The following is a 54,073-nucleotide window of genomic DNA, read 5'->3' on the forward strand; positions in this document are numbered from 1 at the left end:
TAAACAACATATAAGCTTATCGCGTCTCTTAATCAATACTTGATGCAACAGATGGTCTCTTTCATTAACGAGTTCTCTTGCATAAACTGCAACTCCAAGTTATGCTGGCATTTATGTTATCCCCTATAATTACCTGACTCTGCCTTCAGGTGAATGCCCGAGTGACTTATGATAACGCTTTCACTGAATTTGGCTGCGGGCTTGCCAATTTCTTCGCTGTACTTCATGCCATCCAACTAAATAACCCCAATACTAACCGCAAAACTTTTACCGGCAAGCAATAACAAACATTTTCCTTTACTTCAAACGTAAACAATCATTTGTCTATTGCCGGCCGAATACAAACTGTTTTCACGGAACTATTTGCGTGTCACACGAATTTACTCTTTATGGTAATGTGAAAATGGTTGAAAGAGGTTTTTATAAAGGCAAATGTATTGTTGTCGGTTCACAGGGCGTGTAGGTGCAGCCAGTCGATTACTCAGCGAGTAGTCATGCAGGCTGCTCGCTCCCCGGCCCCGCCATCTCTGGTAATTCGCCTCGGTGCTTCGCGTTCACAACAGCTGAGTCGCTTGGCGACCGCTGACTCGTTTGATCGGTATCGCAATAAACTGTAACTGAGAACGCGCCGGTTAATAAAAAAATAAAATAGTAATTGCGTTCCAATTTTAAATTGCGCGCTAAATCTGGTCGTTGACAAAATAAAAATAATATTTTTGTCATTTTTGTGTCAAATTTTGTGAATGGTGTTTGATAATGAACAATACAAAAATCGCGTGTAGTATTTTATAATTTTTTACATCTATTCAGTAACGCGACACATCGAACTGTTTAAATTTTCGTTGTCTTCCAGTCAACATAATATTAGTGTGCCATCGGAAATTCTACAATGGAGAAGAACGGTGGATCCAGGCTCTTGCAGATGCAAGTAAGTGCTCTACAATAAATATTCACACTTCTGATCTGTTTACAAATAAATGTGACAAATATTTACCGGGGAATTCTAGATAGCATTGAAGTAAATAAATAAAGGATTATTTTATTTTAATTGTTTAAGTAATCTCAATGAAGATTAAATGAGAATAAAATAGACAATAATACCTCCCATTTAACTAACTGAACATCTTCAAATTACGAATCAAACTTTAAATATAAAATAACTATAAATCCTCACAATAAACAATACCTATCTTCCTTAAACAAATAAAATGAAGGAATCCAGGAAAATTCCTCTAAGGCAGGAAACCTGAAAATAGCAACAACACACCTAGTCATCATTGATAGCAATAACAGAAATGGACATTAAAATAAACGCGTCCATTGCTTAAATATCGTTGCGTTTGATGAGTTTGTACATGAAACAGACCAATGGGAGATGTGCTTATGAAGTAACGCATAACGAACCTTTTTTGAACGTAATCGGTAATGCAGACTGAGACTGACTAATATCTGCGCCGGCTTGAAGATAAGAAAGTAAGAGTAGTTTTAGATGGATAGTTTTTTTTTTAATTACTTATGACATCATTCTTAGAGTTTGATTACAATAACTCTTGATCTTGGAGTGTAAAAAGAGTTTGGTCAGCAATGGTACAATTATAACGCTGTTGTTGTTGATAAAGGCACTTATTACAATGCATTTAGATTATAATACTTTTTCACAATGGGTATCTTATTGTGTTATGAAACGACATCAAAATCTTTGTTTCTAGAACCAGTTCCTGTAGAGAAGAGTTACCTACCATATAGTAGGTAACTACATAAAACCTCATACTTTCCATACAAAAAAGATGAAACAATACCTAATAAAAGATTTTGTTCCTCAAGTTAGAACAAGTCTATCATGTCCTTGACTGACAAGAGGTTCTTCACTTGATGATGTCATTAACTTATACTTACTAGCTTAGTCAAATATAACTTAACGTCACTTGGATTATTTTTAGAGGCCGTTAGTAAATGCAGATTTGCAGGAGACAGGTGGAATTGTAAGAATAATAGTAGCAACCCTTTTCTGTACTTAAATCTGAATAGCCTCTGATCTTCTTCGTGAAATTGGCGAATCTTCAATTGATTATTGTAAGCTTCTTTATTCTTCATCCCAAAATCTTGTCAGTAATATATAGTGAGCTTCTTCATTCTAATTTATACCTTGGTCCGAAAACATACCAGTCTGTCCTTCACCTGCAGACTGACCAACATATTTAGCAAGGCCTGGCCTTATTTAAATAATATGGTGCCGTGATTCATATCGTTTGGAGAACACCTCTTTATGTACTGTAGTGCATAATAAGTATTATAATAATTTAGTTTTATTCGCCTATAATGGTAATGTTTGAATGATGTGGTTGCTTATAACTATATAGGAGCGCACACTTCACCGATACTGTCAAATGGCATAACTAATGTGTAGCTTTTTTTGGCAATCCAATATAAATAAATAAATTACCGTTACAATATAATAATTCGAATCTAGATTTCCCCTATAGTGTACCAACTTTTTTATAGTCTACCATCGTCATCATCTGCCCAACCTTTACTCGATTATATCAGGATCGGCTTTCATTCAACTATTTCATTGTTTACCATTGCAATTAAATAGACAAATTATTATTAAAATCATTCATATGCTCTGACCCTTTTTTTAACGTTATCGGAGTATGTACTAACAAGTTCAGCGAACGCCAACTGGGATGCGAACCTTGACCTCGACGGTTACGAATATTATTACACCCGGCGACTGGAACGGCATACCAATGTTTCGGTTTTATTCCTGAGCGTATAGGTATGACAAGAACAAGTACCTAACTACATAGAGGGAAATATAACAGGTACATGTGTACAATATGAGTCATTATAAAGTGCACATACCGAAATGGGGGGATCGGATATTATTTTATCGGTAAAAAAACCAAATACTCTCCTTTTTTAAACTTTTGAAACTTTTATGATCCTAGTATTTAACTTTTCCACCAAAAGATCTATTTAGTTGAAACAAAGTTTATGATTGGAAGTAATGAGGCGTGCTAATAAAAATAAAGAAAATCCCACACTTCAATAAGTATGTGCATATTACAAAGACTCATACTGCATGTACCATATATCCTGCTATGTAGGTAGGTACTTGTTCATATCATGTGTTCTCAAGTTGGTGACGTCATTGCTTATAATGGGGATAAATAGCGCGTCTGTTTGAGAACAAATATTATTGACTTGTATGGCTTCTGTCAGGCTTAGAAACATCGACCGTTACGAGTATAATGCTTGGTACATAATTTGCAGTACCGAGTCTATGCTCAATTAAAATGGCTTATTATTTTCCGAGTGACTAATAACTTAAAAGTCGACAAATGTTTGCAACAAATAATTAAAATTAATTAACGAAAATATCTGTCTGTCTGTCGCAATTTCACGCTGAAAATACTGAACGGATTTAAAAGAAATTCAGTACTAAGATAGCCTGAAGCCTGAGAAAGGATTTACATTAATTTGTATTCGGGTGCGGGAAGTAGTTCCCACGTGATGCAGATATAACCGCGGGAAAAAATGGAAAAGTGTGTGATAATACGAACTATTCATGAAACCAATGGACCAATTCCAAACAATAATTAAAATAGAAGACTCTTGAAAGCTTCATTTTTCCTCGTTTAACCAGTGAATAATAAATATGTCAACCAGTGTACTTCTTGCCTATATCGCATAGATTGAATACCTAATCCATTTTCGCATATGACGCGATCATTTTATCGTCTGCAGATCGTGTTATCAGACCACATTCATTAGAATAGACCTGGTCAGTAGATACACCTATTCGCAATTAATGAGTCTTTGATCAGAAGTAGATTCTAGAAACTAGACTAATACTACTGATGTTGAGAAAATATCTAATTTTAAAGTCTGGTTCTGTATTGATAGGAAAAAGGGTCGATAAGTGTGGTACTGTAATTATAATCTTTTTGTTAGATATCAATTTAATAAATCATTACAATAATGGCTGTTTATTTTGTAACGGAGAACTCACATTGCATAAGCCCTTGTGGCTTATGAAATGTGAGTTCTTCTTAATTCTAATCAAAAACTACCTATTCTGAATATAAAATGATTATAGGTTGTTTAAGTTTACATCAATCAAATTAGTTAAATGTTATAAAACTAATATAAAAAGTTATTTTTAACCCTAGACTCATCACCGATGTCTCCAATTTCTGTTTTCAAACGTAATTCACTCACATTTTTCCCTCATTTTTTTTTCCTTTTAACACCTTTTATTAGCTTTATTATATAACTGTCCTAGTTCACCGGTTCGATAGCCGACATGAGACAATTAGGCATACAACATACAAACAATGCTTTGACCCGTTGCCCCAGTTGTTATTGATAAATGTATCCACGCCTTAATGGATTGCTTCTTATGCATAATGCTGTAATGCGAAATTTACATATGACTTATTTGAATTTACGAGGTTTTTTTATTGCTTGTCCTGAATTGGTTGTTGTTCTGGAATGAAAAAATCTCTAATTAGAAGTTGCAGTCAATGGTTTGTTAATGTTTTCGCGAGTCTTTTAATGAGAATCAAAATTTTTGTGATAGAAACATCTCTTCTCTTTTTTTTCTGAATTTTTCTTCGTGATTTTCAATATCGCTTAACAATTAACATACTTGCCAGTTGAACAAACGAGTTGTAAGCTCGGATCAATAAAAAGTGTTTGTTTAATTAATACTAAAGCAATTACCAGGAAACAACTGACTGACAGCGGTGTACTGTTCTAAACCAACATGGAAAGTAATTTTAATGTTTTAATGGCTAAGTTAGAACTTCGGTTTCATTAGGTAAGTACGTAAAGTTATAATGCATTGGCGAACAAAGTAGGACATCCTTTCAAGTTATTATGTTAGCTTTCAGTTTTTCAGAACTTATCTAAAAGTTTGTAATCTCTTGTCATAAGTAAGTTGGCAGAAATTTCTATACAAAATCAATCAGCATTTACTTTCAAGTATATGGTAATACAAATTCACGTTTTTATATTTTAGAAGAGGAGGCCTATGTTCAGCAGTGGACGTCCTATGGCTGAGATGATGATGATGATGATGATATTTTAGAGCATATGTTACTGAGGAATAGTATAGCATTTTGTTTGTTTTTGAGTTAGTATTTCGTTACATACATACGTACACAAATACATAAAAAAATATAATCCTTCTTTACAATATAAGTGCAGAAGAATGGACGTAGACAGAAATACGTGCCCTACCTTAGATAACCTACTCCTATGATATCAATTAATCATAAACATAGTCTATGTGCAACGCTATTGCATATATTGCAAAACGCAGTGTTATCAACGAGCCCATAGATAATGTTCATATAATAGTGGCCTAAAATAAGTGCCCTACTTTCAGTACATTGATAAAGGTACTAGATGTGAGTTATAGATCTGCTTATTGCAAAATGTGCTTAGAGTATGATTGAGCTTAGAGTTTTAGAGTATCTACTGTATCTTTTTACATCTTTCAGTCTTACAGCTTTATATTTTTAAATTGAAGTTCATACAAATTGATTTGGATCCACTTCAATTTAAAGCTGCAAAGGAAGCTAATCTTCCTTTGCAAACCAACCTTCTGCTGTCTCAAATGGTGAAATTCTTAATGTAACTCTGAGTTGGCACTTCAAGCTAACAAATAAATAATTTACATACAGCCCTCACATCCTGAACATACGGCACGTGACCCATTTAAGTTTATCACTACTTATATTTAACAAGTTAACTGTAACCCACACCGTTAGCGTCATTTACTTGCAAATGCTCCCCAAGTGCATAAGGTTGAGTTAAATTGCAGGCTTTCCATTAAGTTTGGCGGATTGCCAATTGTACAAGGAATGTAACTTTGGAAAACCTGACAGGGGAATTAAATAAGTGAAAGGTATGAATCACGTCACATTGATATTATGAACTTGGAAGTTTGTATGTCTGCATGGATTGGTCGATGTTTGTGCTCTTTACGCATAAACTACTGAAGTTTGAAGTACTGAAGTTTGAAGTTTTGATGAAACTTTACAGTAATATAATAGGTTATGGTAATTAATATGCACTTATGTATCAGAGTAACACATAAGCTGTTAGGCTGTTGTGGTATAACTCTACTATAATATTTTGATATTCATCTAGTTCTAATCAACGATAGTGGCTCCATATCGCTCATAAGGATGGATAGTATTGTGTCCATACGATTGCTTTGTTTTGTAATCCTCATTTATATTTATTGTCTCGTGTATTAAAACGAATTAAACCACAAAAATAAGTACCCAACTTTAAATCGGTAAAGCATTCCCGTAGACGGTTTACGTAACTTCCCGAGACGTCTCGAAAAATCGGGACATCTCTAACATTCCCTACAAATCCATTACACTACACTATGACGTCACAATTCTTGCAAACATAATCCTCCTAGCTTTATAATAGAGAGGAAACTGACTCAGCTAATCTTATCAAAAGGGGAAAGCTTTGTCCTAGATTATAATCTTATTGCTTAAGCAAGGGATTAAGGGATATTTAAATGAGGACAAGCGATGTTTTAACTTGAAGATCAATGACCAGATAGGCTTGTCTTTGCTTTAGTGTAATCTAAAGGCTGTTAGGGGCCTACTTTCTGTTCTGTAGCTGGGTAGCGTCCCATTTTTCATACAGGCAAGGTACCAGCACTGATTGCTAGCACATGGAGTTTTTAGTTGACTATAAGCCATATAATAACCGTCTTCCGGCTTTTATATAATAAATAATAAATATAAGAATAAAGGGCAACATAACATAAAGTTATAATTTACTCAAAATTTACTCAAACTAACTGGAGATTAAAAGGCTTTTCACTACTAAGCTCCATTACTTCAGAAAACTGCAGTAAACCTGTTAGATATGCCCATTATTTTATAACAAGCTTAAATGGCTGGTTCTAAATTAAAGGGCTCGTTGTAAATACAGACTTGTAACACTCATTACACTATGGTACCCTATGAGTACCTGTTGCTGGTTAGAGCAGCCGGAGGGCTATCGTAAACGGTTCAGCATTATATGTTAGAACAAGTTTTAAAGTCTAAGTATTAGGTAGACTTGAAAAAAATATGGTTAACGCACATCTATTTTAGCTTTAGAAGATTATTTTAACCTAACAGGTAAATAGTGTCCTAATTTACGCTAAAAATCTAATCTTCAACAATAGTGACTCAAGTATTTGCAAAAACAGCATGATTCATTTATCGGTTCAAAGTTTTGTTATCGTGATAATATGACCAATCGATCGTAAAAAGTTGAGCAAACAAATCGCTGGAACCAGTACTTTTGTCCTCATTACTTAGTTTTTTAGGTCCCTCCCTATTAATGAGAAGATAACCTTAAAACCTCGTTTGCAGAATGACGTCACATGCCATGTTTTGGTGGTAAAATTAGGGTAATTGATGATAGCTCTTATATTACTAAACCACCACTGAAATACTGAATGTTACTCAGATTTTGGGAATCTGAAATTTTTATTTTAGTATTTGTAGCTGCAATATTATACATACTAATCCAACTCATTGATGTTGAAGCCGTACTTCAACTTGTTACAGTGTAGCCCAGAATGCTCTGTCTCCTTAATACTTAACATTCTAACAAAAATGTTCCTTACTCTGGCAAATAGTTACTGAGCTTTTGCCAGCTTTTAAAAAAAATGCTCAAATCAGGATAGAAAATATCATAGATATAAAATAGTTTGTCCTTCTCCAAGTTATGACATAGCTCCGTGCCTATAAAACCGTTTTATTTTGTGACAACATGACAGACAGACAATTACATTTAAAAGTAATCATGCAGCAATGTATGTGATTCGTTGCAACGGATGGTACAGTGTAAGTTTATAAACTTTTCACACGCTTCGAATGCAAGTGACAAATGGAATGCATTGTGCAAAACAACCTACAAAGTGTACAAAACACATTGAAAACATTATGGTTACAGTATTTTTAGAATGTTTGTAGTTGTAACGACGTTTCTCAGGCCGAGGGGTGGAATTCCCGGCGTAAAATTAAATAGGTGCTTAAAAATATGTTAGCAAGCGACACTTAACTGCAGACTGGGTCGAGAAGAATTATATTATTGTTATGTTTATCGAAATTATATATTCCCAAAGTTATATTGTGAAAATTATATGCTGCTCTTTAAAGTACAGATTTCCTACTTAATTTAGTTAGTCCGCCTCTACTCAGAATTTTTACACAATTATAAAACAAACAACATATGAAACTTAAAACTTCCCAAAAGCAAAACATTTAAGACAATGGCGAGCATAAATTAGGCCAAAACTGACAGTTAAGCTCAAAAGTAGTGTGGGACGATCGCAAAACTCTCGTATCGATTTCCTATCTCGGCATTATTATATTACACCTACAGAGGTATTATAAAACGGCCGTGAACATTTTTGGAACCAGAAGAATACAGTTTTGGTATCGCCAATTTGGTTTAGCGATGTAAAACGTCTGGGATTTTAATAAGACAATGATATATAGAAAAAGAACAAAAGATTTAGGTTTTTCTTTATGAAGGAAAATAATATTTAAATAGCTCGCAGATAATTTGTAAATAGCCAACAGTTGAACTCACAAATAAGTTTAACAGTACTTATTTACACTTTCATATAGCTTCTTAAAAGTGATGTTTATTGAAAACCTTATTATAACTAATTAAGTCTCGGTTGTTCATACGCACTCATTAGACTAATGGTACCCATGGCACACTTTGTGTGTCTGCCTCATTGTTTTACATTAATTTGACTTGCATATTGCTCGGTTGCATTCTTACTCACAATTTATTCCAAAGATTTAAATGTTCTTAACCTTAATTTTCCATTTATACTCGAGCCGCGATTAACTTCTCGCTGTTGTGTTCCTAGTACTTCTTATCATAGAGCGTGGTGTTACCAAAGCATTTTCACTGCCATTTTAGTTATTTATTTTTCTTATTAGTGATGATATCAAAAGCCATTAATTAATACATTTTAATTTTCACCCTTTACAGTTATACCCTTAATTACCCCTATGAGTAAATCTTCAGTGATTATTATTCAGCTGATTAGTGACTCACAGACTTTTCATACAATTAGCTGACTGTACCTTTTCAATTGATTAACAAGATCCGTAAGTGAATTTCCACGGCAATTAACATAAATGTAATCTAATTAATTCCGTACAATTAATGGGCGTCGAGCTGTTCCTCGAAGTATCTAACGGCTATGCGCTCCTGGTACTTTTGTTGCTTATCCGTCGGTGGCAACATGATGCCCTGACTAATTGAAGAATGTATCATAATGGCCACTTGACTCAATGGGTGAAGAAATGTGTTGAGACGCATTTAGTAGAAAAATAATTTGGTATGACATAGAATTCTTGAAATATATGTTTCAGGCCCGGTTTTAGAGTTGCTGTACTGCAGTGACATCCCCTCTATGAAACATCTTTTTTTGGTCAAATGATCCCTCCCAATGTGGGTACAGAGTGAAAGAGTGCCAGACTCAGATTTGGTACTAACGTTACCCCGAATATACACAGATTCTTATTAGTTTTGCAATTTGAATAAATTCTAAAGAGTTCTAATTAAGTAGTCGCTTTGCGTGTTATTCTGTGAAGTTTACATGATTATGTTGATTCCTAGAGACGCGTAGTACCTACTATCAAGCCCTTCTAAGTTTCTGAGTAATTCTTGATCCAGAGCACGTCAGGTACATTGCTCTCAATTGAATAGTTATGTCTTCAATAAATTAGTACAAAGAGGCTTATTTTCTGGTCTCTTGGTAGCTTCTGTTGCAAAGCAGTTTTAACATCTTTCGGGATGAAATCTTTCAGGTTTTTTAAATTTCATACAGTCCCGGTGATTTAATTTTTACTACTTGGGTACAATCTCTTGTCTCTTAAATTCTTTACTTTTCTGTTCAAACATTTTATTATGTACATAGGCAGTAAACTATAAAAATATAGTTACTCCACTTCGTACTCTCATAAAACCACATTATTAACCAACACACGTTCCTTTCGCAATACCCATCCAAAAAAATCAACACAATGCCAGCTCCATAGTTTTCTGTTCGATCTTAAGAGAACATTGCACTGCGCATGCGTCGTATAATCATACGCGATGGAGTGGTGTATGTACAACATGATTAGTGTCGCTATTAATAGGCCACTTGCTCTTTGTTGGCTATTAATTCGTCTGGTACGGGATTGAAGCATGGTTATTGTGTTAGGCTCGTGTTTTGTGCGTCGGCGCATACGAAAAACACTTTTTTGTCCATATATGTTGTTTCGTCAATATTATACCTTTAGGCACATGCCTTATTATGTATTGCTGGATACTATTTATTTAAAAATGCTTAAGATATTATATAAATTGATGACGCCGAGAGGAAACGCCACCTCAAGTATGTAACTTAAATGATAGACAAAAAACTGCGTTGAGTCATAACCTTCAAAAAATAAACACTCCTCTTTCTAGCAAACTATTTTCATGGAACTAGTTTTAAACTTACAAAAAATTATAAAATCAAAGTCTTAATAAGTCCCGCAGACAGCAATCAATGTTCCTCAGTACGGCATGATTCAACTGGTCATTATGTCTGTCTGGTCACGGTGTCCAACCAGACAAATAATCTATTACTGTATAGTACGTAGTTGTGCGTATACACTGATGGTGTTCGTGTATTATTATGGGACACATATTACGGGATACTTGATAAGCGACTATGTGAAATTATGGGACGATAATCATATGTGGTGATGTAATATTGTAGTTATACGTATATATTTATTGATGGTGCAGAAAATGTATGTAGGTAATACCTAATTGCTGGCAGGCACCAGCCACCCACCAGTGGGTAGACAACGTCCCAAAAGAACCACTTGCCACAACCGGGTAAAAAGTAAGCTGTCCTTTTTCAGAGTCTACGTGGTTCTTGGTTCAATTTTTTTGGTGTGAAAGTCATGCAGACAGACAGAGTTACTTTCGCATTTATAACATTAGTAACGATAACTGATTTGACATTGTAAATTGTAAATAAATATTAAGCGTTCATCTGTTTCTATTGAATGGCCACACAGATTACTGAATTGATATTTCAGAATGACATCGTTAGGCGAGTGAATTTAGTGTCTGCTTGATCTTTCACTGTTCATGAATACTCCTTAATAGACTATGAATCAAAGTTAATTTAGATCATTTGATTGGAAACACTTTCGCGTGTACATATGTCGATACAGATATAAATACTTTTTTATTTTATATGTAGGTATTATATGCAAATTAGGACAGGTTAGACGGTGGATCAGTCAAATTGAATAGCGGACGATGGAATTCTGTCCGATGTCCAAAAGTGGACCAACATAATAAGGGCTAATTTGTTTTCTGTTTGTACTTTGCTGTCTTTTAATTCATTACACGACCGAAACAAACCAAGCCCTGCTATTATGATAGCTAATTTAATTACTGCCACGCACGCCTCAGTTTTCCTGTTTTGCACGCTATATTACTACCTACATAATATTATATGGAACAGATACATAATGTTCCTATGTAACATCCATAAATAATTACATGATTATAGGAGGAATTACGTATTTTTGTCTGTAGTTATATTTTCAAGGTCAAACCGCTTAACAAAATTCGGCTAAACGATTCGACTTTTATCAAAATTGATGGATAATGATACGATAACATCAGGTAAAGTAATTAGGAGTTTTCTATGTTTTTTTTTTATTAATAGTTTGGACATATAGGTCAACCCTCATTAATAGATATGTAAATGTAAATTCTAAAATATTTTTTTCAACGTCAACTTAAGTATAAAATAAAGTTTACTTACATAAGCGTTCTATGTAATCAGGTATAAAAATAAACAGTTTAAAACTGTCATACGGATTCACCTTGACCTTCACCTTTCCATGTAACTTTAACGATCAGACAATTAGTGGAATAACGAAAACAAGTAGGTACCTATGTTTATTAATTTAACTGTATTGAAATAATGAATGCTTAGACGACCTGTGACGTCTCTAATCTTACGAAAAATCTGAACTTGTACTAAAAAATTGAACAAAAAAATATCTATTCTTGATTGTTCATTGCTATATTGTTCAGTATTTCGAAAAAGGTATTTGAACTATCCACTAAAACTTGAGCGACATTTTAGTTATTGCACAAAAAACAAAAAAAAACGAATTATTGCGAAAGTGTAAAATCTCTGTCTGTCTATCTTTCACGCTTTCAACAACTTATTCAACTGAAAATTTATATAAGGACGCGAGAATGCTATTATTGCATAAAATTGTTATTTATACACCTCCAGGCAAAAGATGGCGATCCTGTGACTCAAAAAACTCTTAACCAATAAATTTCATACCTCCTCAACCAATAAAAGTGATTTCATTTGATTTTTCTAGTAACAGCAAGTACTCCATATCGTATGCTGTTCATCCATTAACCATCTCTTCGGTACATCAGTCATTGTTTTTCCCTGCAGTCATGTAGCGGGCTGGCAGCCATTAAACCCGCGTGCCACAGGTTCCATGCCAGTTCGCACGCCACCGACATCCGTTGACACACTTACTTTAAAAGGCATTATAGTTCGGCCATTCAGAGAATGCGTTCCTGACACGTCGCGATTGAACTGACGACGTAACTACATTCATTGATTATTGATATAATAATGTTGTTTTAATGCTCCTCAATTGTTAAAACGGTAAACAACCAGCAAAAATATTTTTATCGTAACTGCAACGCCATTGCAAAGTTACGTCGTCAGTTCAATCGCGACGTGTCAGGAACGCATTCTCTGAATGGCCGAACTATAAGTGTATTTATGCCAAACACCCTATATAAAGGTAATTTCGTACTAAAACGATTTGGTCGAAATAATGCTGCGATTGATTAAGATTGGTGGCTGTGATTTGGTTTGTTTAGTTTTGTTTAAGTTTCTTGGGGTGGCCATTTTTGGTATATTTAATTATGGTCGCACAAAAAGTGCCGCGGTATGGTAAAATTAGGTCACAATACGATCTTTGTCTTCACTGACATGGCTTAAAAGAAGGTAATGGAATGTACATATTTTGCGTTAACACATCTCATCAGATAATTCACGCCCGTCAAATGTTTTTTGTGACAAATAATATTATGATCAACATCGGAAAGCAAAGGAAACGAAAGTCCTATAGTCCTATCGAAAGAAGGATAAGCGAAATCAATGAATCGTGATAAAACTCACAGATCTTGATTGGAAAATAAATCTTTTCGCAAGACAAAGCCATTTACCATTGCAAAGATACCCAGACCTAAAAGCGGAATTGCTCCATATCTTTCTCTGGATAAGTCACTCTTAATGAATGTTGGCAAGATAAATGTATCGATTATTTCAACGATATCGTTAATCAATTAAGAAGTGATCGAGTCACCCACGCACAGGGAATTGGGTAAAATGCTTATAAAACAATGCTGTAGCCTAGTTTGTTTGTAGTTCTTGTTTCCTGGTTTAACATTCCAGGGTGTGGTTTGCTTTCAGACTAATTAACTTTCAGGCATTGTAAACTTTGAAAGTTTCAACGTGTATTGGAGTTTCTGTTTAAAATGCCCGGAGATTACCAGAAACTCATTTCACTCTTCATACATTTTTTTCCTACTTAAGTTGTCCTACTGCTGGGCAACACCTCTCGATTCTTCGAGTGTTCCCAATTCCAATCACGTTTGTAAGTGTAGGTACTCGTCGTTTTGCCATCTCCTCTGGAGCTACTCAGTCTGAAGCGGTCATCTTGGGGTACCTATCCACTGGGTGACAATGTTTGTCAATATTTTCAAATGCATACCTACTCTGCTTTATTATGTTAGTTTAGATTAACTTAGTGAATCATTTTCCAAGTCTAAAATCTGCAAACTCGTCCTAGATGCATCTATGCATACAGTAGGCAAACAAGATCATTATTTGCAAACAAAAGATGCAGTGAAGCCTAATGCAGTTCTGACGTGGGACGATGCAAGGGTGGACGGAGACATATTTACTGTGAACAAACCGGTTCTGTAACGCACAAGTTCTTTGTTGTTCAAGTATCAGGTGTTGATAAGATTAGAATGTTTGCAATGCTTGAAGGAGGTTTGTTGAGCCTATTGCAGGTAGGTACTGTCTTTAACGGGAAAATTATACGTTTGAATATGTTAATCAGTTCCTGAATGAAAGATTAACTTAACCTGCAGGATAAAAACGATGAATAAAATTAAAAATGTTGTAAAAAATACAAATACTTAAATTGTCTCTAAAACTTCACAAAGAAGCCAAAATTGAAATTCGGCTGGATTAAATTAAACAAACACAAACTTTACTTAATAAATACATAAACAATTTGGAACGATATCATTAAGAAATTCAATGCAAAATTAAGGCAATGACCATAAACAAGTTTACCATATAAAAATCGCAAGCGAGGTTAGCTCGCTATCCATTATTACACAAACCAATACAACATTTAACTTTATCGACATAAGATTGAATTTTGTAAACACTTGTATGAAAAGCTGCAACAATTTCCAAACTATGAATCGACCTTGGTGTCCAACCAAAGTATATGTCAAGCCTTCAGACGACCTTTCAAGATGGCGGAGCACCGAGAAGGAAAGTTGTGACGTCATCTGTCATGTTCGTCTAAGCAGGTGACCATACAAGGAGGCATGACTCAGGTTCCTCACAATAAATCTTCGGCTTACATGGTCAGCTGGGAGACGTGGGCGATACATAACAATATGATGCATAAAACCTACGTGATAAGACTTAATTTGTTTTGATAGTTAAATAGATAGAACAGCGTTATGATCTGTAAGGAGAAGATGGTTGAAAGTTAGAAAGTGATGATAATAAACGAGGTGTTCTAGCTAAGCAGAAACTTTCCCATAGTCATCATCCTCCGAGCCTTTTCCCAATCATGTTGGGGTCGGCTTCCAGTCTAACCGGATTCAGCTGAGTACCAGCGTTAAACTTTCCCATAGTGCACTAAGATAAATCTGTCTGTACTCAATTTAAGATGACTGCTAAGTAGTTGTCGTATTTCCATATGCCTAACATGACATACAATATGAAAGGTAATTAACTAAGACGGTTTTAGATGACTGAAAGTAGTTTCCATCTTAGAAGACATTTTATCTGCTCCTCTAGTAATAATAAATATTGAAAATCTTTATCGAAAACAAGGATGGGCGTTATCCAACGTGTTAAATTCGTGTTGACGCAATAATTACGTCATCAAAATTATTTTGAACAAATATAAAATATGCATTTAAGTTGTGAACTTTTTTGCACAAGACTTTCTAGGCATTAATAACTAATTTCACGATAAGTAAACATATTTGTTTTCACATAATCCGGTTTCGAGACGACCACTTTGTTAAAGAAAGTTGAGTGCTTAAAATAAGGCAGTAAATCAAAGATAACATAATGAATTTAATTATTAAAAGAACCTCATCCAATCAACAAAGTTATGTCGCTATTGAGACCGTGACAATAAACTTTGTAAGTCAATCCATTGTCAGAGGAAACTTGAGAACCTCCCAGTATTGTTTGCATGATCAACAAAGACGTTTATACTGAAAAAATACTGTTATAATACTAACAACCTTAAGCCCAAGATATACAGCATCTGTCTTCTCATCTCAAATAGACCGATCATCACTCAAAATTAAACCTTGACTCTGAGAATGACGGTCTCTTTCAGTTGAGCAAAATGCGGTAATAAGTTTGCATGACTGGGTCAAGTTAACAGTAGTCCCACGAAGGTCATGCGTTATTCATAATGCCATGACATTGGATTTCCACGTGGTCTGTTGCTAGGCAACGGTAATGTCAAACAAACAACCCTCGGATTCATTCAGCTTTCGACTTCGGAGAAGGGTAGACGTTATTCCAATTAAAAAAGTTTCTTACTAGTAATTCAAATAGACTGTCATGTGAAAAGAATTTTCAAAACAAAGTTCTGTTACCATTGTATACCTATCCAAGATATTACTTTCGACAAATTATCAAATTGCATCTCATGGACGCTCGAGGCATCTCGCGTTCCTTAGATCACGTGAACTGGTGGGACCCTGGACATCGGAGGGCCAGAGGTCCTCGAAGCATATCCTCGATATCTTTGGAAGACGCCGATCCGGCCGAGATAAGGAACGGTTGGCTGACTATTCAAGATTCTAAGGTATTTAATAAAGGGTAGATATTTGTGCATTGAAAAAATATACGAGGATTTCAGATGCCTTAAAATCAGTTGTGATCAGGATTAATTTTAGTTAGTGCCATGTCCTGTAATTTTTGGGGGATTAGTCAGCATGTATATTTTGCAATACTATTTAATGAAAATTGCTTGCTATTACGAATAAGTAGAAAAAAAACGCCTTAGTAAAGTCTTGGTATTGCATTACATCTTGCATATTACTCGCGAATTATACGCGTTGAATAATTACTACGAAACTTGTTTCAAAATCACAGACTGTCATTGACCTTTTATTTTCTTTTTCTTTTCCGTGCAAGGTTTCAGATGACATCCTTGCAATGAAACTGGATACGTGAAAAGAAATATCGCCAAAATAGACTTAAATTATACTCAACTTCGTAGGCACGCTTGTTGCATCGAAGGAAACTATTATTGTCAACATTGTAGGTGTTGTTTACAAATTGAAGTGTTAATAAAAGTGAAGAATGCCAGAAATATAGGTACACGGCATTAATGTACATTTCTGGCATTCTTCACTTTAATACATCCTTACGTGTGGTTGTTGCATCTCAATCAGTTATTAATCACTGAAGAGAAGGAATGCATTTATGAGATTGCTCTGTTAAGTGAGGAATTACTACAATAGAGGAAGTCTGAAAGTAGCGCCAGTTACAGAAAAGATGAGGAGTAGAAGATTGTCATAGTATGGTAATGAGAAGGGATGATACGCATGCAACAATGTGTGTGCTAAGTATGAATGTAGATGCATGGAGAGGAAGAGGAAGATCTAAGAAAAGATGGATGGATTGCCTGAAAGATGACATGAATAGGAAGGGCGTGTCAGTATGACGAGTGACAGAGAAAAGTGGAAGAAGATGGATGACATATTGCGCCGAACCCAAATAAAATTGGGAACAGGGCAGGAATAAGAAGAAGATTGCTCTGTTAAGAAAGCAATCTTTCTTTCCCCGCCTAATGTTCATTTGTTCTATTAACTAATTCTATATTGATATTTGACTTAATGACAAACGCTTTTAACTACGTGGTCTACGAAATAAACAAAATATTAGAAATTGCTTTCGAAGCCCTCTGAGACAAATTATAGGCTTACACACTTCTTTCTCCTGCCCTGTTCCCAAATATTACTTGGGGTCGGCGCAATATGTCATTTTCTTCCATTTTCCCCTGTCACTCGTCATACTGACACTCACTCCCTTCCTATTCATATCATCTTTCAGGCAAATACTCCCAAGCTACCAAGGACCAATAAAATTTCAATACTCTTTACGTATTCTGAAGAATTCCTTCACGCCATCTGTATTGATTCCCAGCCTATCTGAATATACTAGGGGTAGGTACTTACTGAACGACCTTCAACTATTTTAACCAACCATTAAAACTTAAAAACAAAACACGGCGGTTAATGCCGTCGTAAAAGATTCCTAGTAATATCGATAGGCCAATCACATTTATTATTAAAAACGTACAAATGGACAAAAGGTGTTTGCGTTCAAGAGTCATTTTGTAATGGAAATACTGAACTAACTTTTACACGCGGTAGATCTTCCGTATTAAAAAAACAATTTTGTGAAGGAATATATAAATATTTCTAGATAGTGTTGAACTTTATAAAATTGTAGTGTAGTTTTATAATAATATAGTGCACATAGCATTTGCCATAATAAAACCAAAGTAAGATTTCGTCAGTAATGGAGATTATTATTCGTATGACGAAAGGAATGAGCGAGGAAACTGAAAATACTGTTTTTGAACTTTTTATATAGACAAACTGTTTCTTATTTCTTCAACATAAAATATAAAAAAATATCTATAGTTTTGTCAGGTGAAGTTACGCCTAGGTATGAACTCCACATAATGTTCCACACATAGATGATATACAATATTATGCTTGTAAATAAGTGAAATTACTGTTAATGGTTCGGAAGGTGAATGAACTCGTTATCAGGAGTGTTCGATGCCGATCGAACCGGACAGGACAACGAACTGTTTTGAATGTCCATTTTGAGGCTCTTCGGCTTTCAGTCATTATATGTACCTCTATGTTCATTTTCGGTAGAAGAAACGCTTTTGGACAGTTGTCACTGTTATTATAGTAAATGTATTAATTAAAATAATAGATATCGTGTTCATAAAAATAACGTATGATTTAGATACCATGTTGATAAAAAAATTAAGACCTTCTTTTGGGAATTGAAAAAGGTTCCCATAGATATAATTCGACCGTGTGCCTTCACACAGGTCTGAAAGCTACGATAATCCATGCGATAGACATGTAACTTAATTAGACTGAACTACCTAGACCTATCGACTCTACTAATGGTTATTAAATGTTGTTAACAAAACATAGCAGTGGCAAATTACATATTTCGTTAACAAATGCATTGAATGAAACTGCATTATTAGCCAGTAGACAGGATTTCAACTTTCATAACTATTCAACTCAGATTGAACCACAAAAAAACTGTAAAAAATTGCATAGTATCTCAATAAAATGCAAACAACTTCTACTTCATCATGGTGTTTTACCTCAATCTACATTTTTAAGGTCGTTGACTGGTGACTCAAGCGTCCACTGCGCCCGCGCACGCTTATTATGGTCATTGCATACTCGCTCGCCTAAACACTGCAGATAATTATCAGTTGCCTTTTAAATTGTTTATATGGTCTTCAGAAAGAGATGTGGGGGAAATTGGTAAATACATCGACCTAAATACTGATTCAAAATATTTTGATTGGGTTTGAAAGTGTCATTAGTGGATTTGTTGGTATGGCTTTGATTGTAAAAGTCGGTAGTGTTGTAGTAGTATCAACACCGGATTTTTTAAGTTGATTCCATTACCAAAACTATAAAAGCTTTCATACATGTTGTACTGACGAATACAAGATAGGTATGAATTACTCTGCTCTATTCTTTAGGGTAAAATAAGCATGATTTATTACATCAAAATAAAAGAAATGTATTTCGTAAAAAAACTTCTATCTCTGTGTAAAAACATGTCGTGGTGGCCTAGTGGGTAAAGGACCAACCTCTCAAGTAAGAGGGCGCGGGTTCGATCCCAGGTCAGGCAAGTACCAATGCAACTTTTCTAAGTTTGTATGTACTTTCTAAGTATATTTTAGACAACATTGACTGTGTTTCGGATGGCACGTTAAACTGTAGGTCCCGGCTGTCATTGAACATCCTTGGCAGTCGTTACGGGTAGTCAGAAGCCAGTAAGTCTGACACCAGTCTAACCAAGAGGTATCGGGTTGCCCGGGTAACTGGGTTGAGGAGGTCAGATAGGCAGTCGCTTCTTGTAAAGCACTGATACTCAGCTGAATCCGGTTAGACTGGAAGCCGACCCCAACATGATTGGGAAAAGGGCTCGGAGGATGATGATCTGTGTAAAAACATTGTTATTATTGCAACGGCCCTGGTTATTTTAAGTAATTCTTAGGAAAAAGATGGACAAACCCTGAGACTAATTACCACATGTAATTTATGACACATTTAAGATATGATGAGGTGAGGATGAAGATAATTATAAAGCTACGCTTGGTAGTGCAACATCCGTGTCGCATACAATTCCTAATGCAACTGCTAAACTGTCTAATTATCGCAGCTGCAATCTTGGTATTGCGCAGCTTTAGATCGGCTGTTCTGCGTCTAAGTGAAAAAATAATAATTTCAGGTAGTTGTTTTAAAACCACAAACTTACCTTTCTAACTTCTTTAACCGATCCATCATTACAATAAGAATAGTGAAATTTTCTAACTATGTTTATCGTACCCGGAATGACCTTTGAATTCGTCATCAGTAGCTAATCTTCCGCGTAACCGATTGTCTCCTCAAAAGGACCCAGCCTTGGTGTTAGCATAAACCTGACTATCGATTATACACCCACGGTGATTACACGCTGTTTTATAATAATATTGTCTTTCCTTTCACTTTTCATTTGTTTTACGAGGCCGTTATACAGTTTGCAACTTTTTCTATTTGTCTTGTTTATTTTATCTTGGAAATCCCTGCATTTAATTTCAAAATCTATCAAATATGTCTATCTTTGTTCCCTTCAGTTTTCTCTTACAACACTTTATACGCTATGCCACATAATTTAATTAACTACTTAAGCCCTAACATGACCTAACAATAAACCGGCAAAACCAACATTCTAAATCTATAAATACCTTCAAACAAACAAACTGGACGTTAATCTACCCTACACATTAGCAGGCGAGGCATCATGAACATAAAGTCATAGTCTATCGGTCACGATCGTATGCAACGAGCACGGCAAATACATTACATGCAAATCGTGCATCGTGCATTACACATATTGTAAGGTAGTATGCACAACTGTAAAGTTAGGTTCGTATTACTAAAGCTACTTCATCTGATTAGTCGTGGTTTTATTGCTGAAGATTTGGAAGACGTTCCAACAGATATCAGTGAGTAGTTAGTGCTGAATTCTGGTATCACAAATTTCAAAATTTCCAAGCGAACTGTCAACGGTATAAAGTCCCCATAAAGTTGCAAAAACCAACCCGAATGCTATCCTATCCAACCGTGAAATTGTCTCATTTCGTAATTGCAATAACCTTCACATAACTTTGTATTTTATGGTCGTAACCAATAAGACTAAAATAAAAGACAATTGTGTCAAATTATTCCTGTTATAGTCATGTTATTTGTGTTATCAAAATCGCAGGAAAAATTTGAGGAGTAGGTATGCAAACTCCCTGATGTAAAACTCTGTAATAAATGCAAGTGTGTCGCATACTTACTGCGGATTTTAACCTGTTAGCTAGCAGATTAGTTAATCTAACTACGCTTTAATGCGCAAGATTACGTGTCCGCGACAAAATTAGGCGATGCAACTTGATGCAGTTGGTTGCGTAGGATATGTTAAAGTCTCACTCTCATAGTCCGATGGGACGTCAATCCGACACGATTGAGAGAGATCAGACTCAGAACTGACAGCTTATGTAGGATGATCTAAATACGTTAGTTGAAAAAACACCCCAGTAGCCTTAATCCGGAAAGACATAACAGACAGTTTTGAAAATGTCAAGTTTTTTGCCCAAAATGGCGTCAACTAAACTTCCTGCCAGAATACTAATTCCCATTGTAATTAATCCTAACTTACGGAAGTACACTACAATACTGTCATTGTGAGCCGATTGACAGGTTGTCTGTGTTCAGCGATGCGTGGGCGCCGACCTCACGCCTCCGAGGTATCGCGATACTCTGAGAAACTGCGGTGACTAATCTTATCTGTTACGTGAATCGGTAACTTAAGTAACTTCGACTTGAGTTTGCGAATATACGGTCATCAAATGGGGAATTTGAGATTTCTAACGTGGCAAGCCATTGTTTTCGTAAATCTTAGTACCTAATTGTGTGTGCTGTGTGAGGCATCTTGACTTTGAAACAGAATAAGCGCCCTAGTAAGCTAACCAACAGATAAATAGAATATTGCGAACGGCCGCAAGTCTGTAGACAGTCCGTGTCAGGATTTAAATGATCATTTTAATCGCAGTACTAGGATTCACATAACTAGATCTGTTTATCGTCCATCACTTGCGTTTTGTTCTAACGTAACGAGCAACAATCTTAATGATCTGGTCATCAACTATAAGAGATTCTCTCTCTTCCCCAGGCCCGGTTCCAACAGAAGCAGATGCAAGAGCGAGAGATGAAGATCGCGTCTCTGTACGAGGCGCAGCAGGCAAGGGCGCTGGACAGAGTGAGGCATTCGCCCAGCAATGTGGGACATGCCTCGCCGCCTCTGCCCCCGCCTACCACCACGCACCAACCTGGGAAGGTAAGATATATATTGGCTGAATGAACATTTAGTGACTGACTACAATTCTTCTCAAGTACATTTGCTCGTCTGAAGTTGGCCTCTAAGTCCAAAACGACTTCACGATTCTTAGTTAAAATATGTGAAAACACTACTTAAAACATCAGATGAGAAAAAAAATAAGATTTTTAGCTGCTCAACAGTAGCTGCACTGGTTCAATCAAGGTTAACCTGCGGTTTTCGCGGTTGGTCCGGGAATGAATGACCATCGGTTGATCGGTTGTGCTAAGATTCCAATGCCACCTTAAAGTAGGCGTTAAATAAGGATGTGTATAGAAATATATCGTCATTACACTGCTCAGTTCGTGTATGTTGAATGAGGATCTTTATTTATGACTGTGTCACAAACTTTATAAGTATCTGTTAAAAGGTCATAAAATAATTGCATCATTAAATTATAAGTATGAAATACAAGGTTCAATTATTTCAAAATCCTTCAAAAGTTCACGCAAAAGTTCAGTATTTTCCTATACATAGAATCAGATACGACTTCGAATAACAATCTTTGACATGTTGATTATACACTCGAAAGAACAGGTGGGAAACTCATTGCCGCTCCCATGTTCTATTCGATAGCAATTTATTATTCACTTTTAAAAACATCAATTATTAACGACGATATCAGTTGATTTAGTAGTGTTTGTAATTTACTTGCATTCGCTACGAAGCAGTATTGGATCTACCGTCGTGGGCTCTGTGGACAGAGCCACAACCCTAATTTACTTGTGACGTCACACAACTTGTAACTTAATATCCTATTTACTATCCTTATACAATCCCTTATGAATTCCTTCTATACACCCCTGACAAATCTCCCTCTCTATGTACTCCTTCATTTCCTCTACCTTTTAACTCTATATCAAAGAGTTACCTACCGCATGTGATAAAACTTGTTCAAGCAAAAATAACATACTTGTTCTTCATTTTCCACCAGGTACGACAGATGTTTGAAGAGCGTCGAACAAAAGCAGGCATAGACAAGAGCTACCCCCTCCAGCCGATCCACAACACAGACAGGCCGGCGGCCAGGAAGCCACTGCCGAACGGCTACACCAAGGTCACCACCTCCAAGCTCAGCGTCGAGAAGAAGAACAGCAAGACACACACTAGTGTCAACTCACATAGTGTCAAGAAACAGCATCATGTAAGTTCTTAAGACCCTTAACAGTTCTCTAGGCAAATGTGGGAAAATTATCTGCGACATGTTTCCAGAAGATATTGGATGACCAATATGGCCTTTGTATTTGGTTAGCACGTTTTTGGTCCTAGGACGTCGTTAGGACCAAAACGCGCTATTTATATCTGAAAAAATGGCAGATAGAAAATTAAGATCATTCATCTGACGTTAAAATAAAATGTCGATAAAACTAACATGTTTTTTTTCTCTTTTTTTTTCAGAAAATAGAGAATATCGTAAATGGATCCGGTGATCTCAATCACAACCACGAACCGGACCTAAATTCAGTCAACCATGTGGTAAGCATATATGATTTAATTCTCCTGAATGCTACCTATACTCCAAAAAGCTATAGAAGCTATAACGAACGACAAATTGTTCTCAGCTGCCACAAAGCAACGGCGAGGTCATACTCGCAAGTACAGACGAACTGGACAAGACTGATAACAACTATCTCCTGGAGAACGAGACGTTCCCAGAGGCCTTAGCACCAACACCCACGCCGAGGTCGCCCGACCCTCCTGCAGTCACCAAGAAACCACCACCTAGAAGGTATGTTTTCGAAAAGATTGGGACTCCTTTAACAATTTCAATAATGACGTCACTCGGAGGTCAATTTTACCCGCGAGTGAAAAAAATAAAGTTATAATTCAGGATAGGCGATAACAAGGCACCAATTTATTCTGTTTTAGTCTCTATTTTCCGGTCTTGCCAGACACATAAGGCCGATATTGTTCCTAACTCTCCGTATTATTTCTTTACTGTAGAAGTCCAGCTCAAAGAGCCAGTCCAGTAAAATCAAAACCACAAGCTTCACCATCTGCGACGAATGCACACACACGAAGAGCCACTAGTGAAAATGTAAGTATTTACTAAGTACTTAAGTTGATATTAGGTTAACATTCTGTTAAGGACTGCCCCATTCCACTTCCCCAATGACGGTGATCGCTTCCGTATCTTAGAAACGGGACCTACAGCCATTCACCGGCAGTTATTTCCTTGCAGAAAAGTCCGGTAAGCTCAGCCCAAGATCTCACCCTCGGCCGCCGCGCTTGGCGCTAGACCAAAGAGGTGGAATGAGAAAAAAAGTAATAAAACTCCATAACGAAATAAATTACTGGCCGTTATGAAGAAAAAAAATATTTGACGTTTAAAAAAAAGAATTGTAACGTCGTTCCATATTTGAATTATACAGGAGTCAGTCGGCAAAATTTTGATTTGTCAATATGGCCGATAAAATTTTCAGTTAGCAAAATTAATTAGTTTGTCGCTCGAAATTGGTTAAATGTTAGGGGACGAAGGTGCAGCTTCCCAATAGTATATGTGATGTGTTCAGGTGTCGGAGAGCAACAAGGCCCGTGGGGCCATGCAGCGAGCTGCTAACCCGGTGAGCGAACTGATTTGTATATTATGACCACTTGGTTTAGAGAGCAATATACGTATAATAGTTGTCGTAAACCAAATTTCGGTCAGTGGGTCGTCTTAGGGGCGGATGTGCAAACTATCCACGCTGCCATAATGCTTTTTCTTCTTCAGATTGATTTACTGGTAATCCTTGCTTTCTCAAATTATAAATGCGAAAATACCGCACTGCTGCCTAACCTTACATAAGTGCCTGTCGCGCAATCATACCAAAACAACTGAATCGATGTAAATGAAATGTAGAAGATACAGTCAAGTGCCCGAGACCACACAGAACTGCACTGCACCAGTTGCAGAGAGTGTTCTCCTGGCACGCGAAATCGTGCGAACACCTTGTCAAAATACACTAAGTCAAATTGAAAACCCCTTTTTTGTCAAGATTTTGTTTGTGTTTTATTTTTTAAGTTATTTTTTGTTGATTTTATTATTTTATCCTATATTCCAGGTCGTAACCAGAAGGCTACCGCTGGTAGGTTTTATTTTATTTTTATCTATGTACTTTCTTTTCAAAGTTTATTTTAATTCTTTTAACATTAGTTTATTTTGTACCTAAAGAAAATCCGCCTCAAGATATCCAGATTATTGTCTTAATTATGTCTAAAATACGAGGGCATTAGACTTTTTTTTATAAATTGGGATTCGGCCAAACAGTCATCTCCAAACCTGCCGAGATAGGTAGTATTCTATAGGTCACATATCAGGTATTTAAACACTTCCTCTCTCGTACAGAGTTCATCAAGCTTAGGGTCGGGCGCAGGCCCCGCGCGGCGCAGCCCGGGCGGCCCGGCGGCGGCGCTCGCGCAAGCCGTGTCCGGCGTCGCGTGCGTCGTCTGTGGCCGACACTTCGCGCCCGACCGCATTGACAAGCACCAGGAGATCTGCAAAAAGGCCAAAGCTAAGAAACGGAAGCCTTTCGACGCTCTCAAGCATAGGCTAGCTGTGAGTATGCAGTTTTAACCAGATTATCAATCTCTCTATCTCCCTAAAATTTGCTGTAAGAGAACTCATATTTGGGTTAAGCTCGCCTTTGTACATCATCTTTCCAAATATGTATGCAAAAGTGTAAGTACAAAAATGTAAAAATAAAATAAATAAGACTATGCTGTGTTTCTGACTGAAGGTACTATCACTGATCAAAAAGTCCTATACATTGTGAAGATTATGAAACCGATCTATTTCTACCCTCATTAATTCCTGATGTACTTACCTATGTTTAGAGAACACTAGTTCGTAACATACATACATACCTACCAAGCAATTCCACAGCTGCTTTCTTGATATATTTTTTCAAAATTACACAATAATACAGATAATGTTCTTCTATGCCGCTAGGGAACAGAAGCCGCTGGTTATAAGGCAAGCAACAATATTGATCTCTTCGTTTTTCAATGTTTTACCATGCCTACACTATCACTTCATAAGTTACATGAAAAGTTTTAACAACTGGTTTTTCAAACTGCAGACCAGACCACTCGAAATTCTCGAAACTCATCAAAAATTGTACGTCCATATTTAATTCAGTGTGGTGTCTTGTCATCTATGTGTCCAACCTTTTTATAAGAAAGTTTCCATTTTCCGAACTGCTTTTCTTTTCTATCGTACATGAACCATACTTACCGACATCCAATTTTTCTTCAGATCTTTTTTTATTACTCATATCCAGAAACGATGATGAACAAACTCCCCAACAAACAGCTAATAAATAATTTAATTACAATGTCAATCACAGCATAAAGACTCAACCCCCATACATGTATAAAAATCTCATGTTCGCGTCTCCAGGGTACAGAAGCTGAACCTTTCATCAGCAAGCTGCGCAAAGCACCCGCAAACGCCACCTCCAACGCGTCCTCCAACACGAAGGTGAGCAAGCCGCTGAACAGCAACTGGCGGCAGAAGCACGAGGAGTTCATCGCCGCCATCCGCGCCGCTAAGCAGGTGCAGGCGCACATCAGTGCTGGAGGTCAGTATCCACGGAGTTAGACGAACACTGATACTTAGGCCGGCAATACACGGACCGCTAGAAGCAGCCAGGAGCGACAGCCTCAAGCTGACCGCCCGAATCAGTTGCAACTGCTCGAGTGGTTCGTGTATGTGCGTCCATAGAACTCTGCAGTTCACTGTGCAGTCGACAGCTCGAAGCTGTCGCCCCTGACTACATTCACGCGCTCCGTGTATTGTCGGGTTTAGAGCTCTTTAGTCCTGCGCTCGAAATGTCTATGATAGCCGGCGCTGATCCTCCTTTCTGGTTACGGTGACATTTCTTTCACGTCGCTTTATTTTGATCGCTTTATGTAACAGTGACCGATGCTGGTAGATTGGTGCCGGCTATACCAGTTTACTTTCTGTAGAGGGCCTAAGACATTCTTGAACTCCGGGATACAATAATTCTATTGGCTTACCTTTAACATAAATTGTCGTTACTTCCAGGTAAGCTAAGCGATCTCCCTCCTCCCCCTCCATCGGAGAACCCGGACTACGTGCAGTGTCCCCACTGCGGGCGTCGCTTCAACCAGCAGGCGGCCGAGCGACACATCCCCAAGTGCGCCAGCTACCAGTTCAACAAGCCCAAGCCCAACACCAAGCGCCGGTAGCCGACCAGCCCTGACACCACCCGAACACACCCGAACGGAACGACCGTCACGTTTGAATTTGGTTCTCGAATAGCTACGTTTCTCTACTCGTGCGTTTCGCTGCTGTAGCTAGTGACTACAGATCGGCTCCTGTTCGGTGATCACTCGTCTCGTCCGTTGTCGCTGTACTTATATTTAGGTGTGATATCTGGCTGTACTCATTTTAGGAATAACAAATCGTGAAGTACCACGGCTGACTCCTGTCAGATCAACATTATGTCCGATTACAACATCGACTGCAGCAAGGACCTTCCCTCTAATTGGTTACTCGACACTTTCTTGCAAATCGTTTTCACTTACACCTTGTTCTATTTAGTGAAAACTTTCTACGATATTTTAAGCCCTAACCCGAATAATAGTTACTAAAATGGAGGCGGTCGATCAAGCCATTAAAAATGATGCATTAGAGCTGAACTGTAAAAAGTACAGCTTTTTCAGTTTGCAAGACTTTATCTTGCGAATGTGCTTGGCGTCCATGATTTACTACGTTTTGTGGACCGCCATTTGCTATGTCCATGACCTGGTGTGTGACAGCGCGCGCGTACGCATGCATAGAGTATTGTCAGACATTCTTTAAGAAGCTCTATCGCAACTTTGTAGGCAGTCTATTACAAGTGTAAAATTAATTTTAGTATGTTCCAATTCTAACGTTCTTTTTTCTAAGATTCAAATAAACTTACTGTGAGACACTATCAAATTAACTTACTATTTCATTTTTATACAATGCCTCTGTTGCAACTTCGGCATAGTATAAAAATGTGCATGAACGCTACTCGTATTCTTTTTAAACTTAACTAAGCGGACATGAAAAGACAGACTGTGTAAGTGGAAGTTAAAATTGAAATTTTGTACTTAGCAAGACCTTTGTTTGTACTTAGGCACATTGCCATAAACGACTGTCGGGACCTTATTATATAGATTTTAAACAAGTTAAACGATTTTAAAGTCAATTGACGTTTGTACAAAAGAACTATGCTTTTTAAAATGTTAACAATGCAGATGTTATTGGAATAATAAATGTACTTTATCATTTTGTAATTTCTTGTTTATTTTTTATAATCCTACATGCCTATCCTCCCCGGCCTATGTCCGATAAGTATCGATAAAAATAGTTTTTTTGTAGGAGAAGACAAGAACAGTGCAATAATGAAATTTCTGAGCTTTTATGCGCTTCTCACACTACCCCGCATGAAGCAGCGTAGCGCGCGTGGATGCGTGTTCTTCCGTTGCTGCGTTGTTGTTGTTGCGTTCATGCGGATCACACACATACATGCGGAGAAACATGCACCCTCGCGCGTAGACGCAAGGTATGGCACACCTAATCCCGCAGTGCCGCGCGTGATTTTGAATGGGCGTGACGTGTGTGTTTGAAAATGTTTGAGAACGGCGAATAAATGAGAGCCGCCGTGCGTGGATCTACAAAACGCACCTACGCGCGTGAGTGCGCAAAAAACCCGCACGATGATGCAGATCTGCACTCCCGCAGGAACGCGCGTAGGTGCGTCGACACGCAATGTGCAGCATGATGCGGGGCAGTGTGAAAATCGCCTTAGGGTTAGAACAAACAAAATAATTAACCTCAAGGTAAAAAGAAACTACAAAATATGCTTCAATTAATTATTTATTTTGCTATTGTCTTTTAAAAAAACTTAAATGCAAATTATGACCCCTTCTTACACCGGGGAAGCGTGTACATGTTTGGTGAAAAAGTTTTGTTATTTGGATATAATATATTGATTGATTGAGATTCTCTAGTTCTCAGAAGAAGTCCTGGGCACGTAGGAGAATATTACTGAGGACTTGGCTGGCACCAGCAGATTGTCAGCTGGTTCGGCGTTGTGGTTGGAGTAACTGAAAAGAAAATAAACCATTAGAAAACTCTCATTCAAACTTCTCATCCCATTTAGTGGAGCTGCCAGAGTCATTTTTTGGCACAATAAATGTTTGGCAATGACCCTCAAACTAGGCTACAGCCTGTGTCTTGAGGATCCGAGTTGCGAGCGTACGTTGATAAAGTTTATCCATAAAAAAATAAGCTCTTCCTTTATTTTTGTAGGGATGTACAAAGGAGTACATAGGGGTAGTACATAAGGGAGTACATAAGTGAGTACACAATAAGTGTGCCAGTAGCAGTAAATACTGATTTACTATAGGGGAAATAAAAAGTGAGTACTCACTTGGTGTAAAGTCGCACGCCATGCGACATGTAGTGCGGCGTGAGTGCGGCCGGCACTGACGTCAGCAGCGTCAGGTTGCCGCGCTGCTCCTCCGCCGAGGGGTTGAACAGCGCCAGGTAGCCGGTGTGGCCTGCCTTCCATCTACGAGACAAATGGGGTTAGTAAGAAAATATTATATCAAAATAAAATCAAAAATATCCATCATTTGAGAAATATTTCGATAATTTTTAAAGAATTTGTTTTTCTTATAGCATAGGCTGTATAGTAGGAATAGATACCTACTCGTTTTGTTATGTAACAAAAATTATCTATAATATTTACTACCATTATCACAGACTAATATACTAATATTAGTCTATGCCATGATTAGCCATGATTATAATTAGAATCCCCATACCTACATAGAAAATAGACATACATCACTGCTTTTTTTGGTGACACTCAAATGCAAAAAACGAAAACAGACTTCTTAATACTTTTAAAAAAAAACTTAAAATAATTTAAAATAACTTTTGAAAATGCTAGCAAAGATATTTTTGTGCATACTTCAATTCTAACGCAAATAGATTTTTTTGACATATTAATTCATCAAAATCAAACATAATTTGTATAATCGTTCTCACCTAGCGACAGCAAGCAGTGTGTTGAGTGAGGAGTTCCTGGCGGGAACTCCGGAGACGGCGTAGTCGCCGTGTTGGATGCTGGCGTCCTCACGCAGCGACACCAAGTGCGATAGCGCTTCAGCCTGCAAGATTACATAACGTTTTGTCAGTGTCAAACAATACTACGCAAAGGGTTTCTGAAATATTATTTTGTTCCAAATCGGAACAGTTAAAATCGCCTCTTGCTTTTCCTGCAAAGTTGCTCTTAACGTAACTTTAAAGAAAATAATTTGACAGAATTTTGGGAAAAATTAATTGTATTTTTGCAACAACGAAAAACATCCAATACAAAAAGGTTTCACTTGGTTGCATTTTAAGACACTCGGCAATACAAAATATTGCTTGCTTAAATTTTATGGGACGAAAAACGAAAAGGAGAACTAAGATGATACAAGCAGGTCTATTAAACAGTATACTCACTGTGACAGTCTGATTGTCATCGCTCTCAATCTGCTTGAGGTTGAGGACAGGCGCGGCGGGCAGCAGCAGTGCGAACGGCACCAACTCAGGCGCAGCCTCCGGTGATGTCTTCAGCTGGACATACAAACAAATACACATTAGTTACTGCTTGAAGGTACGTAGTTTAAAAGGAAGTCGCTTATACTGTTTGAATGTTAAGATTAAAAATGTTAAGATGTTTTGCACCTCATGGAAATATACATGCTTGCAGTAACTTATGCTTGCGAGAATTTAATGAATTCGTAAGTAAACTCATCATCCTTGGTCTTGTAGTATTGCAGGTACTATAGATTCCGGATTTAATTCGTATATACACAAACACTTAATAAACAATTTCTCATTACGATTACAAATAAAATCAAGATTTATATTGCTCAATCCGATAATGCCCTGTATAACTGCATTTCCTATCACGCAAAGTCGTTTCTATTTCCCTAGATCGCGAGATCGCTTTTAGCGATAAGACCGCCCATTGTGTCACCGACTTCAAAATTTTTGTTTGTTCTTGTTGATTTTTAATTGGTCTGCATAATAAGGAATATATCTATCTATAGTAAGTTCAACTCAGTCGTGCGCGCGGCCCTATGTGTGGGTAACCCTTGTACATATACAGTGACTTTGTGTGCGTGACAAGAGGTACAGTCGGGTACAAATACAGTTATTTAGGGGTTGTATACGGCTGTTTAAAGTACAGTTATTACGTAATTTAGTTTATTTATTTATAATGATTCTGTTTCGCTACTTGAAAAATCAAATGATGAATTTTCGGATTCGCTACTTTCACCAATGTTAATTATAAATTCTGACTCCATGTCAAAATGTCTATAGTATTCTTCTTTTTTCTTTTGTACATGTCGACAAGTATTACTCAACATCCCTTCATCAATAGGGTATTACATGCATTTTTGAAATATATCTTAAATAAATTCTTTAGTCTTAATATCTCTCTAAAAAATTAAAAATATTTTTTTTTCTCACGTTATGTACGAATATAAATTAATTGTTTTATCATAATTTCAAATTTCGCGCGTATTTCGCGAAAACGCGGCACACAACGGACGCCATGATTGTTTTTTGGTCATGACGTCATTACGTTAGTAAACAAACTACAGCTGTCAGTAATACATATTTTGATATGTATTGAAAATTTTAATAATGAGTAATTATGCTCCGTATCGTTGGTATGTTGTTTCTGAATGTGAGAACACTAGTGTAAAAACACCAGACAAATTATGGATTCAAGTACCAGTGGATATAAATATGAGAAACACTTGGTTAAAAGTTGCGAGACGAGATCCCGGACTGTTATCAGATAAATCTCGTTTATACTTTTGTGAAGATCACTTTGATGTAAGTAACTGTATTAACATTACCTATCTAATGAAATATACTCTTTAATGATAGGTTAACTACTTCAAGAATCAATACTTTGGGAAATGTGGATAATATTTAGAGGTTATACACTTTTGTTTACTACCGTAATGACGTCATTAGCATGGCGGCGACATTTCGTAGTGTTCAAAGACAGATAAAAAAACCTAAAAACTTTAAACTGCAATAAAAAATATATTTATGTACCTTACGAAGTGAAACTAACATTTCCCGATTGCTTTTCCTCTAAACAATCATTGTAATACACTTTTAATTTTTTTCTCATCTAGACTAAAATACCCTATTTGACTTAAACGTTCATTTATGAGTTTCATTATTTCCGTCTTATTTTGGTCGACATTATGCGAAGCAATATAATTTTTTAAAATTCCCCACACATTTTGTTTCCATTATTATACTAAATTATAGGTCTTTTACATTCTTAGTCCACACATTTATTTATTGTCCGCGTACCCCGAGCTAGAAAATATGTAAGGAGTATTTAATTCATCTTAGATATTTCACTTCATTTATTTCTTAGATACTGTCAATGTCAATTTGAAAAGCCGTATGAGAAAATACTGATAAACTGTAAAATGTAATAATAAAAAGCTTTGAATGTTGTTTCATTTTTTTGAAACGCTACCTGACTCCTTAAAACATTTTCTCCGTGAAGAACTAGACATTTTCGTAAACGACTGTACCCATAACAAAAAGCGATGAGAACACGTCATGCTCGGACGACGTCACTGTCACACGAATGAAAGTTGTATATTTACAAGCCGACGCACACATAGGGCCGCGCGCAAATCTGAGTTGAACTATCTATATCTATCTAGAAAAACTAAAAACAAAATTAAAATTCACAAACGAACCTGCAGTGCGGGCCACTTGCCGAGCTTAGCTTGTATGTTTTCAGCGGCGGCCGTGACGTCATCGCCGACGTGCACGGGCGCGGCGTGACGCGGCCGCAGTGACGTCACGTTGCGCAGGAGTTTGTATAGCTCCACGCGGTCGCCTTCTTCCTTGATTGTGAATACTGATGAACCTGGGAATGGAAACAAGAATCAGTAATTGTTGGATGATAAAAATACCTATATTTATTTGTGTTTCACGGTTTACATAAAGCTATATATTCTAAGTCGTTTTGCGAATACCAATACAAAAAATACAATTGTATATGACTTATATCTTTATACAGATAGTTTGGTTATAAATTGCATGCCTCGCCTTGCGATATTTAAAAAAAACGCAAAAGTTATCGTGTAATGGTGCAATTTACAAGATACACTACTGGATTATTGAAATTTAAAGCTTCTATATTGATGTGGGGAACTGAGATATTGGGATATGTACCACATCTATCTCAGTTCCCCCTTGCACTTAAACAATTCATATATGTAACTTTCATATGATTTCTAACACCTACATCAAAGCAAATCAATATCGTCTATTCAATTAGGTCCATATTTTACTCACCAGTGCCAGGGTTCTCGCTAGCCTGATCGACGATATTAGACCACCTATCCAGCAACTCCCTCAGTTTGGGCTGGTCGCTGGTCTGCGTGTGGCGCCAGTAAGTATAGTACGTATGATCGGCGGCAGGGTCGCTACCGTGACCTGATTGTGGCACCTCGTCCTTGAGTGTCGCGTTGACAACCACTGTGCGGACTTTGTTTAATCTGGTGAAGAAAGATGATGAATTTAAATTGTGGAAAATAAGTCGCATGTTTTGTAAGGACTTGAGTTCTTTAGAAATTGCATAGAAATGACTTGGTTTCATTATGTATATGTATTTATGGTCAGATAATAATGAAGTTTAGACTTTTAGAGAGATCGAAGACAGATTTGCTGCTACTGTTCTAACCAGATAAACAAGCAAGCATGGGTTCAATAGGTACTTTGAAAATAATAACAAAGCCAATGCCGGAAAATGGCGCTTCTTTTCAGGTGGCTGTCGACCAAACCTTGATATCTTTAGCTGGCTAAGCTGTTCCCCGCCGTTTCACCCGCGTCCCTAACAAATTCCCATACCCGAATAATAAGCAACCTATTGTGTTTATCATGGTTGATAAACCATATAAGTGGGCTTGGCATACCTGACTCCAGCAGCACCGGCCTTCATCCAAGCTTTGAGCACATTATCGAACTCCTTGACCACCTCTTCATTGTTGAAGTTGAGGTCCGCTTGAGACTCCTCGTATTGGTGCAGGTAGTGAGCTTTACGGTCCTCGTTGTATGTCCATGCTGATGTGTTGAGGGTTGAAACCTGGGGGATGATGAAGGAAGGTATTGAATGGATTTTGTATGATACTACCAGAGACTAAGAAGTAGAGATTAAGAAGTCTATAATGGTTTAATATTGTGAATAAATTAACTAAAATAGTTTTTTGTGTCTTCACCCGTAATGTGTTACTCAATTCCTTTTTGGTGTACAATTTATTATTTTCTAAACGTGTGTCTTTTTCTCTATATAGGTATAGATTGTGCTTAATTTTCTCCCTAAAAATTTTTACAATCGTCTGTTATCTAAAATCCTACATCAAAACCATTTAGATCTAGATTTGGCAAAAAAATCTCTTACCAAGATGGAAACAGTTTTTTTTATATTTGACAAGAAAGTAACCCCTAGTATATAACGTACCCAGTTATTAGGAGGCAGTCTCTTGTTAGCATCGACATCGAAGTTAGTGCCCTGCTGCCACACGAAGTAGTTATCATATCCCTCCGTATTGTTCTTGCTGAGTTGGAACCAGCGGTGGTCGATCGACACGTAGTTCGGGATTAGATCTACTATGACCCTGAAATGGCGGTAGGTTTTAGTTGGGGAAAAGTAAAAAGTTAGTAATACTGTATAGAAGTGTATGATCTGATCACTTCCATATAGAGCAACAATTCATATTATTGACATCTGAAGGAACTAGATAACATGTAAGTAAGATATATGTATATCAAAATTAATCATTCGTCATTGTACTTGGTCTTATATAAATTAATTTCACATTTGGATGGTAATTTATAAGTTTAGTGAGTGAAAGGTTAGTAGATTTCAGCTCGAACAAAATTCAGACAAGAAAACCGGAAAAAAATATTTCAACAAAGTACATATGCTATAAAAACAATATATAAATACTCACTTAATACCAAACTCCTTAGCCTTCTTAACGAATGCCTCAAAGCTCTCCCGTGCTGTCGGCTCAGCCTCTATATCATACGTAGGCACCGGCATGAAGATGCCCTGCACCTTATAGTTCTGCATCAGCGGCAGGTCAGCTTCCAAAGCGGCATATTGGGCAGACTCCTCGGCGTCAATCAGGGGCCCTTTCTCGAACCTATGTAATATTATTTTAGTGTAAAAGTGTGACTCTTTCACGCTATTTTTCCAATGGTGTTTTTGTACTAGATAAGTTGATGTTTTGAAAAAAAAATGTGTGAGAAAATCACTTTAATAATTCAGTTGTTAATGACTGAGGTACTGCTGTAAAATATGGCAGTGATTAACATTACAAGTATTGCAATTGGCATAGTTAGAAGTTCTATTAGAACCAATTTTATTTACAGCAACATCAAAATAAGAACAAAAATGTATCAAAAATGAAATTTATACTTCCAAAACAAATAAATTAGAACACAAAGACAATCATGCAACCACTTAACATATTTTTTTTTAAAGTTAATATCCCAAGTACCAGGTCTTAGGCTCCGGTGGGGCACACTTAGGGGCGCGGACAATGATGGTGATGGCGCCGGCTAGCATGCACAGCCAGAGAGCCCAGAACAGGATGAACATGGCCCAGCGGAGGTTCACCCAGAACGGGTCCTCCGCGTACTTGAGCAGCTCCTCCTTAGTCAGCCCGGTGAATTGCTGTGGTAGAAAGGATTGTAAATATTTGTGTAGCGTAAACTAAGTTAGTTCTCTTTGTAATTCGCTTCAAAATATAGTTGTAATTATGTATTTGTGTAGTGTGTAGTAATTTCTCTTTGCCATTTGCTTCAAACTCAGATTGACTCGAAAGAGCAATATTTTTTTACTTAGGGTCACATTTTTATTTGTTTAGTCATGTGGTTCAAAACATAGGTCTAAAAAACACATGCCCAAATTTTTGTTAGTCATCCACAAAATAACTAGGGCAGGTGCTATCGAGTTACGTACACACCCAATTGGAGAATATCGTAAATGAAGCTTCTATAAAACCCACAAGGTTCCTACATACTCATTACCTATTCAATTAGTCTTTGAGAAACAAGAGCTCACTGTTCAATTAAAAGTCATAAAACTCATCTCACTGTAAAGTAATAAAGACATGGTCTGTACGCGAGTACGTAGTTATCGGCACGGATATTGAGCCCTGACCTTCACCTGCGCAGAAGCGATTTACTGCCTTATTGCCTTATACGTACGGGTGCGCAAAGCGATCCCCACTCTTCCGCCGAGAGCCCAATATCCGTGCCGGTAACTGTAATTATTATTCTCGATTACTATCGATTCTTATTTCGATTTTTATTGGTTAGATAGTTATCTCATTTTAATAATTTTACAGATCGTTAACTTTTAAGTTACTGGAATAACAAATTAACAAGCCGCTTTCAAAATTCCACTCTGACAGTTCATAACTTATGCTGGCAAAAATGCGCAAATTGGCGGTAAACATCAGAATTTTGTAAAATTGATGAATAACTTCCTTGTAAATTAAAAAAAATTACAATACGAACCTGTGGAGGTGTGGGCTCTTTGCCATTTATAGGAAGTACACTTTTATAAAAAATGCGATTGTAGAAAAATAAATAGTTGGACAAATCTGAACCGAGCCATTTTGAACGAAACATTAATCTTTTTAAACGTATCGTTTTATAGTGACAAAATGTAAATAAATTCAACTAATTCTGTCAATATGAGGTCGACGTTTTCTTGGCTAACGTTCCAACTCGCAGAGACGATCTTTTATTTAAATATAACAATCATCATATAATAATTGAGCATCATATTAGACTGCCAGCTATATTAAAGAGAGTCCACAATAAAAACTTACATTTGAAAATTTTAATTGAAAAAAATGTGTTATTTGTAATGACACACAGATTTTTACAGATTTTCATGCGTTCTTTTTCAATTACTGAAAGGATTCAGGAAAGCTGATTACTCTACGATGAGTGGTCCCATTATAAATCAATCCCTATAAAAATTCACACAACGCAGATAATTAAATATAAATCTTCAAACCAACTCACCCGCTTATTAGCATCGAGCTCGATCTTAGCGTCTCCATTCCTGTGGTCTTCCACCACATACTTGGCGTCAGCCATGTCGACCCTGGTCACGATCTTGGCTTCCTCCTCCTTAGGCAGAAGTTTCTCTTCCGCGCCGTCGGGAGATATCTTCTCCTTGGACTTGGAGAGATTGGTCTTGGATGTGCGGAATTCTGCAGAAAAATGGCAAGATTAATTTGGGGCTTCTTTATAAAAAAAAACCTTGTAAAAGGTTTTTCAAGTAAGAAATTTTGATGGACAAGTGTTAGGTGCTGAAAATCTTTCGTCTTTCTACCTTGAAATACCAGTAAAATTAAACTTAATACGACTGCCTCAGCTATGAAGCAACGTGCTTATGATAAAAACGTAAAGAAGTCTACTTTTGATAAATCAAAGTGTATATTTATAAAATCTTAAAGAAATCTAGCTTCAATAAAATAAACATCCATTGTTTTAATAATACATCTTGATATACAGAAGCTGGGCTACTTTATTACCTATCTAGACGTATTAAATAAATCTTTCGCAGCGAGGTAGGAGGTAGGTAGCTGTACCGCTAGGGCACCGAACTGCCGCAGTACTACATAGGTACACGTTAGGTCAAACGGTTGCCCGCAGCCTAGCCCTTGAATCACCGCCCACGAATAATTTAAGTTACAAGTATGTTACATCATGCTCAAATTGAAATGGTAGTAATAGTCTTAAATTCCTCTAAATGAACAAAACAAATAAAATGCGACGGGGTATCCCGAACCTCAAGCGTCGATAAAATAGAAACGCTTCGATAAAAAACACACTACTCATGAATAAAAACCAACAAAATATTTATTTGAATGTACCTCACGAAATCACGGCAAGAATCTAAAAGGCCCAAATAATTTTAACAACACAATTCTATTCAGTTGATCTGCAAATAGACACACAATTATCACGCTATGTTGTCTCAAACCGCACCGCACGACTTCCCCGTTCAAAACCACAAAAACACAGTTTCTGCCGAAATACACACTAGAATCTATGTAAACATAAGGAGTCCTCCAAAAGAAGTGTAAATTAAAAATATATGCCGTAATACCTGAAAATATTACGTCAGAATGAGTCCTGCTACACCGGGGCACGTTTTCGCACTAACGACCCGCTCACTCGGGACCGAGCGACTAGCGGTATTAAATTCTGGAATAGAAGCTTTCTATTCTTATCTCCTGTCCTTGTCGTGCTAAAAATGTTACCCTCATCCAACGTGTTTCGTCCCCACGTTTTGCAATGAGGTCAAGGTATATAATGCCGGCCCTATGGGCCGTTCACTTTGAAGTTATAAGGGCTTCTTGAACAACTGATATGGTTATTACGAAGTTCAGCCCTTGCGGGTTTGCAGAATTGCTGTCATTATAATAAGTAGTGCAAACTTAGCTACACGCAAAGCACTCTTTATCCTTTTACACCGTTCTTTATTCCATAGTTCTTACCTAGAGATATACATACATATGTCACTGTTCTATTACGATGAACGCACATAAAATAATCCAATCTTGGCTCACTATAAACAGATATTTACGATCCTATCACGACCTAATCAAGATGTATTTATTTATTATATTATAAATTACAAATTACTTCAGCGGAGATGGAACAGATTCCTTTGAAACTTCTACAGGTATTTATTTTATACAGAACTCGACTGATGTGGATATCTTCGACTCAAGGACCGAACTGCGTGCGTACTGAGTTTACCATCAATTATATAAAGGTTCATACATCTTATAATACAAAAAGCATCTCTTTTTAAAAAAAGGTAATCGCAATGCAGGTTGCGAGATGAATTCAACAGTTCCCGAAACTCAGTGGGAGATGCAAGATATTTTTTATTCAAAACCTGATTTATATGGAAGTCGCTTTGCACAAATTATGGCTGTCGACTGAGCAAAAAGAAACTTATGTGATTGATGCGACAAGGGAATCATGTGCAGTATCGCAAAAACAAAAGAACAAAAATGTTATTCCGCCGTCGGAAGACTTCAAGATTGTTTGAAAAGAAATGAACAACAATCCTATGGAATTCAACCAAAATCGGTTGAATATTTTGGTTACTTCAATAATCGATAAGATTTGCAAACCTTGCATACTTCGAATGACTAACGACTATGATTTATTCCATACTAGCTTCCGACAGCAGGTACACCCAATTCCCGCAAGTATAAAAAGTAGCTTGTATGATTCTGCCAAATCAAAATCCATCTCTCAGTTTTAGCGTGAAAGAGTAACAAACATAGACCCTCATACATGCATCCTTATATCAATCAATCAATCAATCAATCATTTTATTTTCTCATCATCAATTATAAGAATATGGTAGTACACAATTATAAGAATATGCATCCTTATAATACAAACTTTCGCATTAGTAGGATCCTAGACCAACTGAAACTTTATAAAAATCCGCACTTTAGCTTGGATGTAAGGAATAATCCTAAACTAAACACTCGAAATAGCAAAGAGAAAAAAATAAAACTCACTCAATAAACTCTTGAGTACTTCGTCAATACACCTCAACAAACACTAGAACACTGACATGGAAGTAGGTAAACTGTCTCGGATTACTCTTAATGGAATAATAGCTCGCTCCCAATTGACAAACACACTCATTTATGGACTGTCGATAATGAGCTTGGATTACTGATGACTTTTACGATACAAACATAATTATTTAGGTACTTCAATTACCGGGAATAATTTTGGAATACCTATTTAGAGTAAGATAGTGTTAAAGTGGTGTGAGATGATAGGTTTTTTTAAGCTTAGGTATTGCCCTTTTTGCATTTGAGTTGAAAGATATTGTTGCGCCCTTCTTGAAGTGCGACTACAATATTCCACAACTGTAGACATTTTCTGAGTTACGCATTTTGATTTGTCATGTCACTTTTGTATGAGACAACAGATTAACGGATTGTAATAATTGACTTCGTACAAATATGCGGAAATTCTTGTGAAATCACGTACGCGATCAGATATCAATCGCATAATATCAATCAAATAATCGTTAGACGTTTAAAATTATAAGGCTGTTTTTTTTTTTATCTGAAGGATCTCAAGGATCTGTTCATAAGGCTGAAGAATTTTTATTAATACACAGTCCTATTCAGGCCTTGCTTATTATATGCTGTCCTATACGGGTTAGAATCCTGTGTAGTATGCTTGTGAGCATCTCGCTTAAATGCTACATTGGTGACACCGACGTGATCGCGCAGATTCAGGACTCGGATCAAGCAGTAACCAAGCAGCGCCAGTGAACGAAGAAGAACGGTGGTTCAGGTTGTGGTCCTACAGTGTTAACATCGTACCGGAGAAAAAGGTTGTGGTACAAACACGAGCGGTGAGCGATTTTATATTTAAAAAATTTCTGATCCAGAAAATTTTTCCGACGCTGACGGTAAAGAATTGGGGACTCCCGTCTCTTGTGAAGTATCGAAAGTCGGACTTCCAATGCGTTGTCCGCCCTTTTGTCCGGAAGAACCAGCTTTATGGTTCGCCCAAATAGAGGGCCAGTTTGTCCTAGGAAGAATAAGTAGCGATACGACAAAATTCTATACCGTGGTTACTCAACTAGGAACGAAGTACGCAATGCAGGTTAAAGACATTATCACAAAGCCGCCAGAGACAAATAAGTATGAAAAATTAAAAACTGAATTAATTAATCGTCTTTCTGCGTCACAGGAAAAGCGGATCCAGCAATTATTAATCCATGAAGAGCTAGGTGATCGCCGGCCTTCTCAGTTTCTACGGCATCTACAAAATTTAGCTGGACCCGCTGGAGCTTCGGATTTTGTGAAAAGTCTGTGGACTAACCGCTTGCCGCAAAATATACAGACAGTGATTGCTTCACAGATTGCCGACCTGCCGGTAGAAAAGCTAGCAGAGATTGCTGACCGGGTGTACGAACTTGTACCATGCACCCCGCAAGTCGCTGCCACCTCCGCGTCTACCAGCACCGCGCCGATTCTAAGGTGGTGGTCCAAGTGACGTTCCGCCACAAGGCCGAGTGCATTTGGCCTATTGAACCCACAAGAGTTTTTTACCACGCTTATCATAAAAGCTGTAATTTCACCAGTGACTGGGTAGATACGCGAAGAGTTAAATACTATAACAGGATACGTAATAGGAAATTCTCGAGCTAATATTTTTGAGGCCGAGGTGTTAAACGATTCGATATAGGTATAAACTACCTTAGACCTTCAAGATGGTAAATAGAGAACTTGGAATGAATATTGTGTGACTGTTTAATTATTTATTAATGACGAACCGGGAGTTTACATTGAATTTCTTGTTAGATGACGCAAGAACAGGATAAATTAATAAGGCTATGAAATTCCAGAAGCATTATTTATGCAGTTATTACTATAACATAAATAGGCTGGATATTTTAAATGAAGTCACCATTTTAATGTTTATTAAGGTAAAAAAAATCCCCTGTAAAGACATTATGCGCAAGTACTCAGCTACACACTTCTTTTGGGACTATGGCAGTATTGAGAATCAATGCATATCATTTTAAATCAGTTCTAGCGTCAAAGGGATCGTAGACAGAAAAACGAAAATTACCTTCTGCCCTCGGCTGAACTTAAGGTAGGGCGTAGCAATCACCAACACAATATTCCGTTAGGACACAACACTTCAAATGAACTATACTTCTGAACTCTCAACACATTTCTATCACAATAGCCTTCGCCGCAAATAACGCACTTTCTTTCCATTAACAAGAACAATGGTCGATTTAACAGTAATACTCCCGATAAATTATGTTACAATTACTTCGAGACAATCTGAACGATAAAACACAAGTCGTAAGTGAGTCGCGCATCTCACGACCACCGCAATAGTAATGAACAAATCACGATGTTTGGAAAATTTGCGAAAACTATAACTTCTTGGGAACTTCTGTGTTTATTTATTACGACAATTCGTTCAAATTGTACCGTTTTTCATTCTAATCTTACACATTATAGGTAAGTTTATTTTTATAACAAGCATTTAAACGGTGTTGTGAGCTTTTAGGTATTAATTGATTTGTACGGTCGTGTCGGATTGCAGTCCGTTGAGTTATGAGAGTGAAGGAATAGTGAGTACATCTGTTTGTGCTCAAGTGCTGGTGCATTATAATATGTCCTGCACAGCTGGCGTCTTGACCGTTGATCAGCTAGGAGGACATGAATTAATTTATTAATGAAGTCACATGCGGGTACCTGTTACGCTTACAGTATAATGTTATGCCAAGGTGATTTCAATGTTTTAAGTAAACTCATTTTCCGATTATAATCGATTTCTATTCTAATGAACACGCGACGGTCGGTATTTAGGTATTATTTATAGGTACATACATATTATGATCCCTAATATTACAATGAAATAGTTTTGTTTTCTTTTACACATGAGGTGGCGTACTTTACATAGAAATGTTATGTGTAATGATGCAATAAGCTATTTATTTTCTAGAGTACTCATGTATTGTTTAAATGTAAATCTGACTCAGATCTCACCAAACAGGACAATTATTTTGAACAGGAAAATTATGTTTTTCCCTCCAGAATTCCCACTTAAAAAAAGAATAAAAGAGGTATATAAATAGTTTCATTACAAAATTTATTTACACAATTTTATAATTACAAAAATATTAAATAAATTCATCTCATTCATATTTTTAAAATCCTTTATTTGATGTTGACCAGAATATCTGGCAAAATAATTAAATCTATGGTTCTTTTTAAAATCTTTAAAACAGACAAATCATTCAGCTGTTTGGTTGCAAGCTATCTAGGAATTGCTGAAATAATCTGTTCCTTTCTCGCTGTATACTATTGGACTCTTGTACAATATTAATTAATCTATCTAACTTCTCCTCTACTGTTCGCTGTCTATTTCTCATTTCTAATGTTATCTTCCTAAAATCTGTATATCTTCTCCTAGTCAACTTTCTTCTAGACTCTTCACTTTGCCCATTAGAAGGTTCCCCATTTTCTGGTAAGTCTGGCTCGAACTTTGAAGGTATAGACAATAATGCTTTGGTTACAGTCTCTGTGGTGCCATCCTGTATTCTCTGCTGAATCTCTGGCTGATATTCCCCATTCACATTATATATCTGCTCAAAAACTTCAAAATATGGCCATTTAACTACAACAACTTCATTTCTGTTTCTCTTTTTTAGTAATCTGATGTATGTTTGCTTTAAATTTCGGAATTTCTTATCACAGCAATCTGGGCCTTTACCAACAGCATTAGCTATGTCTATCCACACATTTTTTTTCTTAACTTTTGGACTTCGAAACTTGTCAACGTTCTGTAGATATAAATTGAGGAGCATTTTGATGCTGGTATGTTCCCAGTGGTCATCTGCATCATCCCCAGCATCTGTCTCCATTATCTCACTTTGGTTTAATTGCATGTACACTTCCTCAGTGTCCAGGTATTCAACAGGTTCAGCTGAAAATAAACTCTTTGGTAATAGCCTTCTTACAAGAGATAAGTCATTGAATGTACAAGCTGCTGAGTCTCAGACATCAATTGGAGTTAGTTGACCAATTTATAACAAGCGGGCCATTCACACACATGTCCTGTGTCAGTGAATTGAATTTGCAGGAAGTTTCTTATCTACACAAGTAGATTGAAATAACACTTGTCTGAGATCAAAGAAAAAAGTAAATAAAAAACATTACCACTCATTTGCAGGATGTCTTCTTCAAATTTCAGTGATTATAAATAATCTTTGATACAAAATAACTTGTAAAAAATGCAAACAAACTGGTGTCTTGCATCATTCAGCGGACGAGAACAAAATGGCGCTGACTGCCGCGGCGAATAAAGCGCTTTATAACCCGACCGAAAGAAAATGTCACTTTGATATAACATAAGTAAATCATTGAATTTAAAGTGTTGCATACTTTCTGTCTAAAATCGCATTCATACATTTTGAAAGTGTCGCAGAAGAATAACAGAATTGTTAAATACAGAAAATTGAGAAAAATATCGAAACAATAAAATTAAAATGTAGAAGGCGAAAGATCTTCCTAATTTGACCGGATTGCATCGTAGCTTTGACGTTTGCTGTCGACCTTGTTATCTTTGCCTTTCATTGATAACGTCATGACACAATAAAATTGATAACGGGCGGAGACAAGAACACCAAGGCTCCTTATTTGAATACGAACTTGATGAAAATGACGTCACAATGAAATTCAATAAGTTTTTATAACGCAATCACAGAACATAAGAATGGTAAAAAAGTGCAATTATGCATTTAATGATGAAATTATGTAAAAATCTTAGTATTTTAACTGATCAAACGATAGAAATACCTGTATCCGACTCAGGGATGGGCTTGTAAGATGCAACGTGTTCGTCTTCTTTCACCTGCCCTCCATCTATGGAGAGATGGTTTTTCCGTGGCTCCGACATGATGAATTAGGGACTCGGACAACCGGTTTTGCAATACCAAGAAAGTAGCCCCTTTCCCTTCCGACAATTTATAATAATTAACTTTCACAAAGTGCTTTGAGCTCGTTCCTCAACAGCTGTCAGTTTTTCAATCAGCCGAACGAATGATAAAAAGAACAAGTTAGTTGAAAGACTGGAAGACCGGTAACCCATGCCACGCCTACAATGAAGCAGCTCAGCAAACTCTAGTTCATTCTTGCAGGAATATATCTTCTGTGGTGATTCCAAAAGTTCCAAATATATAATCTGTAGAGGAGGTAGAGGAAAGGAAAACCTTTTTGAAATCGGGGAAATCATGGGGAAATCATAGAGATAACTATCTCTACAGGGACTCCTTAGGCTGTATCGCGACTTTATAATTGTGTTTAACTGTTAACAGCGCTTTTATTATACGTACCTCTTTGTATTATTATATTCGTTCATTGATTATTATTTTATTCTACATAATAAATTTCTCTGTGGTGTATTTATGATTATGTATTGCTAAAGTTTTCTACAGGCCATTTCTGGTTCTAGTTCTTCCTGCTATAATATTTTATTTACACCCAGTTGCACAAAGCTCACCATTAAATAAACTACACTAATGGTTCATTATAGCTAATACATTCCTTAACTTAATGGTGTTGCACGAAACCATTGAAACTGAGATTGAAACAATATTGCCAGTGAATTGTAATGATAGGAAGTGAATGAATGGATTCGTTACATTTCTTCAACATACCTTATTTTTGAAAAAATGTCTGTATGACATATTTTTGACTGGATACACGTTTGATTGATAATTTGTTTGTTTACAAAGGGTTTTGCGGGTTTTGTGAATTAAGCGTAGTTTCCGTGCGTAAATTGTAAATATTTTGATTTCTTGAAAACATGGAAAGGAAGAAGAGGGTTCGTCGCGCCAACTATACCGCAGAAGAAAGAACATTGTTAGCGGAACTCGTGACGAAGTAAGTGTTAACTATTTTTTTCCCTACAATAAAGGATAACACAGATCCACGGATCCTGTTGTCCGACTACATATAAAAGTGACCAACCTCCTAAGCTGCAATACTTTTATGTAAGGAACACAACATATAGGATCCCTGCTAGTTCTGATTTATTACAATTCCTTCCACCGTAAACCAGCACTTCTTTAAGCTCATTGTTTTGTCTAAATCATAGGTACTTATTTTTCAGATATAAGCATATTATTGAAGACAAAAGAATTGGAGGAATTTACATCAGAAAAAAGAAAGAGGCCTGGGGAGTTATCAAAAACAAATATAACAGTAATTGTACGACTGGTGCTAGAGAGGTCGAGCATTTAAAGGCACTCTATGATAATATGAAACAAAAATCACGTAAGACTGTTGCAGAAAATAATGTAAGTATTGAATTAATGTGTAAATCTATTATTTAATGCATGAAGTATACGCTTCAACCTTATGATGATATTTTTATTTCAGAAAATGGAATATATGAATAGTAGAGTGCAGGATATTGTGAAGCAGGAAGATGTAGAAAAAGCATTTAACAATTTTAAAGAAGATAAGGTGTATTTGACAGCATATTTTTTATCAAATTTGAAATAGTTTGTAGATGTATGTTACGATTTCCACTTATTTATTCTAGGTATAATATAGGTAGGTAAGAGTGCATCTACATGGTGCAAGTAGCTTGCGCATGTTACATGCATTTTAACAACGTACCGATCTAGGGATTTGCGCATGCACCGAAGCGAAATACCCACCCGCGTGCTCTGTTGCGTGCGAGCGGGTCACATATTAATTTGTTCCAGCTATATGCACCATGTAGAAGTACCCTCAGCTATGCATAAATACCGCTAAACCATTTTGTATTGCATTTCTAGGTACAAATGAACAAAACAGGCGAAGGTGTCTGGAAGCCGAAATCCACAGACTGTGATTCCAAAACATTAGCAGTCATAGAAGTCCAAGTGGAGCCATTACCCAACCCATATGATAGTGCAGCTGCTTATTTTAAAGGTTTCTATGCCAAAACATGTTACCTAATGTTTCTATTTTGATTGTATATGATGCCTAATACAATTTTGTTTCGGTTTTAGAAACGGACCCCTTACATGAGTTGTTGCCATATACTCCAGAATCGGACGAAAACAATATATCTGATAGCACTCATATAGGCTTAACCCCAGCTGAAAGTACAGTTGTGCAGAATGATCAAGGTAGTTTCATACTCTGCATTATTTTTTTGTGTATAAAGTATGTCAGTTTTGTATGTTTTTGTTATTTAGAGATCTTTATTTTTCAGATCAAGGCGTGCCCAAAACTATCTCTAATAAAGTGATAACTCCATCTCGGTGTAAATTTGTGAAGAAGAAACTAGGTACCAAGTTACTGATTATTTTTTGTACACGCTATAGGAACCTGTGCGATCGTAAATAACAGGGGCCTTATTCTGCTAAGTTAATAATCTCAAAATTGAATCGCAATAGCAGTTTTAACCTTAGCGGCCATTCTGCCACTAATATAAATCCAATCGTATTCCAATGACATTCAATTGGTTTGCGATTGGTCTGCCATTTTGGTGACTTTGGTCTATACGGTAGTTTGCTCTACAATCATATTGCTGACAGAAAACAAAATGATTCATTATTGAATGACAGAAAAGGATAAAAACGTTTATTTTAAAGAAAAAATACACATACGCTTCAATCGTAATTGAGTCGTGATTGGATCTCAGTCGAATGTGAATCGTATGCGCTTAAGTAAAATTAGGAGAATCGGGCCCCAGTTCTACACACAGGATGATATTGTCTCCTTGTTTGTTGCAAATGATATGTCAACTTTGTTTGAAATTTCAGTGCCCAAGAAAATTATAAAGGATAATTCTGTAGAGGCTCTTAAGAGGCTTTATTTCAAGAAAAAAATACAAAATGCCCAAATGGAGCGCAGGAAGTTAGCTCTTGAAATTTTGTTCATGAAAGAGGAACACAAATTAAAAATGGAAATCTTAAAAAAGAAAATGTTATAAAAAAATCAGTTTTGGTACTTATCTTGGTTTTTAATTAAACTTATCAATAGTAAGTATGTATATACACATATCCTACTAATAATGACAACTACTCATGTTATGAACACGAAAGTCCGTTTGTTTACTACGCTTTGACGCAAAAACTACTTAACCAATCATAACCATTATTTATAAGGTACTTATTTATCTTACAGCTTAAGAAAACATGGAATTTATAAGTGCAGTTCTGACTGATACTGCAGTCTGATTTGGTTCGTCTGGTATACTAATTATATCATCCATCGTAATGTCAATATCACAAGGAGGTTCCACCTCATCCAAATCAATGCACATATTGTGGAGTACTGCACAAGCCACAATCACCTGCAATACAGTAGAAGTTTTATTCAGGGTAATCCCTTTCTCCAGGCATGGACACCGCCGCTTCCATATACCAAAGCATCTCTCCACTGCGCTGCGGGTTGCAATGTGGCATTTGTTGTATGCCTCTTCGGCAGATGTTTGTGGTTGGCTAATAGGCACCAACAAAAAGTTTTTATTAAAATAACCACTATCTCCCAAAAGGTAGTGATTTCCATATCTCCCACTTTCAAAATCTGCACATAAGTGTGAGTTATTAAAAATTGTACAGTCATGAACTGATCCAGGCCATCGAGCAACAATATCCCTAATTTTTACGTCAGCGTCACACACTACTTGTACATTAAAAGAGAAAAATCCCTTTCTGCATCGAAACATTTCGGAGAGGATACCCCCTCTACTAATAATTTTTATGTGTGTGCAATCTACTGCTCCTGCTACTCTTGGCAATCCACCAATTTTGTGAAATCCTTCCGCCACATCCCTGAGCTCTTCGCGGTTGGGCATTTTTATATACGCGGAGCTCAGTTCCGCCAGTTTACGGGAAACTCTTTGGATTATGCGGCAAACGGTAGATTTGTGGATCCCGATCAGGTCATCAAGCACTGCCTGGGAAGTTCCGGTGGCAATGAACCTTAAAAAAAAAAGCAGCTGGGTCAAGCCATTAATTGGCTTGTTTCTTTCGGTTAATGGTTCTATATCCAGAATGTTTCGGATTTGCAAAACTGCGTGCTTGGATATTCGATATCGGATTCTAAAGTCTTCACCGTCATATTTTGAAAAAATGTCCATCCTATCTGGGAAACGGCGATGATGATGTAGAAAATCTTCTTCATGATCAGATAACGAAGAAAGACTGGATAAAGACATTTTATGCCAAGACAACACTGTCCCAAAGACAAAAATATTACACTGGACTCGGTTTTCATTAACTTTAATCCGATATATAACTTTCTTCTATGACTTTAATGGACCCTTTTAGGCTCTTTAATATTCTAACCTAAACAACATCAACTAATAACATTAAATGCTTATAATGATGATTTGTGCAACCCAAAACTGCACTAAAGTCGTCGTTTGACATTTCATTAGTTAAGAATGGAACTTTAAAAAATGACATTATAACCCGTGCCGATAAAGAATGGGATTAGAAATTGCGACAGCTGTATTTACCTCTCGCTCATACACTATAGCACATGAGCGAGAGTTGAATACAGCTGAAAAGGAACTAATCACAAACTCACATTACTAACGAGTTTTTTGAGCGTCACCGCCCATACATTGTCATACAGGTTCGCACATAACGCGACTAGTCACTAACCAGTTACGGCCAGTTTCTTCATCAAAAGCTAAAGTTAAAGTAATGTCTAAAGTAAAAGTAACGGTCAAATTCGTTTTTTCAAGGCTAAACTGGCAAAATTCATAGAAAAATTGAATTTAACCGTTACTTTCACTTTAGACATTCCTTTAGCCACAACTTTAACTTTAACTTTTGATGAAGAAACTGGCCGTTAGTAACGCGTTGGCGACTGATAGCGCGCGACGCGTCGCACAGTGGATCCATATTGAAAATTTGTGGACATAGGCAACAAAGTTCCAATATCGATTCGAAATTTTTTTATGTGATTCTTCATGATATTCCAAACAACTTTTACTCTTGTGAAATTTCTTGTAAAGTTGATAGTTTGTCTAAAAAAAAAAAAATAGATTTTTTTGTATGGAGCGAATCACGTTTATTTTTTTTTTCTTCAATTGTACGAATATGTTAGGTCTATGGCGTGAGTATATGATACCTAGGGTCATTCTCTATCCACAAAAAAATATACCAGCGCCGGCCATTTGCAGCCGCGCGAGTAATCATTCGGTAAAAAAATAATATTTTCTATGAAATTTTTTGCCTTTTAAAATCAATTCAAAGTATATTTTTTGTCTCACTTGGTTGTTTTCACCTTCTTCTTAGTTAAATATATAGTTTTTATAGCACATAGGTAATTACAACTAGTAATTCTGGCAAAGGTTTAGTTATTACTGCATGTTACCGGTGGCACCTGCATTGTGATTGACGACTCATTTGTTTATGCGCTCGTCTAAGTGCGTAACAAACGAGTCACCGAATTTTCGAAAAAAAAAATTCGAAGAGCTAAGTACTTCCATCTCGAGAGCGCAAGTGATGTGTAGAGCTAAGCACTTATCTTCAGAGAAAGTACTTAGGCTCTGCTTTTCGAATAGTCGCTCGTGTACTTCGGATGGATAGCGTTTCTAGATTACTGGAAAGGTACTACTTTTGCCAGATTCGTTTTGCCGTTGTCTTTCGATTTTGTTAAGTTCCCTGCAACTCTTCCTTGGAATTTTCTTCTACTATGGAAGTAGAACGTCTTTCTTTTGCTTATTACTTGAGTCTTCGAGCGCTTTTCTGTGCTCCTTTTCTGTAGAGTGTAGATGTTACCGCTTCCGTAGTACATACTGCAAGATTAGGAACATGGGAATTCATATCCACTGGCTCAGATAAGGCTGCGTCCGAAGAGCCCAACTCTCTTCTCAGGTCAACACTGTCACAAACAGGAAAGTTGATGTTTTTTTCCAACCACTTGCGATTATTTACACAATTCATAAAAGTTTTTTTACTATACTTGACTCGATCCACTTTTTATTTAGACTTGCACAAAAAAGCCGACAGAACTACTTGATTAAGTTTTTGTCTTCTTCAGAAACTGTGGTATTCAAAACAGAAATTATACTTTTCATATAGAAACATATAATTTTTCAAATCACCACCACTTCTTAATTTCACAAAAAGATCTAGTTTGGTACAAAATCCAGCCGTATTTCGAACTTAAATATAAAAATAAAAGTATTTCACTGTGTTCACAAATAAGCGACAAGAGCGAAACTAGAGATACTTAATGAATGTCTGTATTTACATTCAGTGTTAATAACTTAAGTAGTGAACATATACATGACTGAAAATTATTCAGCCAATCAGAGACTAGTATTTTTCGATGACTCATTAGTACATATACGCTTAGACGAGCGCACAAACAAATGAGTCGTCAATCACAATTCAGGTGCCACCGATAACATCTTCATCCTTATCTGAGCCCGTGGATATGAATTCCCATGTTCCTAATCTTGCAGTATGTACTACGGAAGCGGTAATATCTACACTCTACAGAAAAGGAGCACAGAAAACCGCTCGAAGACTCAAGTAATAAGCAAAAGAAAGACGTTCTACTTCCATAGTAGAAGAATATTCCAAGGAAGAGTTGCAGCACTGGAACTTAACAAAATCGAAAGACAACGGCAAAACGAATCTGGCAAAAGTAGTACCTTTCCAGTAATCTAGAAACGCTATCCATCCGAAGTACACGAGCGACTATTCGAAAAGCAGAGTCTAAGTACTTTCTCTGAAGATAAGTGCTTAGCTCTTTATACATCACTTGCGCTCTCGAGATGGAAGTACTTAGCTCTTCGATTTTTTTTTTTCGAAAATTCGGTGACTCGTTTGTTATGCACTTAGACGAGCGCATAAACAAATGAGTCGTCAATCACAATGCAGGTGCCACCGATAACATGCAGTAATAACTAAACCTTTGCCAGAATTACTAGTTGTGAGTACCTATGTGCTATTAAAACTATATATTTAACTAAAAAAAAGGTGAAAACAGCCAAGTGAGACAAAAAATATACTTTGAATTGATTTTAAAAGGCAAACATTTCATAGAAAATATTATTTTTTTACCGAATGATTACTCGCGCGGCTGCAGATGGCCGGCGCTGGTATATTTTTTTCGTGGATAGAGAATGACCCTAGGTATCATATACTCACGCCATAGACCTAACATATTCGTACAATTGAAGAAAAAAAAATAAACGTGATTCGCTCCATACAAAAAAATCTAATTTATTTTTTTTTTAGACAAACTATCAACTTTAGAAGAAAGGACAATGCCTAAAAACGTCCCCACCCACCAACAGACTTGAAAGTAGTGTCATTGGATGCGCCTCATTTAGTAGATCATTTCTTATTATGGAGACACATTCCAAAAGTATGGGGTTTAGGAACTGTAAGACAATTTAGTATCCTTAATAATCAATTAACTTCAAGTTTGTTAACCAATTACTCGGAGTTGGGTGGACTGATTTTGATGTTTTTATTTTTATTTTAAAGAATCTATCTCAAAGTTAGTCCAATGTAATTTTCATCAAGATCTTTTAAGCAGTTTTTTAGTTATCATCGGTTAAAATAATCGGTTTGAAGAGGCAATGTAGGATGTCGTGAGGACACCTTCATCACCACCAACAGACTTGAAACTAGTGTCATCGGAAGCGCCTCCTTTGATAGATCATGACTATTATAACGATTTACGCCAAATGTATGGGGTTTTGGAAATATTCGACATTTTAGTATCCACAATTAACGTAACGTTAGGTTAGGTTAGTAGGTATACACCGTGACTTTTTAGTCGTCTTACAACGGCAGCCCACTTCATGTATCCAATGACTAGTAAACGTTCATATAAAAAAAAAAACAATTATGAGATTTGAATAATTTAAAAATAAAAAATAATTCATTAAACCCCAAACATTTAGAGTATGTCGTCACAGTAAAAAAATATCTATCGGATAAGGCGCTTCTGATGACATTAGGTTCAACTCTGTTGGAGTCAGTAAAGGTCCATACAAAATCATTAAACCAATTATCATTCTAACCGGTGATAACTCAAAAGTTGCTAAAAAGATCCCGATGAAAATTATATCGGACTAACATTGAGACACCTTCTTTGCATTAACAAAAATAATCAAAATCGGTCCACGCAACTCCGAGTAATTGGTTAACAAACTTGACGTTTATTGATTATTAAGGATATTAAAATGTCGTGTATTTCCAAAACCCCATTCATTTGGAGTAAATCGTTTTGATAATCATGATCTATAGAAAGATGCGCTTCCGATGACACTAGTTTCAAGTCTGTTGGTGGGTGGGGACAGGGTCCATACAAAATCCGGCATTGTCCTTTCACAAGAGTAAAAGTTGTTTGGAATATCATGAAGAATCACATAAAAAAATTTCGAATCGATATTGGAACTTTGTTGCCTATGTCCACTAATTTTCAAAATGGATCCACTGTGCGTCGTGCCGGTCGCCGAGCTACTAGGTTACCCGAGTTTACTGTGTTTAGATGTGAAAAAAAAAAATTGGTAAAAAAACTTTTAAGTTAAACGGTTTTATCTTATGTGCACTGAAAACTAAAAAATAAAAAAAGAGTTACTTACCTGTCAACCTACATAGGTGGTCCCGGTCATATTAGACTAAAATAAAAACGTGGGGCCCATTAACTATAGCTGTAGTACTTTCTTCTAGAGGTATAATAGGTGTGGATTGCATCGACTTACTATAATCGTAACTGGAGATTTTGACAATCAATAATCAGCCGTAGCGGCTTCACCAGCGAACGCCGAGCTCATGATCTACCAAAGTATAAAGATATGCTTTGTCATAGGTAGGATTTCAGAGGGTCCCACGTTTTTATTTTAGTCTAATATGACCGGGACCACCTACGTAGGTTGACAGGTAAGTAACTCTTTTTTTATTTTTTAGTTTTCAGTGCACATAAGATAAAACCGTTTAACTTAAAAGTTTTTTTACCAATTTTTTATTTTCTAGTTTTTAGTATATAATGATAATGCCTACCGAATATTCTTCATTCTATATATGGTTCAGCAGCGGTGAGGGAGGGCCAGACTCTTACTGACTAAAAACCGTTGTGTTTCGTCATAGGCCTTTTATGTACCACGACCACGGTCACTCTTTCGGACAATCCCGCAGCCCAGGCAGGCCTTGGCCCTGTTGGGCCCCGCTGGGGTTGCTGACAGTATTCTACTTGAGTAGCCCTTTCATTTGATACCCATATTGAGGGGGTTGTAGAAAAATATGTAATCCGCCATTTTGTATCGGCGGCCATATTGGATTT

The 54,073-nt window shown here is 36.8% G+C and overlaps 5 protein-coding genes across 8 annotated transcripts; 2 read left to right on the plus strand and 3 right to left on the minus strand.

Annotated features, from left to right (window-relative positions):
- The first annotated feature begins 492 nt into the window (after window positions 1–492).
- Window positions 493–28,387, plus strand: LOC124640297 (zinc finger C2HC domain-containing protein 1C). The gene is made up of 11 exons (XM_047178010.1): window positions 493–928; window positions 21,914–22,078; window positions 23,052–23,261; window positions 23,516–23,593; window positions 23,680–23,846; window positions 24,062–24,155; window positions 24,631–24,681; window positions 25,162–25,185; window positions 25,446–25,655; window positions 26,499–26,679; window positions 27,147–28,387. Exons 1-11 carry the CDS (start codon window positions 890–892, stop codon window positions 27,308–27,310), a joined length of 1,383 nt encoding a protein of 460 aa, XP_047033966.1. The 5' UTR covers window positions 493–889; the 3' UTR covers window positions 27,311–28,387.
- Window positions 28,388–28,952: 565 nt separating this feature from the next.
- Window positions 28,953–44,869, minus strand: LOC124640051. Its single transcript, XM_047177648.1, has 12 exons — window positions 44,609–44,869; window positions 37,248–37,438; window positions 35,708–35,883; window positions 35,156–35,350; window positions 34,663–34,819; window positions 34,118–34,287; window positions 33,498–33,700; window positions 32,894–33,066; window positions 30,609–30,722; window positions 30,150–30,271; window positions 29,527–29,667; window positions 28,953–29,200 (listed from the first exon to the last, which is right to left on the minus strand). The coding sequence occupies exons 1-12, from the start codon at window positions 44,706–44,708 to the stop codon at window positions 29,101–29,103; spliced, it is 1,842 nt and encodes a 613-aa protein (XP_047033604.1). The 5' UTR covers window positions 44,709–44,869; the 3' UTR covers window positions 28,953–29,100.
- LOC124640055 lies at window positions 42,883–44,520 on the minus strand. Its single transcript, XM_047177654.1, has 2 exons — window positions 43,970–44,520; window positions 42,883–43,736 (listed from the first exon to the last, which is right to left on the minus strand). Exons 1-2 carry the CDS (start codon window positions 43,974–43,976, stop codon window positions 43,048–43,050), a joined length of 696 nt encoding a protein of 231 aa, XP_047033610.1. The 5' UTR covers window positions 43,977–44,520; the 3' UTR covers window positions 42,883–43,047.
- Window positions 44,870–45,398: 529 nt separating the features above from the next.
- LOC124640053 lies at window positions 45,399–47,762 on the plus strand. 4 transcript variants are annotated; one of them, XM_047177651.1, is made up of 8 exons: window positions 45,399–45,419; window positions 45,547–45,694; window positions 45,924–46,110; window positions 46,193–46,279; window positions 46,597–46,732; window positions 46,813–46,932; window positions 47,019–47,093; window positions 47,572–47,762. In XM_047177651.1, the coding sequence occupies exons 2-8, from the start codon at window positions 45,618–45,620 to the stop codon at window positions 47,739–47,741; spliced, it is 852 nt and encodes a 283-aa protein (XP_047033607.1). In that variant the 5' UTR covers window positions 45,399–45,419; window positions 45,547–45,617; the 3' UTR covers window positions 47,742–47,762. The 4 variants fall into 4 exon arrangements, with proteins under 4 accessions (XP_047033607.1, XP_047033608.1, XP_047033609.1 ...); XM_047177653.1 differs by lacking the exon at window positions 45,399–45,419 and having other exon boundaries at window positions 45,427–45,694; window positions 47,002–47,093; XM_047177650.1 differs by lacking the exon at window positions 45,399–45,419 and having other exon boundaries at window positions 45,427–45,694.
- Window positions 47,751–49,183, minus strand: LOC124640052 (putative nuclease HARBI1). Its single transcript, XM_047177649.1, has one exon. The coding sequence runs from the start codon at window positions 48,969–48,971 to the stop codon at window positions 47,937–47,939; it is 1,035 nt and encodes a 344-aa protein (XP_047033605.1). The 5' UTR covers window positions 48,972–49,183; the 3' UTR covers window positions 47,751–47,936.
- Window positions 49,184–54,073: the final 4,890 nt, after the last annotated feature.

Source organism: Helicoverpa zea, chromosome 20 (assembly GCF_022581195.2).
Source record: "Helicoverpa zea isolate HzStark_Cry1AcR chromosome 20, ilHelZeax1.1, whole genome shotgun sequence".
Classification (NCBI taxonomy): domain Eukaryota; kingdom Metazoa; phylum Arthropoda; class Insecta; order Lepidoptera; family Noctuidae; genus Helicoverpa; species Helicoverpa zea.

Excerpts from the sequence above, each read along its gene's own strand:
- LOC124640052 (XM_047177649.1), bottom strand. The coding sequence starts at position 48,971 with ATGTCTTTATCCAGTCTTTCTTCGTTATCTGATCATGAAGAAGATTTT.
- LOC124640297 (XM_047178010.1), top strand. The coding sequence starts at position 890 with ATGGAGAAGAACGGTGGATCCAGGCTCTTGCAGATGCAA. Across the intron at positions 23,262-23,515 it reads GTGTCAAGAAACAGCATCAT|AAAATAGAGAATATCGTAAA; the intron begins GTAAGTTCTTAA and ends TTTTTTTTTCAG. Across the intron at positions 24,156-24,630 it reads GAAGAGCCACTAGTGAAAAT|GTGTCGGAGAGCAACAAGGC; the intron begins GTAAGTATTTAC and ends TGATGTGTTCAG.
- LOC124640053 (XM_047177651.1), top strand. The coding sequence starts at position 45,618 with ATGGAAAGGAAGAAGAGGGTTCGTCGCGCCAACTATACCGCAGAAGAA. Across the intron at positions 46,280-46,596 it reads ACAATTTTAAAGAAGATAAG|GTACAAATGAACAAAACAGG; the intron begins GTGTATTTGACA and ends TTGCATTTCTAG. Across the intron at positions 46,733-46,812 it reads TGCAGCTGCTTATTTTAAAG|AAACGGACCCCTTACATGAG; the intron begins GTTTCTATGCCA and ends TTTCGGTTTTAG.
- LOC124640051 (XM_047177648.1), bottom strand. The coding sequence starts at position 44,708 with ATGTCGGAGCCACGGAAAAACCATCTCTCCATAGATGGAGGGCAGGTG. Across the intron at positions 30,723-32,893 it reads GCAAGTGGCCCGCACTGCAG|CTGAAGACATCACCGGAGGC; the intron begins GTTCGTTTGTGA and ends TTGTATGTCCAG. Across the intron at positions 30,272-30,608 it reads ATGACAATCAGACTGTCACA|GCTGAAGCGCTATCGCACTT; the intron begins GTGAGTATACTG and ends GTAATCTTGCAG.